Below are 72,089 nucleotides of genomic sequence, written 5' to 3' on the forward strand. Positions count from 1 at the left end.
CTATAGGTATACCGGTTCTCAATCACTGCTAGTTAAACCCTCTTTTCGGTTTGCTTTCTCACTCACTCTGCAACTATCTCAGAATAAATTCTAAGGCAAAATGATCCTTCTCTACACTTAAACTCTCTTTTTCTTTTGTACAAGCATCACACTTCTCTATTTCGAGCTCATGTATTTATATTCATGGTTTCCTGCCAAGAATGCATTCAAACACTATCGTGTTAGGTTTTCCTTTTTCAACTCAATTTGAATCCCCTCAGATATGATCTTCTTTTCAGGGATATGATCTTTATGACAATGTTCAGTCACCAACTGAACTTCGCATTTCGATGTGCATTTTCTAAATTTGGAGTTCTGCACCATGCTTTTATACTTTCCTCTATCACTCACCATTAATGAATTTGTTTTTTCCTTCATGTAATAGGCACAAAGATCAAATCTTCTTGTAAGATCAGTGTGATTTCTTTTCCATCTTGCCTTCCTCAAGCCACAATCTTCTAGCATCCTTTGTGACTTGCGAGCTCCTCATTAAAGTCATCCTACATGTAGATTTGTTTCATCGATGCACACTCCACCGACCTGTGCAATACCTCCACCTGGCATCTAGCTGTCATGCTTGTCGACATCCTCCTTTGCTTAGATTCCTATGTCGGTTTGACATACTTTGTCACCCCAGGTTGGCTACTGGTTTACTCTATGTTACCGGTATGACCATCAAACATCCTTTATGTTTTGTTCACTGGTTGTTGTGCCTTCATAACACATAAACAATCTTTATCCCAGTTTATGCCTTACTAGTAAGCCTTCTTTATCGGTAGATGACCCAAGTCATGTGTACCAGTAGCCTTCCTTTTGTCTGCTCACTTTTATGTGTATTTCCATCATATTTGTCACCCCTTCTTACTTACCACTGATCTTGCCAAACCAGTTGACATCAATGAAAACTTAATGCCAAATTGCCAACATGTGGTTGGCACTTGGTGCATCCATAATCGGTGGATCCTCAAAGAGAACTGACTAGCTCATACATCAAGAGTAAAATAACAAAAGCAACAATAAAACATTGAAAGATTACAAAATCAGATCATATTATCATATTATAACCTCCGGTAATCAACCGGTTACATGCAGGCTAACATGCCATATTTCAATCCATCCAAAACTCTCAGAGTCATCTGGATCTCTAATCATAAATCAAAATCCTCATTTTGATCTACTTCTCTACAAATGATTACATAATACCATATATATACCCTCCAAAACATATCTGGGTTGGCCACAAAACATTACATTTACCAATGTAGGAAAATGAAACGTGTAAATAGGTTGGCCCCAAGAATGAAAGAAATTCATTCGGAAAAGAACAACCGAGAAGTGCAGATCAATAGGAAGGTCAACCAAGGACTTAGGAATATTAAAAAAGACCCAAAATAGATCCACATGCCAAGAAACCACTCCAAAAAAGAAGAAAACCAATCGATAAGCCCAAAACTACTCCAAAACCCAGAAATAGTCAAACGAGAAGCAATATCTTGCCAGAAAGGATCCCAATGGACTAAGAAAATGGAATTAAGCACATTAACAAGCCTAGAAACCAAAAATATGATCTGCAATGAAAAGCAAGACACCACCGGAACATACCGGTAGGAACACAAAAACTGCACACAAAACTGAACAAGAACTAAATTGAAAGGAAATATTTTTGGTTGATGCAAGATTTCTCATAGACCGGGATGCTCATGCTTCAGTAATAAATGGGTATTCTAGAATAAACTAAATGAAGCTGGTAAAGTTGTAAGAAACATAGTAATACTGGTATGTAAAGGGTGTTCTCAGATGGAAGGTATTGATTATGAGGAGACTTTTTCTTTGGTAGCTATAATTGAAGTTGTTAGATTGATGTTTGCATATGGTGCTTACGAGAACTTCAAGGTATATCAGATGGATGTCAAGTTATCCTTTTTGAATGGTGATTTGGAAGAGGAAGTCTACATTGAGAAACCAGATGGATTTTCTTTATCAAATGAAGGAGATATGGTATGCAAATTGAAGAAATCCTTGTATGGACTTAAGCAAGCCCTTAGAGCTTGGTATGCTAGATTGGATAAGTATTTGTTGAAGTTGGGATTCTATAAAGGTACTACTGATGGTAATTTATACTTTAAGGTTGATAATGATAACATTTTGATTGTTGAAGTCTTTGTTGATGATATTATTTTTGGAGGAGATGATGATTTGAGTATGAAATTTGTTGTTGATATGCAAAAGGAATTTGAGATGTCTATGATTGGTGAGATGGAATTATTCTTAGGATTGTAGATTACACAAATTGATAAAGGCATTTTCATTTCTCAATCTAATTATGTGAAGGAATTGTTGAAAAAATTTGGGCTAGATGATGCTAAACCTATTGGAACTCCTATGGTGACTAGATGCAAGTTGTCTAAGAATTGTGAATCTAAGAAAGTTAATAAAACTTTGTATAGATCTATGGTTGGTGGATTGTTGTACTTAACTCAAACTAGACCAAATATTCTAAACATTGTTTGTCTCTGTGCTAGATTTCAAGCTGATCCTAAAGAGACTCATGTTACTGTTGTGAAAAGGATTTTCAAATACTTGAAGGGGACTGTTGACTATGGTTTATGGTATCCAAAGAATGATGATTTTTTGTTATGTTCCTTTACTAATGATGATTGGGAAAGTGATGTTGATGACCAGAAGAGAACTACCGGTGGAGCTTTCCTTTTGGGAAAAAAGTTGGTTTCATGGTCTAGTAAGAAGCAAGATGTTGTATCTCTATCTAGTGTTGAAGATAAATACATTGTTGCTACTAGTAACTATACTTAGGTAGTTTGGATGAAACAAATGTTGAAGGCTATTAGAGTGATTTATGATGAACCTACTATTATTTACTGTGATAATTCAAGTGCTAGCAATATTTCCAAGAATCCGGTACTGCATTCTAAAACAAAGCATTTATCAATAAAGTATCATTTCTTGAGGGAGAAAGTTAGTGATGAAGAAGTCAGATTAGAATATATATCTACAAAGGATAAGATTGTAGATATTTTCACTAAGCCTTTGCCTATAGATACATTTGTCTATTTGAGAAACAAGTTAGGGTTCTTTGTCCCTCCTAATGAGAACTAGATGCATGGAGTTGCATTAATATGGTGGATTTTAGAGCCTTATCCTTTTATTTGGGTTGATGAGTTCGTATTGCTACTCAACCGAAGTAATTAGTGTATGGTTCAGATGATCAAAGTTGTGATTTTATCCTACGGGGGAGGTTTTCCTTCTTAGAGGATGATTTTTGGGGAGAGAAGCATGACTTATATTCTATCCTTGGAATTGTTGTTAAAGGGGGAGAGAAACATGTGAAAAAATTCTTTATTCTTGAAGCTTTTTGTGCATGATCTTAGGGGGATTTTGTTGGAGATTTTTGGTGTTGACTCATTCCTTTGCATTGACTATTTTTCACATTCATATGTTGCCATCAATGCCAAAGGGGGAGATTGTTGGATATTGTTGCTGCTAGGATATGTTGTTATCATTGATGTCAACATATTCTAGTGTCTGGTATTCTGATGATTGCATTGAATTTATTTGGAGGTACTTCATTATTTATTGATTCCATGATACTATGTGGTGTTTTGTTTGAGTTGTAGATTCCGGTATGAAGATTGTTCTTCTGCATTTAGTGTTACAGTGTTCTCGTAGTTGATATGTTGTTCTTCGGTATGATCATATATTTGGTTGCATATTTGGGAGAGTATTTTGGATGTTCATGTGTATGTACACTTCAAATGGTTCATGATTTGGTGCTCTGAAAGTTATTTTTCTAGTTCAAATTGCTTCTGTTAAGTGTTCTTGTGTATTAATATGTTGATCGATGAAGATTTGATTAAGTGGTGTTGGTGCAGTTGTTGCAGATGTTTTTTAACATTCTTGTTGGTTTTTCCCGATTGTGTCCTATTTTTTTTGGTAGTCTACATTTATCCTTGTATGTGGTAATGGAGATTTTGTTGATCTTTTGATATTCTTCATGTTATGCGGTATTTTTGGTGGTGTAGCATGTTGTGGTTGATCTTGACGAGATTTCTGGTGGTGATGCGTGTTTGGAGATTTGATTTAGGTTCATACTATATCATTTATGGCATTGTATTGGTTTGGTGGTTTTTTATGTATCATGTGATGTAATTTTGTAATTTTTTAATTGAGGGTTAAGGGTTTAGCCGACCTTGTAGTCAAGGTTGATGATCTGTATATATAGGTGTTATATTCATGTACTTTGGATGTCGATGTGGTGTCTGCATTTTTAGATAGTGGTGTATGTGTGCATAAGTGAATTTATCTTTTGATATGGTGTATTGAGAAAATATTGTTGTAGAGCAAACAAATGTGCTTAACTAGAACTGTCATCGGGCATTAGCAGATGCTATCTTTGCAATTCATGTAATCCAAATTGTAGTCTGAATATTTTTATAAGGTATCGAACCTTCCCTTAGGGTTGGAGCCTTCTAGGTCATTATATTTTGAGCAGTGAGCTCTAGTAAATGTTCTTGAATGCATGTGCATTCCCCATTGTAATATTTACACTTACTATTGAAAAGTATCATCTTATTGTGGGTAGGTCCCCACCATGATTTTTCCCTTAACTCTATTTTCCACATGAAAATCTTGGTGTTATGTATGTTGTTGTTATTGTCTTTATCTTTACTCTTGCTGCAGTTGATTGAAATCTGAGATTGTGCTTAATTTGTTAAATTCGATGAAAACAAATTCACCCCCCCTCTCAATTTTCCTTCATTGTTGTTGCCAACATCAACATATTTGTAACACAAAATATGTGTTTACACAAGATATGTTTTAGATGGATATGTTTACTATTGTATAATGGTTTTGGCAGCTTGATTTTAGTTTTCCAGTTGTTTGGATGGTTAATTCATGAGTGACATTGTTGTCTATTAGCTGTTGATTTTAGGAGTATATAAAAGAATGTGTTGCTTTTCTTGTCTTGATATTGTTTTAAGGATGTTGTAGATCAATTTTTGTTATTCCTATGGTGTTCTGCTTCTTTTGTGGTGGACCACTTATTTTATTTTTGGGTGTGGATTAAGATTCTTCCGGATAAATAGATCGATTTGTACCAACTTATGTGTTTTGGTATGAGCTATGGTGTGTAAAATCTTTTGATTATATTTGGATGGTGTGCCAACTTGGTGTGAACCCTCATACATATTCCTTGTCTTTTAGATGATATATTTTGGGTCAATATTATGTACACGTAATTATTGTCATGAAGGATTGTGCCTAATGCCAAACTTATGAGTTCAGTAATCCTATGAAACATGAGATAATTTCCAATCCTATGGGTTTCCTATAAAGGAAATCAACCTCCAGATGAAGGGATGGTTACCTGTAGAAACACCTCCTAGAACTATTAACTTGGTTGGAAAAGAGTTAGGAAGATAACTTGAATTGAAATCCTAAAGCTACAGGAGGTGTGTTATCACTATTTAAAAAATGGGTATTCTTGTTCCATAATTGGCTAAAATTCTGCATAATTTGAGTTTGATTGTGGCCTTATTGCTTCTTTGTTTTTGGTCTAGAAGAGGGTTTAAGGTTTTTGTTTCTAACCCTTCTAGTTTTTTGAGAAAAACCCTTATGATTCTATTCATGCATTACTTTTTGTCACTTAAGCGGAAGGGTCACTTGACCATGAAAATGTTCCCCCCTTTGTATTTCTCCCTAGGCAGGTCTACCAGCGCTTTATTTTCTCCAAGTCTTTCCTAAAGTTTTAATTTTTATTCAGACTCCTAACCATTGTGCAGGTTCTTTTTAATCTAACGGCGCATGTGAATTCATGATTCAAAGATGCCTATGAATTACCATTCACGAAATGGTGAAAGGCGGAAGTGAGTCCGACACTCAGGTTTTAAGCTAGGTAAAGATCGATCAAGTTCCTTTTGATCGGACGGCTCATGTTATTTCGCAAGACAAAAGTGCACGGGTTTTATGCTTCACGAAATGGAAAAAAGGAAAGTTGGTCCACGAGGTGGTAAGGATTGAAAGTAAAGATCAATCAAGTTCCTTTTGATCAGACGGTCGGTGCTATTTTGCAGCCCTGAGGTGACCGAGAGTTAACCTTCACGAAATAGCAAAGTGACATGGCAGCCCATTGGTTGGTGTCATGGCAGAATAGATGGATCAGACTGCGGACAAAAAGGAAACTTGTCAGATACATGTGGTAGTACCAAAGTGGACCCCGTGGAAGTTTTTTGACAAATACGTGATTGACACATCAGTTTCCTTTACCAGTTAGTTGCCAGGTTGGATGGTGTCGAGTCAGAAGGCCCACTTCCACCAGGTTAGATTTGTTAAAAGGTGGGTATCTCAAGGAGGATCTGATGGTGGGCGCCATTTCATAGACCGAAGATGCAGGGTAGTTACCATTCGCAAAATAGCGAAAACTGTTAGCCTTCAAGGCTTGGTGCACGGTTAATGGGGTAGACTGCCAGTCACAAAATAGGATAAAGACCGATCAAGTTCTTTTTGATTGGATAGCCTGCGCGGTTTCGCTGGATAAATGTGCATGATGTTTAGCTTTCACAAAATGGCGAAAGAGATCTGAGCCCATTGCCAAATGAAGAATAGTCAAAAGGGTAAAGGTCGTGCAAGTTTTGCTCGATCTGACGATTGGCGTGTTTTTGCTTGATGATGATGCATAGATTTTAGGCTTCACGAAATGGCGAAACAATAAAGTGATAGAAATACTCAGATGGTTTATGATCCATTGGAGCCAAATTTTTGAATTCATTTGTGAATTCAATTCTGAGGCGATGGCCAAAGCATGTGGTGTTAATGTCATAGTTAAGAGCCCGATTACTATATATACACTCACATCAATTGAATGTTGGTATCATTTTGAAGAGTTGTTGCAGAAAACTGGTGCAGAGAAGAGTTCTTTAGGTCAAAAATAGGTTTTCTTGTGTTTTGCTTATCAGTTACTCGAACAATTGATGAACTGTAGTTTTGCTCTATTAAAGAATTGCTTTGATTAGTAATTGAACTATTTGCATATCATTGAGATGGTACCTAGAAGGGACTTCACATGGAAGGTTAATTACTAGGAGAGAGCAATTTGTGATGACTTCCTAGAACAATTGTCTATGTCCATAAATGTAGCAGCTAAAGTTAAGGAATTAGTGCCCAAGGCTCCTCGTTTGAGAATAGGAGAAGGATTGTATGACAAGGGAAATTGGCTAAGAGATCCACAGATAGGGTTGTCTAGTTTAGGTTTATTCAAGGTTGGTTTTGGTATGAGACACTCCCTTGCCTCGATGAACAATATTTGGGAGTTGGATGTAGGTAAATTGGTGGACCCTGGAGTTTTCGTGGATGTGGATCTCCTAACTCAGATCGCACATAATTATGTCTCACCAAAAGTGTTAGAGATATAAATGGAAAAACCTTCATTGAAGTCAATGATGATGAATTTAGAAAGGTATTTGGGCTCAGCGAGGTGTCCAATTATTTGGAGCCCATTAATTTTGAATCATTAGCTCAAGTCTACAGTGCCCAGAGGAATCATCTTAGAAATGGGCCTCTTAAAGAATTTTTTCTCAAAATAGGAGGGCTGGCTATTGTAGGAACTAATACCATGGAGCCTTTCTCCCTAAATTGGTTCACTCTTAGAGCCAAAGGATTATACTGGTCACTCTACCAGATTTTTGGAGAGGATGCTGAAGTGAACATGCCAACTCATTACATGTTAATGATAGCACAAATTTTAAATCCTTCTCTGGTAGTAAAATTTGATTATGCCCCCTACATTACTGATGCAATTCATGAAGGATTGATAGGGATAGAGAATGGTAGGGTGGATACGCCTTTTGGATGGTGGGTGGATATGCCTTTTGGATGGTATTCCCTCCTCATGCATCTATTTTTATTCAAGGGTGGTAACTACTTTGCTAATGACATGGATCTAGTGAAGGAAAAGGATGGGGAGAAAATGCCAGTTCAACTATGGAGCACAGTGTTGTCATGGGACAGGAGGGATGCCAGCTACCTAAAGTTTGATAAGTGCTTTGCATCCAAAATCAAAATTCTCTTATGCTCAGAGAATCCAAGGGTCCCTAAAGCTCTTTTGGAGTTTCTTAGGCCTAAGGAGTTTGCTGAAGAAATCAAAATTGTCCACAATTGGGGTGACATATACTTGTACCCTGTTTCCATAGTTTTCAGAGTGTACGGTTTCAGAGGCACTCCATTTTTGTTACCTTATCAGGTCCCACTAAAAATAGGAATTGCATAGGTCCTTAGGCAGATTGGGAGTGTACAAGAGGCAGAGCTATCCAATAGAGGAAAAGGGACCATCTTCCCTACAATAACAATAGCACATCAATTTGTGATTATTAAGGGTGGATGGAAGTTCTTTGAGGATTTCTTTCAACAATACCATTTGTCCATTGCAGTGTCAAGGTTTTCTGACCCTGAAGATTTATTTAATGGTATGTTTAGGAAAAGGGTAGTATGCAAAGGCAGACCCCACCAATTCCAATTCCCTGAAGGTCTCATTAGAAATGAGTTTGATTTGGATGAGCAGGAGCTAAGGAACGAGAAATGGGTTGCCTACAAGAAGGCTCTTGATTTGGTACACCAATTTGACAGTAGCTATGACCCTTTATCTAGTTTTCACCCCTTTAAGGAAAAGGATAAATTCCTAATTCTTTTCTTTGAAGATGTAATGCAAACACTAAAGGAGAAGAGGGAAGCAGTGATTAAAAACAACCTTGAGAAGGCAAGACTAATTCTAGCTAGGTCTGCAATTGCTAAAGCAATCCCTCCTAGTGACTATGTGCTACATAGAAAATCCAAGTACAGTGTGTTGGTGCCAACAATAGGGGAGCTTTCTACTTCAAAAGAGAAGAGGAAAATACAAGATGTCATTGACATCCAGGACTCCCCAAAGAAGCAAAGGGTGGGAAAGGAAGTGCAAACTAATGAGCCCCTGTATTCCCCATCTCAATCCCCCATTCATATAGGAGATGAGTAGGTAGCAGCTGAACAATTCTTGCAGTTATGGAGTCTAGGGGAGATTGCCTATACATATTATGAAGTAGAGGATGGAATGTTTGAGGAGCCAAAATATGTTGGGATGGACATAACCACCAATGATTTCAAAGGCCAAGAACTGGATCCTGCCATTAAATAGGCCAGTGAAGAATTCTTAGCTAATAGTAACTTTGTTACCTTAGGAGCTTTCATGCAATTTGTGTGGAAGCAGAATATTGATAAGTTCAATGCCAGATGTGAGAAGAGGAAGAATGAGCAGCCCCACAAGGATGCAGCTGTGGTGGAGGAAGAAATAAAATAAGAAATGGTCACTGAATTTAAGACCACCACTCTTGAGCAAGGAAGGGAAATGGTAGCAAAGGCTGGTGTTCTCATCCTTCCTAAATGGGATATAGCAAATGCCTTGGTTTTAGAGGTAGCCAGGAAAGAGACCAAGCCTATGGAAGGTGTAGCCTTCAACAAGGTTGATGCAGCCCTGGTCATGTGGTATCTAAAAAGAAATGAAAATAAAAAGAGAAAGGACACCCCAGAGTCCAGCTACCTTGGAGGTATGATAGTAAAGAGGGTGCAAAATACTGGAGTGGTGGAAGCTGCTAGCACAATCTTGGAAACTAGAAAATTCAGTGTTGTAGTGGCAGAGAAGGAATCAAAGGAAAGGGCAGATCTCCAAGCTAAGTTGGAGACAATTTTAAAGGCTTACAATGATGCCAAAGGAGAGGTAATGAGTCGAGACACCATTATTGCTAAATTGAAAAGCCAATTTACAAGACAATACCATCAAGGTGAGTCCTCAACCTTAATGATTGCTTCTTCTCCTACACAGCCTCCATCTACCAACCCTATCATTGAATTTGCACCTTCTCCTACACCTTCTGGTTCCCAATTAGTTGAGATCACTCCTCAGGAGTTGGAAAAGCTAAAAAAGGCTCAAACCTTGTTTGCAAATAAGTATGAAGAGAGAGTGAGGGCCACAATTTTGAGTTTTGCTGATACCATAGGATCCTCATTAGTGTATAACAAAATGAGTAAAGTTTTGGATATGTGGAATGAGCTCAATGGAGACAAGGCTATTCTAATGCTCATTTTGGACAAGTGGATGCCTAGGGAGGTGGACCTAGGACTCATATGTGTATCCTATGATGAGGTAGGGTCTGACCCCATTATCAAGTCCATGTGTGACATAACAAAGGATCTGACAAAGCTAGCAGAAGGAATAGATAATGTAAAGAGGAAGATCAATTTGTATTAAAAGGAATACACTGAGCAGGAATTTGAATTATTTCTTGGGGGTTTTTCTAGTCCAGGTCAATTGAAGGACAAACAAGTATGGCTTAATGAATTAGGGGCCAACTTATCATAAGGATAAAGGGAATCATTAGCACAGATGATACTTCCCTATTAGTCAGAACAATTGAGGAGATAGAGAAGATAGAATCACACTATGGCTTTCTAAACTCAGAGGTCAATAAAATGAGAAACTCTTTGAAGAGATTGGCCAAGACAAGAGGGAAAGTTATTAACTTCTCATGGCTTGCTGATGGCGTGTACCAAGAATGGACAAGAAAGTATGCAGTGTCGGATGTAGAAGTTTAAGAAGAAGCTGCAAAATGATTGTTGAAATGTGGCGACTGATAAGCAAAGTACTGTACACTCAGCACGTATCCTTGCAGGGGTCTGAGACTGGGCAGGGGTTCGGGGGTGGCAACCCTCGAAGAAAGTGGGGGTTTGGGGGCAGGAGCCCCTGAGAAATTTTTTTTGGGTATTTTTTTGTTGATGAAAACTGACATTGTAATAAAACCTTAAAAAGGCTGACTTTGTTTTTGCCCTAAAAACGCATGTTATAAGCGACTGGGATGCTTAAGGCATTGTAAGGTTGATGTACTATTATTTGTCGGATAATAAGAAAGATTGGACGACTGTGTATGGTGGACATAACCCATTCTGAGTGAACCACATTAAATATCTGTGTTATCTGTGTCTTGTTTTATTTCTTTATCTTTTGTATTTAAATCTGCATATGATTGTTAGTTCACATTTGCTTCAGATCTACTTGAAACCCTAACAATTGGTATCAGAGCGAGGTTTTCTATAAATTGGCAAGACTTTCAAATTTGAGTGGGAGCAAATGGAGGATTCCAAATTCAAGGTCAAAAAGTTTAATGGCCAGAATTATGAGTTATAGAAAATGCAGATGGAGGATTACCTATATCAAAACGATTTGTGGTGGTCGTTGGAAGGAAAGGCAAAGAAAGCGACCATAATGTCAGATGAAGAGTGGGACATTTTAGATAGAAAGGCATTGGGATCCATTCGATTGTGCCTTGCACCGTCTGTAGCATTCAATATAACAGAAGCAAAAATGACTGTAGATTTGATGGCAACATTGGCTAAGTTGTATGAGAAACCCTCGGCTTCGAATAAGGTATTTCTTATGAAGCGTTTGTTTAATTTGAAAATGAGTGAGAGAGGATCTATAGCGGAGCACTTAAATGAATTTAATACAATTACTAGTCAATTGTCTTTGGTAAAAATTACTTTTGTAGAAGAGGTTAGGGATCTCTTGGTTTTATGTTCTTTTCCAGAAAGATAGAATAGCTTGGTTATGGTTGTAAGTAATTCTGTCTCTGGTAAAAATACTTTGGTATTTGATGATATTGTTGATGTTATCCTAAGCGAGGAAATGCGAAGGAAAAACACATGTGAGACTTCAACATCATCAAGTAGTGTTTTGAATGTGGAGAACAAAGGAAGATCAAAGCAAAGAGGAAAAGACCCTTGGAATGAGAAGTCACAAGGGAAGTCAAAGAAAGGATGCTCTCAATCTAGAGGAAAGAAAGATTGTTGGTACTGCAGAAAGCCTAGTCATCTAAAGAAAGACCGTTGGTCTTAGAAAAACAAAGAAGGAGACAAAAATGAAAATGATAGTAAGGAAGCTAATATTGCAAGTAATACTTTACAAGATGCTTTAATCTTATGTTTGGATAGCGTTAATGATTCCTGGGTAATAGATTTTGGGGCTTCATTTCATGCTACACCCCATAGAAAATATTTTCTAGATTATGTTCAAGGTGATTTTGGACAAGTATATTTGGCTGATGATGAGCCTTGTCAAATTGTTGGAAAAGGAAGGATAAATATCAAGTTGTAGAATGGAAATGACTGGTTTCTGCAGGAGGTAAGACATGTTCCTAACTTAAGAAGAAATTTAATTTCTACAGGGCAACTAGGTAGTGAAGGTTGCATAGTTACCTTCTCAAACAATATCTAGAAGGTCACTAAAGGATCATTAGTAGTAGCTAAAGGTACGAAGGTAGGCACATTATATCTATGTACTGGTAACTCTTACTCTACCCTAGCTGCTATAGATAAAGTTACTGCAGGGACAACAACAATAGATGTTGTAAGAACATATTCGATAATGTGGCACCATAGGCTTGGGCACATGAGTGAGAAAGGGATGAAAATCCTTCACTCCAAAAATCTATTGCCAGGACTAAAGAAGTTTGATTTAGAGTTCTGTGAAAACTATGTTTATGGTAAACAGAAAAGAGTCAGATTTCTCAAGGTTGGGAAAGAGAAGAAGAGTGAGAAGTTAGAGCTTGTGCATTCAGATGTATGGGGACCGACTCAGGTATCATCTCTTGGTGGCTCTTGTTATTATGTTATTTTTATTGATGACTCAACCAGAAAAACATGGGTATATTTCCTAAAACAGAAAAAAGATGTTTTTGAAACTTTTAAGAAATGGAAAGCTTTGGTTGAGAATGAGACAGGAAAAAAGTTGAAGTGTCTCAGATCAAATATTGGAGGTGAGTATTGCAGAAAAGCATTTGAAGATTATTGCTCCTTAAATGGGATTTGAAAGTAGAAGATAGTTCCAGGAACTCCACAGGAAAATGGTGTGTCAAAGAGAATGAATAGAACCTTCATGGAACATGCGAGGAGCATGGGATTGCATGCTAGATTACCCTTATATTTTTGGGCAGATGTTGTACATACTACTATCTATTTGATAATTAGAGGACCTTCAACCACTTTGGATGGTGGTATTCCAAAGGAGGCATGGACTAGTAAAAAGGTAAATTATTCTTTTCTAAAAACCTTTGGTTGTGAAGCCTTTGTCCATGTTGATAAAGAAAACATAACCAAGCTTGATGCTAAATCTTAGAAATGTACCTTCATTGGATATGGGATAAATGAATATGGCTATCGGTTATGGGATTTTGAAAATAAGAAAATAATTAGAAGTAGAGATGTTATATTCAATGAGAAGGTTATGTATAAAGAATAGATGCAGGAAAAGAAGCATGAACAAGACAAACAAGAATATGTGGTGTTGGATGAGATTCCTGAAAATGAAATGCCACAGGTACCTGATGCTTAGCAACAACATATTGTCCCACAAACTCCTGCGAGTGCTAGATGTTATTCAAGGTCAAGTAGACCCCCTGAAAGATTTTCTCCTTCTTTGTATTCTATTTTATTAACTGATTTTGGTGAACTCGAAGAATATGAAGAAGTAATGCAGGTGGATGCTAAACAATAGTGGGAGCTAGGCATGAAAGAGGAGATGGACTCCTTGATGAAAAATAAGACTTGGGACTTAGTCCCTTTACCTGCAGAAAAAAGAGCTTTGCCTAACAAATGGGTTTATAGGCTAAAGGAGGAGGGAGGAGGTTAGAAAAGATATAAGGCCAGACTTGTGGTAAAAGGTTTTGCACAGAAAAAGAGTATAGATTATGATGAAATATTTTCTCCAGTTGTAAAAATGACTTCAATTAGAACTGTACTTATTCTTGTGGCTGCAGATGATTTACATCTTGAACAATTAGATGTCAAAAAAGCTTTTCTTGATGGAGATTTGGAGGAGGAAATTTACATGTTGCAACCACAGAGATAGGAGGTCAAAGGTAAGGATGACTTGGTGTGCAGGTTGAAGAAAAGTTTGTATGGCCTAAAGCAAGCACTCCGACATGGTATTTAAAATTTTATAGTTTCATGGCTGAACACAGTTATCATAGATGTCATTCTGATCATTGTGTATATTTTAAGAGATTGGATAATGGTAGTTATATTATCCTGTTGCTTTATGCTGATGACATGCTTGTTGCTAGGTCTAACATGCAACATATAAATGATCTTAAACAAAAACTAGCTAGGTCATTTTCTATGAAGGATTTGGGTGCAGCTAAGAAAATTCTTGGTATGAGGATTACATGGGACAGGAAAAGTAGAACCTTGAATTTATCCCAAAGTGAGTATATAAAGAAGGTGTTGAAAAGATTTAACATGCAGGATGCAAAAGCAGTTAGTACACCTTTGGCTAGTCATTTCAAATTGACTAAGGAGATGTGCCCAAAGGCACAGGAAGAGGTTAATAAAATGTCTAATATCCCATATTCATCAGTTGTTGGTAGTCTGATGTATGCAATGGTATGCACAAGGCTAGATATTACACATGCAGTGGGAGTTGTGAGAAGGTTTATGAGTAATCTAGGTATGGAACATTGGAATGCTGTGAAATGGATCCTTCGGTATTTGAAAGGAACCACTACGAAGGCATTATGTTTCAAAGGATCTAATGCTGCTCTGAGTGGATTTATTGACTCTGATCTGGCAGGTGATATTGATTCATGGAGGAGTACTATAGGGTATGTTTTTACTATAGGGGGAACTGCAGTCAGTTGGATTTCTAGGCTACAAAAGGTTGTTGCACTTTCAACCACTGAAGCTGAGTATGTTGCTGCTATAGAAGCCAACAAGGAGATGATTTGGTTACAATGTTTTCTGGAGGAATTGGGTCAGACATAGGAGGATCGCCCATTGTATACTTATAGCTAGAGTGTCATTCATCTTGCGAAGAACTCTGCTTTTCATTCAAGGACAAAGCACATTTAGCTCAGGTACCACTTCATCCGAATTGTTTTGGAGGAGGGTTAGTTACAACTTGAGAAGATTCACACAAGTGAGAATCCTACCGATATGTTCACGAAGGTAGTTCCACAAGAGAAGCTGATTTCTTCATCAGTTTCTGTTGGTCTTCTTGATTGATAATTGTGGAATTTATACTAGTTGAGTCCTAATGTTTTATCCAGCAGATGTTGCATGTATAGTATCAGTCTCCACGTAGGAGATTGTTGAAATGTGGTGACTGATCAACAAAGTACTGTACACTCAGCACATATCCTTGTTGGGGTTCGGGGCCAGGCAGGGGTTTGGGGGCGGCAACCCCTAAGGAAAGCAGGGGTTTGGGGGCAGAAGCCCTCGAGAAATTTTTTTTTTGGGTATTTTTTTGTTGATGAAAACCGACATTGTAATAAAACCCTAAAAAGGCCAACTTTGTTTTTGCCCTAAAAATGAATGTTATAAGCGGTTGGGATGCTTAAGGCATTGTAAGGTTGATGTACTATTTTTTGCTGGATAATAAGAAAGATTGGACGGCTATGTATGGTGGATGTAACCCATTCTGGGTGAACCATGTTAAATATTTGTGTTATCTGTGTCTTGTTTTATTTCTTTATCTTTTGTATTTAAATCTGCATATGATTGTTAGTTCACATTTGCTTCGGATTTGCTTGAAACCCTAACAATGATAACCGGCAAAAGGGGGCCGTTAGAATATGGAAAATATTTGTAACTTCTTGTTGAAACATGAAGATTGTTGTAACAAACTTTTTTGAAAAGGTCTGAAGCTTGTATGCATCCATACTATTATAAATGGATACCAGGACTAGTTAGAAGGGGATCACAAGAATTTGTAAAGAAACTCTGTTGAAATATATCGGGGTTTTTCTAAGTTTATAGAGAATATTCTGAGTTTTGTAAGATTTTTTCAAATTGAATATCAATATACAAACCATAAACTTTCGATCCTAGAATTTGTGTTGTCTTCTGGTGTGCTTTCAATAATTTACTGGTTTCATTTGGGTAATCTAGGGTTATTCAATTAAACATGGATTGTAATGCAGTCTTTATAGATATGTTTCTTAGCTTTCTTCTTTAGGAGGGGAATTAAATATGCAAGAAATATCTCTGTCAGTAGGTTATTTTGTTAGAGACTTTGAATTTGATCAACACTGTTTAGTTTAACAACGAAGGACTCTTGTGTATGTCAGGCATGCATGGGGTTGATAGAAGCTGAAGTGATGAGATGTATGGAGATGTTTAATTGTGAAATCCTTATTTTATTTAGATGACTCTGTAGCCTGGATAAGGCACTGATATCATTTGTAGTTCTCTTTCTGCATCTCTTGAAGATCAATACTGAAAATGAGCATAAGCTTTTCTTCATTTTTTCAGTTTATGTTGAGGTGATAAGATGCATTGGCTTTTTGGACATTGGTTTACTATGGATCTTGTTTGAAAGTGTGAAATTATTCACAGAAGGTATACCTGCCTGAACTTTGGATAGGTTCAAAGTGTAGAAGGTTCTTGAAACCTTGTCATATGTTTCTATGCGGTTCTTTTTCTTTGATCTCTTTATTTGCAGACATAGTTATTATTTTCTTACAAGGGATAAGAGGGGAATCAGAATTTGAGAACAAAAAGGTGATTGCACCAAAATGGTATGATTCTATTCACTATCCTAAACCTATAATCAGCTGCAAAAGACTTAGATTTTGTTTCACAATTTAGTTTAGATCATAAACCTCATAAATATTTCACATGTAGGTTTGAAATTTCAATGTTTGTAGAAGGAAAACTAGGTTTTCACAGATACAAATGGCTAAAAATTTGACAAAACATGACCCACAACCTAAACTTAACATGAAATATCTTGTACATTATGAAGAGATGATGTGATGAGAAATCAAAAAAACTTAGACGGGAAGGGCGATTTCAAATCTGCATGTAGGGAGGGAATTCAAGGTTCCAATCTGTACACAAAAGTAGATGAATTAGATGTCGGAGAAGGACAAAATGATTCAAGTGGTGTCTCAGTAGATAAGCTTGATGGGATAGAGGATATTATTATGGATCCTAGAGGGTCTGGTGCATCCTATCCATGATGAATAATGATGAACAATAGATACCCCAACCGATACTGAGAGGGGGGGGTGAATCAGTATAGGCAAAAACTTTCTCAACAACTTATCTAGTTAACGCAATACTAATTGGTTGTCACCATTACTGAACTTAACCATGGCAATATCAGTTAAACACAGTAAGACATCAGACACCATAAACTGATAAGTTTGAATACTTCAAATATGATCAATACTTGATATCAACTTTACCCATAAACATATGCATGTGGTATACTAGTAATACCATAACCTATTAACCGTGCATGCATAATCTTTCAGCCAAATAATTCATAAACATTACATGAAAAATGCATAACACATAACACACAAATTTTTCACGTGGAAACCCAAATGGGAAAAACCACGATGGGAATGAATACCCACAAGATTGTTTTTGAACTCTTTTGAAGCTCATCCAGATAGGAGCCTAGTTCAGTTAAAGACTTTACAATAAGGTTCTGCTAGGAACCGATCCTGTTAGAGATCACCTGATTAAGGGATGGCTATATACCTTGTTAAAGGTTGAAACCCTATTAGAGGTTACCTCGCTAGAGGATTTGAAGAACTTAATGATCTTGAGTCACCTAGTTATAGGTTTTACAATAAGCCTGTTAAAGCTACCCAGTAAAGGGATTTTCCAACTATTGAAATGATTAGAAGACAACAGGTAAAACTTCTAATCTGATAACAACACTACATGCCAAGGTAGATCCTTTTCATTTCCTCTACTCTGCAATCACACTCTGTACTTTTCCACTTACTGGTCTTGCAATTATCGCATCACTTGGATAAACACAACATTTGCCAACAACTTTACAATAACAAACATCATCGACCTTATAGTAGCAATCAGGACAGTAGCATAAACCCTAAACCCTAAGTATCTTAAGTTTACAACACAGGCGGTCCAATCCTGACTGTCCAAACACATTGCATAGAGTATTACAATTTCAAATAGATCACAAGACAATCTGCATCATTCATTCATCACCACACATGGGAATCAATAACCCATCATGCTCTCTTCTCATACCACTAAGAAGAATGATCATTCCCGAGGTAGACTTCAAACGCAGTTGATCTTCTTATGCAAGATCCTCAAGGAAATCCTTCATGTGCACAAGGCTGACATGGCACCCCGATCTCATTCACATCTCTTAGCTAACTCATCACAAAGTATCATCGGTTGCATGGCACAAGCAAGATTTCCAAAAAAATTACCCTAGAGCCGAGACTATCAACCGGTAGTCACACTTAGTGAAAGCCTGACACCGGTTCACTGCATCTCCTCATACCTCTTCATACTAGTTCACTTGAACTTTATTGACATCAATGACAACATATATTATCATCATATCAACATACTGGTTTACCATATGCTAACAATATCCAACAATCTCCCCCTTTGGCATTGATGACAATACTCAGTGTAGCATTGCAACTAAAAAACCTGATAGACCAGTGTATCTGCATTATCGGATATCTTCTCACCATACATCAGATATCTTCTCCCCATAGATTAGATATCTTCTCCCCCTTTGACAACAATGTCAAAGTGGAGGCACAAGCTTCCAAAATCTACTATGTTGCTCCCCCTAAGGAGTAGCATCCTTCAACACATCAATCCTGAAAGATTTGTCATTGTAGTACTTGACTGATGTGGAGCACACAACTTTACTTGATTTCATGAAGGGGCAGAACCCCTAATTCACCTCTCAAATAGGAAAATGTAGTCTTAAGTAAGGGCTTAGTGAATATATCTGCTACCTGCTCCTTACTGGAAACATGTTGTAGTACAACCTCTTTATTTTGAACTTTCTCTCTCAAGAAGTGATATTTAAGCTCAATATGGTTAGTTCTAGCATGCAATACCAGATTCTTGGAAATATTTATTGCACTTGTGTTATCACAAAATATATTCACCAGTTCAGATAAAAGTACTTTGAAACCTTCCAATACATGTTTCATCCAAATTGCTTGAGTGCAGTTCATAAATGCTACATATTTTGCTTCAGCTGTAGATTGGGAAATACAACTCTACTTCTTACTTGTCCATGATACTAATCTTCCTCCAAGAAAGAATGCTCCACCGGTTGTTCTCTTTCGGTCATCCACACTACCTCCCTAATCAACAGCGGTATATACCTTGAGATTATAGTCACCATTATATGGATACCACAATCTATAAGCAATTGTTCCTTTCAGATATCTAAGAATCCTTTTGACAGCTACCAAGTGGGATTCTCTAGGACATTTCTAAAAATGAGCTACTATGCCCACTGCATGAGCAATATCTGGTCTGCTATGCACGACATAGTGTAGTTTACCAATCATTGACCAGTACTCCTTTTCATTCACCAGTGCTAAATCATCTTCCTTAGTCAGTTTATAGATAGTCACCATTGGTGTACCAACTGGTTTGCTTTCCTCCATGCCAAAAGTCTTCAATACCTCTTTGACATACTTGGACTGGGTAATAAAGATACCCTCTTTCATTTGTTGAATCTATAAACCAATGAAGAACTTTATCTCTCCTATCAAGGACATCTCAAACTCTTTCTTCATTTCATCTGCAAATGCATGACTCATTTTATCATCTCCTCCAAAGATTATGTCATCCACAAACACTTCACATATCAGAATCTGATCACATTCTGATTTCAAGTAGATGTTGATATCTTCACTTGTTCGCTGAAATCCAATCTTCACAAGATGAGAGTGTAGTCTTTCATACCATGGCCTAAGTGCCTATTTTAGTCCATACAAGGCTTTGTGTAATTTGCACCCCATGTCACTATCTTCTAATAAGGCAAACCCTTCTGGTTGCTCTATATACACTTCCTCTTCTAGGATTCCATTCAGAAAAGCAGACTTCACGTCCATCTAATAAACCTGAAATCCCTTAAATGCTGCAAATGCAAGTAGTATTCGAACACCTTCTAGTCTAGCCATAGGAGCAAAGGTTTCTCCATAGTCTTCTCCTTCCTCTTGAGCATATCCCTTGCATACAAGCCTAGCCTTATTCCTTACAATTGTGCCTTCTTCATTCAACTTATTCCTAAAGACCCATTTGGTACCTATGACATTTTTATGTTTTGATCTTGGCACCAAAGACCATGTCGCATTCTTTTCTATCTGGTCTAGCTCCTCTTCCATTTCTTTAATCCAATCTTCATTTGTAAGAGCTTCTCTGGAAGTCTTGAGTTCAAATTCAGAAATCATGCAAGAGTTATCCTTCACTTTTCTTCTTGTGAGTATCCCTGCATCTTTATCTCCTATGATTTTCTTTGGATCATGATGTAGCTTCACATATCTAGGAATGATTCTAGCTTGATTTTCTAGCTTTTCTTCTTCTCCTTCACTTACTTCTTCTTCTTCTCTCACTGCAGCTTCTACCGGTATAGGAAACTTGAGATCTTTACAAGTTTCTTTCTTAACTAGATCCCAGAAGGCTATACCCAGTTCATCTTCCACTTCTTTGTTGCATGTTTCCTCAGGTTCCTCAGGAGATTCATCAACCCTAACATTAATACTTTCAACAATTTTCTAAGTTCTACTGTTGTAGCACTTGAGAGCTTTGCTCTTAGTGGAATATCCCAAAAATATTCCTTCATCACATTTTGCATCAAATTTGCTCAAATGCCCACCTCTCTTGATATAGCACTTACTACCAAACACTTTAAAGTAACTCACAGTGGGAGTTTTCCCAGTCCAATACTCATAAGGGGTTTTATCTTTGCCTTTCTTGATGAGTACCCGGTTCATAGTATAGACTGCAATGCTCACTGCTTCTCTCCAAAAGGTGTGAGCAACCTTTCCTTGGATCAGCATTGTTCTAGCCACTTCAACTACAATCCTATTATACCTTTCTGCTATGCCATTTTGTTGTGGTGTCCTTGGGGTAGACAACTGCCTCTTGATACCGTTATCTTCATAGTACTTATTGAATTCACCATAAGTGAATTCTCCTCCTTGATCAGTTCTCAGGCATTTTATCTTTTTACCACTTTCTTTCTCTACCAATGCTCTGAAAGCTTTGAATTTTCCAAATCCTTCAGACTTGTCTTTCAAGAATGTGACCCACATCATTCTTGAGCAATCATCAGTAAGAATCATAAAATACCTATCTCTGTGAATACTTCTAGTTTTCATAGGACCATACAAATCAATATGCACAAGATCAATTAAATTTTCTGTTGAGAAAGACTTACCTTTAAAAGTTGAGGAAGACATCTTCCCAAGTTGACATTCTCTACACAAAGAATTCTTAGATTTGTTTAGCAAAGGTAATCCTCTTACCACCTTGATCTTACCGACTTTAACAATGTTGTCAAAGTTCATATGACAAAGTCTCCTATGCCATATCCAACTATCATCAAACTTAGCCATTAGACACTGACTTATCTTGGCATTCAACTGAAATAGGTTACCACTGGTCTGCTTATTGGTGGCAATAAGTTCACCACTCTTCCCAATTATACTACAAACTCCTCCTTTGAATTCCAGAACTAGTCCTTTGTCATTCACCTGAGTAACACTCAATAGGTTATGCTTAAGACCTTCTACCTAGTACACATCATCTGCACTGCTCTTTCCATTCAGTGAGATGGATCCTTTACCTTTCACCAAGCATGGTGCATCATTGCCAAATTTGACAACACCTCCATCATATTCCTCCAAAGACAGAAACTTTCACTAGTCACCAATCATGTGGTGAGAACAACTACTATCAATTATCCACTCATTAGAGTTTTCAATGTGAGAGACACGAGCTTTCTTGTCAGACACTTCTTCCTTTACTGATACAAACACTATGTCTTCATTTTCTTCATCAGTGACACCTTCATCCATAGCAACTAGACAATTTATTCTGTTTCCTCCTTTATTCTTTCTAAACCTCTTTGGTTTATCAATATTGTCATTGATAGGGAAATTAACAGCTATATGTCCTATCTTGTTGCAGGAAAAACATTTCAAAGGAAGTTTACCTCTATATTTTCCAGTTCCCTTCGGAAGTCTTTTAGCAAGAAGAACTTCAAAATCCACTAGAATCTCTTCATCATCCATATCTCTGCATTGTCTGGATTCATAACTGGTACTAGTTTCTTTTCCTTTTTTGGATGGTACAGTAGATGTTTTAAAGGCTGACTCAGTCTTCTGAACACTACCATCATAGCTATTCAGCTCATATGCAGTTAACTTTGCAATGATAGAATCTAAGGATACCTTGGTTTTATCAATAGACCTTAGTTCCTGGATAGAAGCAACTCTGATTGCATAGATTGGTAACAATGATCTAAGGACTTTACTAACAATAGTGGTATCATCAATAGTTCCACCAGCGCTTTTGATATCACCAACCACAGTCTTAATCCTAATGCCATACTGCTAAATGGTCTCACCTTCAACCATCCTCATATCCTCAAATTTACCTCTAAGGCTCTCTTCCTTAGCTTGCTTTACATGCTCATTACCACCATAGATTTTTTTTAGTGCATCTCATACATCCTTAGGTGTGTCCTTGTCTTGTACATCAATAAACTCAATATCTATCAGGCTGTTGATAAGGGCTTCCATGACTTACCCATTTTCTTGGATCTCTCTCTTCTGATCATCAGTCAGAGTGCCAATGGGAGTCACATAGGAATTCTCAACATACCTCCAGTGTTGAGCACCCATAATCTTGATGTAAATCTTCATTATATCCTTCCATATCTTAAATTTATCTCTATTGAACTTAGGACCTTCCCTCTTCATCATTACAATAGGATCTTTTACCTCAAGTGGTTAAGCTTATATCACCGAGGACCTGGACTACTCTAATACCAATTAATGAATAATGATGAACAACAGATACCCCAACTAGTACTGAGAGGGGGGGGTGAATCAGTACAGGCAAACACTTTCTCAACAACTTATCTAGTTAATGCAATATCAACTGGTTGTCACCATTACTGAACTTAACCATGGCAATATTGGTTAAACATAGTAAGACATTAGACACCATAAACTGATAAGTCTAAACACTTCAAATATGATCAATACTTGATATCAACTTCACCCATAAACATATGCATGTGGTATACTAGTAATACCATAACCTATTAACCCTACATGCATAATCTTTCAACCAAATACTTCATAAACATCACATGAAAAATGCTTAACACATAACACACTGATTTTTCACATGGAAACCCAAATAGGAAAAACCACGGTGGGGATGAATACCCACAAGCTTGTTTTTGAACTCTTTTGAAGCCTGCCCTGTTAGAAGCCTAATCCGGTTAAAGACTTTACAATAGGGTTCTGCTAGGAACCAATCCTGTTAGAGCTCACCCGGTTAAGGGATGGCTATATACCCTATTAAAGGTTGAAACCCTGTTAGAGGTTACCTCGCTAGAGGATTTGAAGAACTCAATGATCTTGAGTCACCTAGTTACGGGTTTTACAATAATCCTGTTAAAGCTACCCGGTAAAGGGTTTTTCCAACTATTGAAATTATTAGAAGACAACGAGTAAAATTCTAATCTGATAATAGCACTACATGCCAAGGCAGATCCTTTTCATTTCCTCTACTCTACAATCACACTCTGTAGTTTTCCACTTATTGGTCTGGCAAGTATCTCATCACTCAGATACACACAACATTTGCCAACAACTTTACAATAACAAACATCATCAACCTTATAGACAACATTCAGGTCGGTAGCATAAACCCTAAACCCTAAGTATCTTAGGTTTACAACACAAGTGGTCCAATCATGATCGTCCAAACACATTGCATAGAGTATTACAATTTCAAACAAATCAAAAGATAATTTGTATCGTTCATTCATCACCGCACATTGGAATCAGTAACCCATCACACTCTCTTCTCATACCACTAAGAAGAATGATCATTCCTGAGGTAGACTTCAAATGCAGTCGATCTTCTTATGCAAGATCCTCAAGGAAATCCTTCACGCGTATAAGGCTAACGTGGCACCTTGATATTATTCACATCTCTTAGCTAACTCATCACAGAGTATCATCAGTTGCATCACACAAGCAAGATTGCCAAACTAATAACCCTAGAGTTGAGACTGCCAACTGGTAGTCACACTTAATGAAACCCTAACACCGGTTCACTCAATCTCCTCATAGCTCTTCATACCAGTTCACTTGAACTTTATTGACATCAATGGCAACATATATTATCATCATATCAACATATCGGTTCACCATATGCTAACAATATCCAACAATCTAGTGGAAGTATATATTTTGGATCAGATTCCTAGGGACCCATGTGTGAATGCTGAGTCAGAAAAGGGGAAGGGTAAACCAAGACTTGATTTTCATAAACCGTGGGTTTTTCTTTTTGAGGTAAAACCCACTAGAAAATATTTCCATTCTCCAGTTTGCAATTTATCAGATCCAAATTCAGGTAAGTTGGCTATCCCTATTGCTAATTTTGTTATTGATTATAACATTTCTCTAATGGGTTCTTCCTTAGTCGATAAATTTATTAGACCAAGACAAAATATTGAGATTGTAAGGTCTTTCGTTAAAATAAAATGGTGTCTTAAAGGTCAAGTGGAGGTTGTTGCCTTACCAAAAGGCTTCTTCTCCTTTGGATTCTCCTGTGAGTAGGATTTAGTGGCTATATTGTATGGAGGACGTTGGGTTATTTTCAAGGCTTCTTTGGCCTTAAATAAATGGTCCCCAAAGTTGGATCTTATGGACTCTTCTTCTAAAGCCATCCTTATTTGGGTCTGTCTTCCTAGTTTACAAATGGAATACTAGAATGAAGATATTTTTAAAGGTATAGCTAGTTCTTTTGGGGAACTTATTTTCATTAATCCTTTGACTACTATAAGGAAAAGGCTAGTGTATGCCAAAATATGTGTTGGAATTCTTCAATCTAAGGACATGCCTACTTCTATTGATATTGTGTCAAAGCTTGGTACATGGGAGAAAAATGTGGAGTTTGAGACTTTACCATTTGTCTACCTTCTCAAACCTAAAACAAAGTTGTGAAGCCTATCAAAGGTAACAAAAAAGTTTGGAAAGATAAACATAAGGAAGGCGACAACATCTCTAATATGCTAGGATCATCTTCAAGGATCATTTCAGCTAAGCATAATAGTGATGAGGAACAAAATATTGATAACCCTTAGAAAGATGATATTACTGAGGAAGAGACACATCATGAGAGTAAAGAGGGAGATTAGGTTTCTAGAGAGATGAAGGTGGATAACACCCCGACAGATTAGAAGGGGATTTGAACATGACATCTTCCATAGTGATTAATAGAGTCTCTACGCTTCTAGACAAGGATGAAAGACTAATACAACTAGGAATGGTCTAGGGATGAAGGATAACTTGGAGCATCTTAATCCCAAGAATGGAGAAATAAAATCTTCTAAGGACTCTAATTCTCTATCTCCTCAAGCAATTCTGGCAACTTTTGGAGATTAGCAAATGTATTTTTTAAATGGTGAATCATCTATCTCAATGGATTGATTTAAGTTGTCCCCTACTATTAGGGAGAAACCTAGTCCTTCTAAGAAATCAGGATCTCGAAGGTTGAAGTATGGTGACAAAGAAAAACAATGCAAGGAAAAATCAGAGACAAAGGAGGAACCACCTTTTTTACAGGTGGAAAGGAAAAAGGGAAATAAAAAGACAATGACTTCTAGTGTTTCTACTAGAAATAGACTGAAGGCCGACTGTGGGAATACCAAAAGTTTAGGATGAAAGTCATCCAAATGGCATAGGAAGCATGCTAGTCTTCAGAGTGCTGCAGATGGGTTATAGAAGACAATCCCCAAAATATGTTCAAATAACACCCAATGAGCTAAAGTAATAGCTATTTTATTTCTATGACTGATAAGTTTTTCCTATGTTTTAAGTTGCATATTGGGACAATGTTTAAGTCATGTGATGTATCAGAGTTTTGATTATGTGAATTTTTGAATGATAGCCAAACCCGCTAAACCCTGTATTGTTCTAACTTAATATTCCTATAGTTATGAGGATTATTATGGTAATATCATGTGTGGATGTATAAATGTTGTGATTAATGGATATATATATATATATATATATATATATATATATATATATATATATATATATATATATATATATATATATATATATATATATATATATATATATATATATATATATATATATATATATATATATATATATATATATATATATATATATATATATGCTTGTATGTTCTTACCTTTAATGCAGGAGTAAATAAGTTGCTGCAGAAGTGGTTGTGTTAAGCCAGTTGGAGAATCACGCCATGCAAATAGTTGGAGACATTTTGGGGTGGTTGAGCATTTAAAATAGTGGAGAAGATGGTGTTCGAGTGAATCAGCAAAGGAATAGCGAGGCGATACCAGACTCATTTATGGTTGTCTCCAGCAAGCATCAATCTAGTAACCACTGCCATGCTATATTCTTGGTTGCAGTTTAGTAAAGTTGTAGTGTCCACCCTTGATTTGACTTATTTTGACTAGAGTTGACTTTTATATTATGCTTGATAGACTTATCTAGACTATATTTTTATGATTTGGATGATGATTACTCATGTCCTTCAGTGACTTATGATTGATGTTAGACACAATTGGACATATGCTATTTTGATTATCTATATGGATGTTGGTACTATCATGATTGATCATGTGATTTGATGATATATGTACTTGAGGGATTTTATATGCTCACTATGTGATGAATTATTGATAGATTAGATTTATCATGGTTTTGATGATAATTATGATTATGCTAACCCTACTTCATGATTACATATGATGAGATTTTTATGAGATGTGTTTGACTATTGTTTGACTATCTTTGTGATAGAGACGATTCCACATCACTCATTCCGAGTGGGATGTGTCGTCATGATTCTCTATCACTTGCTTGTTCTATATCTATATATGTATATGTGGTATTGTCATTTTGAAGTTGTAGGATTTTGCAGGTACCAGACATCAACTCTACCTGGCTTCACAGGTCTGAGCGTGTCTTTAGTTCCAATGGATTATGTGGTTCGGAGATGGCATGAGTTCCCTTCACATACTCTAGGTCTAAGTTGTTCACCGTGAGTAGTTAGCATCTTGACATATTTCACCATGTCAGCTAGTAAGCTTGGTCTTTTGGTATTGTGAGTTTAGTTTATACCGGTTGATTTACTTGTTTATATTAGAGTAATTCTGTGGCTCTTGATGTGTAGTTTTATATTTGGTAATGTTTATTTGAATGCATTTAATTTATAAGTTTTGAATATTTAATTATTTGGTATTCATATTTATTTGATAATTAACATTTATTGATTTTATGATTATTTAATATTTGATAAGCTTTATTGTTGTTTAATATTTATTTAATATTTGTGATTTAATCTTTAATGGTATTTGATTATTTAGTTATTTATTTGACCTTCTATGGTTTGATATTTATTTGACATCTTATATTTATTTGGTTCTTTAATTTATTTTATTAGCTTTTGGGTTAATTGATTTTAATCCCCATTTGGATTATTTATTTACAGTTTATATTTATTTAATAGTTTGACTTTTATTTCTAAGTGGGGTGTATGAACATATTCAATTAAATAAATAAATAAAACAATCCCACTTAGCTAGATAAGTATATTTTATTTACTTTACCTACCCTTCACTCTCATTAGTTAAATTCAAAATAGGTGAATAAATTATATTATATGGTGGGTTGGTAAAATATACTCCAAAATGAAATATTTTGATTGGCCAAAATTGAGGCTAGGGTTTTGGATTATTGATGCTTTTTTATTTTCATTCCCGTGAAGTTTTTCAGGTTGGTTGGTTCTTCTCTGGAAATTTCTCCAGCAAGTTTTCTTTTTGGTTTTGGATTTCTTCTCTCTTGGTTTTGGTTGGAGCTTGGATTGGATTTGGTTTGGCTTGTGGGAGCTCTTCTTCAGCTTCAATCCATTACTTCAAGTTACAGGTTGGAGTTCTTCACTTTGCATTTTGGCTTTCAATGGCTTCTTTGTGTATGCATTGTGTCTGCATTGTTTTGGGTCTAGGTTAAAATATTACTTTACTCTATAGTTTTATTATTGTTGAAGGTTAATATTATCCTTGTTTGGATGAGAGTAGACTGGTTTTCCCTTTGTGAGACCTTCAGTTGTGATTGTTTGAGATTGTCTTAATTGGATTCTATGTGAGTTTTTCAATGGTTCTATTTGTTTTATCCCATGAAGATATTTGATTAATTATTGGTTTATAGTCTAAGATATTTTGGTGTGTTTATACCTATGTATTCATTGTTTCTGAGTGTCTCTTTTCATATGTTTTTTGAGCCCTTTTGTAAAGTCTGGATTTTATTATTCTACCCAAAAGTTTTCTAAGTTTTTAGTAAGTCTTGTGCAAAAGCATTGTTTCTGCAAAAGCACTGTCTTAATGTTCAAAAATGATGTTTTGTATTGCATTTGTGCTACTTTGTGTAGCAGGAGCGTTGTCTTAGGATACATATGCGCAATTCTGGAAACATAAACGTTGTTCTTCTTGACAAAATCATTGTCCTTTTTGGCAGAAATGTTGTCCTTCAGAGTAAAAGCCCTAACATGTCTATGTTTTGTGTTTTTCCAGTTTTGGTCATTTCTGAGGTATTTTACCGAATTGATTTTTGTACTAGAGGCTTTATTTGAGGTCTGTTCATATTTTCTAGATTCGGCTTTTATCAGTTTTGATGTATTTTGATGGTTTTATGTATATTTACTTCTCTACACCATTAAATTTATATTTTAGACTCTCTTCCATGTGGATAGGCCATGGATGATTGATATGATTACTATGTTGTTTTGGACCAGCAAGTGAGTAGGCCTTGTTGTGATGTTATCTTTTATTTGATGGCAGCATTTGATGGCATGATATGCCTTTGTCTATTGCTAGCCAAGAGGCTCATTTTGCTATATTTATGTTGTTGTAGCCTTGCTTATGTTGTAAGAGTATGTGTGGAAGTTGTTGGCTGCATTGACTATTATTTTTCATGTACTTATGTGGTAGAGCCTCTTGTGATTTATTGTTGGGCTATGTTAGGAGGAGTGGGCTTCCTTGTGATGACCGAGGTCATGAGAGATAGGCTTGCATGACATTCCTTGTAAGGATGCATGAAGTCTAGACCACCTGGGCACATTGGACTTTTTCATGATTTGTAAACAAGTGATAACCTAATAATTGATGGGTTGGGTAGTTAGATTAATTAATAAGATGATAAATTGATTTGTGACTCATGACTTAGTCCTAGGGAGGATGTTTTAGGATAAGCATGAGAAGGTCGTGAAGATGGTAAGCTAATCTCCCTTAGTCTCTCATAGGTTCTGATGGCTCCACATGTCCATCATGCTAGTGCCTTGTGTTATTATGTTATTGTGTTATGAGGATAGCATGTGATGACACTCCACTCCTACATGTGTTTCCCCTTTATGATTTATGATTATTCTTATTGGATGCATTTATGTCTTGATGAGTTTTATGCCTCTAGGAGTTCATTCTTATTGGATGTGTGATTTCTTGCTTGAGAGTCCTTGTGTTGTTAGTCTCCTTGGTTATAGGTTCTAGCATAGGTTAGATTATGTGTTGGGACCTTGTGTCATCTCCTAGCACGGGGGGTGGCTCCATTGGTTCCACATGGTCGGGAGGTTGGTGCTTTTAGCCATTGGGATGTTCTCTTGGATTCTTCTTGTGTGGATGTGGATTCTTCTTCATGATGTACTATGGATGTACCTTGTAGCAAATTTATGTAATGGATAAGATGGAATGTATGTAATGTAACATTCTTGTATATAGTAGATGGATTCTTGTAGTAGAAAGAGTTATGCTCATGATGTATTTAATGTACTCGTATTTGTAAGATGAATTGTAGTTGGAAATTAGAATTTAGGGATATTGTATTTGTACTATTGTAGAGATGTGATCTTATGAATCATGGAAATAAGTGGATTATAGTTAGAATAGAATGGAATTCCTTTATGGATTAGTTGTATTATTTGATGGAATGTTTAGAGGCTAGTTAGAATGTTAAATAATCTTGAAAGAAGAATATTCGTAGATTAATAAGTGAATATGTTAGAAGATGTTAATTGGGTCTAATAAATAGGAATGATTGACATAGATGCATTGGTGGGAAGGAAATTATGCATATCATGAGGAATGAGTAATGTTGTAGGTTGCATATCTCATGGTTAAAGAACTAGAATATGATGCATTAATGAAGGTGAAATATACCTATTGGGTGTGTAGTATGTTATTGTGGAAATGAATTAAGTAATGATGTTAAAGTACCCTAGAGAAAAATTATTGATGTTGTGTTATTTCTGCTTGTGTTATTTGATGAAATGAGCAATGATGTATGTTCATATTGGTTAATTGGTTAATGAATGTAAATAGATGGAGATGTTATATGATGCATTAGTTGTTATTTGTATATTATTGTTTTGTTTCTTTAGGGTATTTTGGCGGGCATTACAACTTGGTATCAGAGCCCATGTTCAACACTGGGTACTCTGGTTTTGATTGAGCCCATTGTGCATTTTAGCATTTGGCATGGGGTAGCCCAATGGTTTTATCCCTTCTATTTTTTTTGCCTTGTTATAGTTCCCTTAGATGTTTAGCTTATAGTTTCATTTGCATTTTTTTAGATAAGATGGTTGTTAGGGGTAGAGATCGTCATTGTGTTGGTCGCATGGGTACTCATAGGAACCCTCACCCCAAGGTTTTTGAAGAGTCACACCATGAGGAACAAGAGTAGGAGAAGCTTAGAGATGATCTGATTCCATAGTTGGTGAACATGCTTCAGGAGCTTCTTGGTTGCCTAGGACCAAGACAGGAGGAGAACCAGTAGGAGGGATATCATCATTCAGAGCATCGGGAGAGAGAGTGTTTGCATTCTCCTAAGAGGAGAGCGAAGGTGGATCAGGAGGTGCTTGCAGCTAGTCACATCAGAGATCTAAATAGGACTCATCCTCCTACCATTGATGGCTTAGGCAGTGGCATGGAGATAGAGACATGGTTATTGGACTTAGGTAGGTGTTTTGCTATGCATTAGTGTAGCAGTAACACCAAGGTGAGATATGCGATTTTGCATCTTCATGATTTTGCGAAGACATGGTGGCACATGGAGGAACAAAAGTTGCATTTGGACATAACGACGATATCTTGGGAATTATTCTTGGAGCGGTTTCGTGCTAGATTTATCTCAGATCATTGGAGGTAGAGGAAGGCCGATGAGTTCCACAATTTAAGACAATAGAGGATGATTATGGAGCAATATGAGTGCAGATTCTTTGAGCTTAGACAGTATGTTGGATATGTAGATGATGAGAAAATGTTGATTCAACACTTTGTGAGAGGTCTTAATGATCATATTGGTGGAGAGGTTCAGATGCATAGACCTAAGACCTTAGAGGCAGCTGTGGAGAAGGCAAGACTAGCAGAAGAGAATCTTTCATTAGCATCAGGAGGAATGACTAGAGGATAGATAGTTAGTGCACCTATTATAGGATCTACGGTGAGAGGACCATAGCAGAAGTCTTCAGGATATGCTAGGAGTCATCCTTCTTCTTTCCATAGTAGTCAGTGGTTTAAGAAGAGGTTTTCTTAGGGGTAGAGCTTTGCTCGAGGTGCCAGATTTCAAGTTGATAGGAGTCACAATCATCAACGTGACAGGAGACCTACTCCTTCTCAGCTAGCGCAGAGTTTGTAGCCAACTTCTAGTAGAGGTAGTGTTCAGCAGTCGAGTACAACACCAGATAACAGAGTGTTTGTCAGGAGAGATTTCTTTGCATGTGGACAGCCAGGTCACATTGTCATTCATTGTCCTTAGTGTACTTCTCAAATGTTAGGGTAGAAGAAGCTAGCTACTTCTGAGCCTATAGTTGGAGATGCAGACAAGTCTCATCATGTTTTTTGCAGCGGTTGATAACCGTCAGGCTGAGCATCAGGCCACTATTGTAGAGACATCAGGTGTGATAGGTGGTATCTCTTGTTCAGTGTTATTTGATTCTGGAGCATCAAACTCTTTTATTTCTCCTTTTTTAGTAGAGTGATGCAGGCCTGCTATGGCAAAGCAAGATGATAGGTGGTAAGTAGAGTTAGCTATGGGGTCCAAAGTGGTAGTGGATTCCCTTGTGCCTAATTATCCTTTATTTTTAGGAGATTTCCATACTTCTATTGATCTTCGTGTTATGTCTTTGGGATCTTATGATGTGGTTCTTGGTATGGATTGGCTTGGATCTCACCAAGCACAGATAGATTGTAGAGGTAAGAGAGTGCAGTGGATGGATGATAGTGGGAATAGTGTGGAGATTGTAGGTATTTAGAGACCTATCTCTCTTCGCATGATTTCTAATATGTAGATGAAGAGGTGTGCACATAAGGGTTGTCAGTTATTTGTAGTTAGAGTGAAGGATGTGGATGAGGGAGTTAGCTCAAAGGATTTATTGTAGCAGCATCCCATTCTTCAGGAGTTTGCAAATGTTTTTCTGAATGAGATTCCAGATATGCCCCCTTGGGGAGATATAGATTTCGGGATTGATTTGGTGCTAGGAGCTGAGCCTATTTCTAAATCTCCCTATCGGATGACTATGTAGGAGTTGAATGTGTTGAGGGTTCAGTTAGAGGAGTTGTTGGCGAAGGGGTTTATTCATCCTAGTGTGTCCCCTTGGGGTGCACCTGTGTTATTTATGAAGAAGAAGGATGGATCTCTTAGATTATGCATTGATTACAGATAGCTTAATAAGGTGATGGTGAAGAACCGATATCCCTTGCCTCAGATAGATGATTTATTTGACCAGATTAAGGATGCCAAAATCTTTTCTAAGATTGACCTTAAGTCCGGGTATCACTAGTTGAGGATTCAGGAGGTAGACATTCATTGCACAACTTTTTGCACTAGATATGGTCATTATGAGTTCATAGTGGTACCTTTTGGTCTCACAAATGCACCTTCTATTTTCATGAGCTTGATGAATGGTGTATTCAAGTTGTATTTGGATAGATTTGTATTAGTATTTCTAGATGATATTTTGATTTATTAGAGATTAGTTGATGAGCATGAGGATCATGTGAGGTAGGTTTTGTAGTGTCTTAGGGAGAATCAGCTATATGCCAATTTGGTGAAGTGTGACTTCTTCCAGACAGAGGTGAGGTATCTTGGTCATGTGATTTCTGGAGAGGGTACCGCAGTTGATCCCTCAAATATTTAGGTGATTGTTGATTGGCCAATACCCACTAACGTGGGAGAGGTGCGTAGTTTCATGGGTTTAGTAGGATATTATCATAGATATGTTCAGGATTTCTCTAGGATAGCTCATCCTATCACTTCTCTTTAGAGAAAAGGAAAGAAGTTTGTTTGGATAGAGCAGTGTAAGATAGCATTTCAGATCCTTAAGGAGCGTTTGACCAGTGCGCCTATTTTAGCAGTACCAGATCCTTTGGGGAATTTTGTGGTGTGCACAGATGCTTCTTTGGAGGGTCTAGGAGCAGTGTTAATGCAGGATGGTCATGTGATTGCATATGAGTTGCGCAAACTTAAGAATCATGAGCAAAATTATCCCACCCATGATCTTGAGTTAGCAACAGTGGTTCATGCTTTGGTTAGGTGGAGGCACTTCCTTCCTGGACATAGATTCAAGTTACATAGTGATCATCGTAGTTTGTAGTATATCTTCACATAGCTGAATTTGAATGCTAGACAAGAACATTGGATGGAGTTCTTACATGAGTATGACTTTGAGATAAGATATATTCAGGGTAAGGAGAATGTGGTAGCAGATGCATTAAGTCATATGAGGCATGATATTTTAGCAATGTCTCTTAGTGTGGATTTGAGGAGTCATATTCTTAATGCCCTTCCTTCAGATGTACTGTATTAAGAGATTATTGTAGAGGTTGCCATAGGTAGAGCTCTTGAGGGAAGATATGCAAGCTACTCAATGGAATCAGATAGACTTCTTAGGCATTTGGGACATATATATGTTCCACCATCAGATAGGTCTTCGAGATTTGATCATGTCGGAGGCACATTGTGCACCTTACTCAGCACATCCAGGTGTCAAGAAGATGCACATGGATTTGAGATAGATATATCATTGGTCTGGTATGAGGAGAGATATTGCAGATTTTGTGGCATGCTGCCTAGAGTGTCAGCGAGTGAAGGCAGAGCATCAACATCCCATAGGATTATTACAGTCACATTTGGTTCTAGGATGGAAATGGGATATTATATCTATGGATTTTATAGTTGGATTACCCATGTCTTCACTCCATCATGATGCTATTATGGTCACTATAGACAAATTGACCAAAGTAGTGCACTTTTCTCCGATCAGGCCTTTGTATACAACAGCGATAGTAGCTCAGGTTTTCTTGGAGGGAGTTGTGAGTTTACATGGTATTCCTTAGCAAATCATATCAGATCACAATACAATGTTCATATCAGCATTTTGGACAGCTCTTCAACATGATTTGGGTGCGCAGTTGAACTTTAGTTCAACTTATCAACCTGAGACAGGTGGACAAATAGAGAGGGTGAATCAGGTTTTGGAGGACATGTTGAGGATGTACGTGATGGATCAATAGTCTCATTTGGAGGACTATCTCTATTTGGTTGAGTTTGCATACAATAATGGTTACTATAGCTCTATTGGTATGTCTCCTTATCATGTGTTATATGGTAGACCATGTCGCACGCCCTTGAGTTGGGACTGTTTAGAGGATAGAGTGCATATCGGATCAAAGATGCTGCAGGATATGGAGGACCAGGAGGCTCACATTAGAGAGAATTTTTTGGCCGCTCAAGATAGACAGAAGAAATATGTGGATGCTCATCGAGTGAACAGACAATTTTCTGTTGGTGACAAGGTATTTCTAAGAGTTCGCCCATGAAAGAGTCCAATCCATTATGGAAAAGGCTCTAAGTTGGTGCCTTGATTTGTTGGACCTTTCAAGATTTTGGAGCAGATTGGTCATGTGGCTTATCGCCTTGCCTTGCCACCTAGCTTGTCCCGCATCCATGATGTGTTTCATGTTTTAGTTTTGAGGTTATATTATCCTGATATTTTGCATGTGTTGGATTGGAATGCTTTACAGGTTGAGGATGGATAGCTTTCTATGGAGCCTGTGCGCATTCTTCAACACAGAGAGATGTCCCTCAGAGGTCAAAGCGTAGAGCACGTAAGGGTCTACTGGGATCCGATTGATGATTCTTCAGCTACATGGGAGGATGCAGTGCAGATGAGAGAGCTATATCCCTATTTGTTCTTATGCTTCCAGGAGTAAGCTTAGGCAAAGGGGGGGAGGATGTAGTTTCCACCCTTGATTTGACTTATTTTAAATAGAGTTGACTTTTATATTATACTTGATAGACTTATCTAGACTATATTTTGATGATTTGGATGATGATTACTCATGTGATTTAGTGACTTATGATTGATGTTAGACACTATTGGACATATGCTATTTTGATTATCTATATGTATGTTGGTACTATCATGATTGATCATGTGATTTGATGATAAATGTACTCGATGGATTTTATATGCTCACTATGTGATGGATTATTTATAGATTAGATTTATCATGGTTTTTATGATAATTATGATTACGCTAACCCTACTTTATTATTACATATGATGAGATGTTTATGAGATGTGTTTGACTATTTTTTAATGTCTTCATGATAGAGACGATTCCACATCACTCATTGTGAGCGGGATGTGTCATCGTGATTCTCTATCACTTGATTGTTCTATATGTGTATATGTATATGTGGTATTGTCATTTTGTGGTTGTAGGATTTTACAGGTACTAGACATCGACTCCACCTGGCTTCACAGGTCTGAGTGTGTCTTTAGTTCCAATGGCATGAGTTCCCTTCACATACTCTAGGTCTAAGTTGCTCACCATGAGTAGTCAACGTCTTGGCATAATTTGCCATGTCAGTTAGTAAGCTTGGTCTTTTGGTACTGTGAGTTCAGTTTATACCGGTTGATTTACTTGTTTATATTAATGTAATTCTATGGTTCTTTATGTGTAGTTTTATATTTGGTAATGTTTATTTTAATGCATTTAATTTATAAGTTTTGAATATTTAATTATTTGGTATTTATATTTATTTGATAATTACCGTTTACTGATTTTATGATTATTTAATATTTGATAAGTCCTATTGTTGTTTAATATTTGTTTAATATTTGTGATTTAATCTTTAATGGTATTTGATTATTTAATTATTTATTTGACCTTCTATGGTTTGATATTTATTTGACATCTTATATTTATTTGGTTCTTTAATTTATTTTATTACCTTTTGGGTTAATTGATTTTAATCCCTATTTGGATTATTTATTTACAGCTTATATTTATTTAATAGTTTGACTTTTATTCCTAAGTGGGATGTATGAACAAATTAAATTAAATAAAGAAATAAAACAATCCCACTTAGCTGGATAAGTATATTTTATTTACTTTAACTATCCTTCACTCTCATTAAATAAATTCAGAATGGGTGAATAAATTATATTATATGGTGGGTTGGTAAAATATACTTCAAAATGGAATATTTTGGTTGTGTCATGCCCAAACTTTTGGGTGCGAACGGGATAAATTTTTTTTTTTAAAAATCAAAACTAGATAACATTAAAATGCTAACATGAGATGCACTAGCAAGTTTTGTCTTAACTATGCTTAGAGTTAACTTTATCTACTAACTCAAGTAAGCAAAAATAATTTAAATCATATGCGGAATACTAAGATGACTCTTTTATTATTTCCTCAATTCCAATTAGTAACTTAATTTAATCAAAACTCTCTAAATAATTAACGAAGATAATATTAATCTCCAATAATCATCAATTGCTTTTAGGAACTAAAAGAATTAGTCCTAGCACTTAGACTAATAATACCTCTCTATATTTTATTTATCATCTAATTGAAGTGTGGTTAAACTATTTTGACTACCAGTCAATTAAATCCATAAAGAAAATTTCCCTATAAAATTTAACATGGAATTGCCTAAATTTTAGGTGGCTAAATAATCTCCTATAGGCGAAATAATGTATAATGTTATCGTAAGTTCCGATACAATCGATCCTCATACTAAACTTTCAATTTAAATACATCATATTTAATGTTCATATAATCAGTTATAAAATATGAATGTATGAGTAAGAAATTAACCTATGGATAGGTTAATACATTTATATAATTAACTATATATATATTTATATATATATAATCATATGTATATATATATTAATATATATATATCTAAGTCTTTTCATTTGTTAAAAGAGAATATTTAAAACATGGGGATAACTATTATTTTCTAATTAACATTACTAATACCAAGCTCATGCAACCTAATTTAATCCTTATAAAAATAAACCCTACCCCCCAATCCATTTTACTTCCAAATTATTTTATTGCCCTAACCCTAATTTTGGGCTAGGGCATAACTATTATTATTATTATTACTATTATTTTTGAGGGTGTTGTGTGTGAATGTTTTGTTTGTTGCAGGGCCGAATGGGGAAATGACGGCCCCGTGGAAGTCTTCGGCGAAGAGGAGGAGAGGTGGAGGAGGGGGGAGGTGATAGTGTCAAAGGGTGCGGGTGGCACCATTGGGAGCGGCGAAGCTGAAAGATAGGCAGCACACAGGGTTTGGGGGGCGGAAAAAGGACCATGGAGGTGACTTCGCTCACAGACACAGGGATTGCCCCTACGGCTGTGGGGATGCCTTTCCACAGTTCACGGAGCCTTGGCCCCGTAACTGTGGGGCGGTCTCCCCACAGTCACAGGGGTAAACCTACGACTGTGGGTGGCCATAGCCCGTAGCCCGCCAACGGGGCCAAACCCCAAGCTTGCTTTATTTTGCCAATTAAATTAATATTTCATTTTTTATTTTTTTTTAAATAACAAAAAAAAATAATTAAATGTAAAAAATTATATATATAGTATTTAATATATATATATACACATATATATAACAAATATAATTTTAAAACTCAGTCAGATTCATTACTCTGCAAAAATACTGATATCGTATATTTTTTTTTGTTTTAAAACTGATCTGAATAGTTTGATTTTTCATATTCTGAAGTTAATTAATGTGATATATATATATATATATATATATATATATATATATATAATTTTATATATATAGATTATCATAAACCAGTGATATACTATTTCTTTTAATTTATTTCCTTTTATTAATTTCCCAATAGCTAAAGGAAATAATTAGGCTATCTAAATATGAATTTTCTTTCTGTAAAAATAAAGTAATTAACAGTATTAAATATACTTAGTACAACATCTTTAGAATTTATTTACTTCCATTAAATCTGAATAACTATAGTATTTATTCTGCAATAAACAAATGACAGAGTTTGATAATTCTACAACAACTATTCAAATGACACAATTTAATAAAACTAACAACAACTAATTAAACCTATACTTTATTAATTAAAACCTTAGAGATGGCTATAAAATCTTTGATTTTATTTTTTGCAAATAATTTAGTTAACAGATTTAAATGGTAAGTTTTGCATTTCCATGTATAGATCTAAAATGTATTATTTCCAGCCTATCACTTGCATGCAAATCTAGTCCATTTCTTTCCTAATAAATTGTTTTAAATGCGTAAAGGAAATAAACAATTTTCTTTCTTTTCAAAATATCCCATACACACAAATGTTATTTTTCAGTACCATAGGAAACTTGAACTAGAAAATACTTATATTTTTTTTCTGCAATATAACTTAAATGACTTTTACAAAACTTTAAAACTTATCTCCAAGATACTCTTGTCACTTTACAAATAGGTCTCTCATTTCTAATAAATGAGCAAAATAATAAATACATTTTCAAATATTTTTTTGCAGCAAGTAACTCCAGCCACATCTACATGTCCTGTTATTTTCTTCTAACAACTTGCAAATAAATCAAAGGCTCTGACCATGGAGAGCTCACCTCTCAGCCTAGGCTAACTAGTAGCCACCCCTGAGCTTGGAGAACCAAGCCCTAGACAAGTAACACACATGCAAACACAAATAAACAAGGGAAAACAACCACAATCACATTCCCAACCAAGGCTACACTGCATCACACATTGTGATGTCTTTCCAAGGGTGGTAGTGGACCAAGTACCCTGAGGAGACTACAAGTATGGTAAAACATATAGCCACCTCATCGCAAACCAAAACATATAGCCACCTCATGGCAAACCAAATACATCAAGTATAACAACCCCACTTTCCTTATGCCCCCCAAGGCAATCATGCCCTATTTCCCTCCGTATGACCCCCAATGCATAAACAAGCCACGCAGCAAGGGTCACATAAAATCCCTTGTGATCACTCTCATAATGAGAGCTTCTCACTTGAGGGTTGTCACTTCTACCACCCACAAGACCATCCTCTCTCCCAAGAGTAGGAGGTCTTGAATACTCCCAAACACATAAATTACATAAGCACAAAACACCAAATAAATTTCCAAGGAATACATGCAAGGACAACTAGCCTTTAACACAAAAAATTATTTTAATACAACATGCAATAAGAAAGCATTTCAAGAAAGTAAAACCAACCTTAAACTGCCCAAAGGTATGCTAGTTTTGTTGAGGATGAGCAGCCCAATTCCACAAGCCTTTTCTTTCTACCCTCAGCCAAGTTCTCCAATCCCAAATCTCTCTTTTTTTCTTTTCAAAATTCTTTTGTCTCCAAAAATGGAGAGTGGGTGATTGCCCCCAAAATCTCTCTTTCTTGCTTAAGAAGACACTAGTGTGTGTTCTCTCAAGTTTCTAAAACTAAAAAGGAAAGTAAGGTAAAATGGGACAGGGAACTCTCATTCGAAAATGAAGGTTCACAACCTAGTTCAAGTCTTCAAATTTCAATTTTCGCACAACTTAGAAAAGTCACTTTTTAGGGTGTCTAAAAGGTCACATGGGAGTAGAAACTTGCCTAAAATTACCCCTAACCCTTAAGTATACCTTATGGGCTTTAGGAAACCCTATTAAACTACCCCTAGGTGTCCATTTAACCCTTTTTTAACCCCTCTGAAGTTTATTTTCGGGTCAAACCTATGTTGACCATCCCAAAGATTCTTTACCCAAGGCATTTATGGAATCACATTACATTAATTGAAAAAGCTATGGTTAAACAATTCCCTCCAAGAGACAAATTTAAAAACTCAAACATAAATCAACACGTGTCACGTGACACAAAGAAAATACTTTTACAAAATTGCACATGAAATCTTGTCTCTTGTTGGATTTAAATAAATCAAATAAATAACATTTAACACACATGCATCATCTAGTATTACGAATAAAATACGACACAAATGGGGTGTTGTCTCTCCAAATAGACAAACCCTGGTTTTATGAACATACATAGGTCTAGGTTTGGTTCTCCATAATATTTCCATGGTCACATGGATATCTTTTCCTGCGCCACTCAAATATACATTAGTAATTTCCAATAACCTCATATAATATTAAACACATGAATTATAATACACATCAAACACTTCGCATACAATTTACATTTGAACAATTCAATATATAGCATATCCAAATATATCCACATAAGCAATTATCATAATTCTCCTAATTTTTGTTCACACATAAAACATACATCTTAACTCTATCCTTATAACAAAGTCCTGCAAATCCAATAATGACATACATCATCGTCAATTTATCCTATTCTAGAATCATATAGAGTTCTATATCATAAAGCATATAAATGAAGCATCAACATTCATCAATGTTATCCAATCATGGAATCATATAACTTCTACATCTAGACATAGCTGACATATGTTAAATCAAGATTATCCAATCAATGGATCTTTTAGGATTTCAAATTCATAACACATCAAGATGTACACACAAAGGTGCAATAACTCTATAACTTGGTTCAATTACTTTTCTCACCAATCTATCTGTCAAACACAATCCATTCTATTGAATTATAAAGCATTTATTAATAGGGTCAAACATGGTCAACTAAGTTAATCAAAGCTTGGTCTGGGGAAGGCCTTACAGATTGGCTGAAATTGAGGCTAGGGTTTTGGATTATTGATGCTTTTTATTTTCATTCCCGTGAAGTTTGTCGGGTTGGTTGGCTCTTCTTTAAAAATTTCTCTAGCAAGTTTTATTCTTGGTTTTGGATTTCTTTTCTCTTGGTTTTGGCTGGAGCTTGGATTGGATTTATTTTGGCTTGTGGGAGCTCTTCTTCAGCTTCAATCCATTACTTCAAGTTGCAGGTTGGAGTTCTTCACTTTGCATTTTGGCTTTCAATGGCTTCTCTATGTATGCATTGTGTTTGCATTGTTTTGGGTCTGGGTTAAAATATTACTTTACTCTATAGTTTTATTATTGTTGAAGACTAATATTTGGGAGGGAAACTTTATGTTATGAGAGTTTTTATATAGTTGCTGGAAGATATATATATGGGTTTTTCCTGTGTATGGCATTTCATGGCTTTGTGAAAATTGTTGTGAAGATCTTTGGTTGATTAATCCTTGTTTGGATGAGAGTAGACTGGTTTTTCCCATGTGAGACCTTCAGTTGTGATTGTTTGAGATTGCCTTCATTGGATTCTCTGTAAGTTTTGCAGTAGTTCTATTTGTTTTATGCCATGAAGATATTTAATTAAATATTGGTTTATAGTCTGAGATGTTTTGGTGTGTTTATACTTATGTATTCCTTGTTTCTGGGTGTCTCTTTTCATATGTTTTTCGAGCCCTTTTGTAAAGTATGGATTTTATTATTTTACCCAAAAGTTTTCCAAGTTTTCCATAAGTCTTGTGCAAAAGCGTTGTTTCTGCAAAACCGTTGTCTTAATGTGCAAAAGCGATGTTCTGTATTGCATTTGCACAATATAAGCATTGTCTTAGGATACATATGCATGATTCTGGAAACATAAGCGTTGTTATTCTTGACAAAAGTGTTGTCCTTTCTGGTAGAAGCATTGTTATTCTTGACAAAAGTGTTGTCCTTTGGGGCAAAAGCGCTAATTAGTCTATGTTTTATGTTTTTCCAATTTTGGTCATTTCTGAGGTATTTTACCGAATTGATTTTTGTACCAGAGGCATTATTTGAGGTCTATTAATATTTTCTAGATTCGGTTTTTATCAATTTTGATTTATTTTGATGGTTTTATGTATATTTACTTCTCTACACCATTGTGTATATTTTAGACTCTCTTCCATGTGGATAGGCCATGGATGATTGAGATGATTACTATGTTGTTTTGAACCAGCAAGTGAGTAGGCCTTGCTATGATGTTATCTTTAATTTGATGGCAAAATTTGATGGCTTGATATGCCTTTGTCTATTGCTAGCGAAGAGGCTCATTTTTCTATATTGATGTTGTTGTAGCCTTGTTTATGTTGTAAAAGTATGTGTGGAAGTTGCTGGTTGCATTGAGTATTATTTTTTGTGTACTTATGTGATAGAGTCTCTTGTGATTTATTGTTAGGCCATGTTAGGAGTGGGCTTCCTTGTGATGACCAGGGTCATGAGAGATAGGCTTTCATGAGGTTCCTTGTAAGGATGCATGAAGTCTAGACCATGAGGGCATATTGAAGTTTTTTGTGATTTGTAAATAAGTGATAACCTACTAATTGATGGGTTGGGTAGTTAGATTAATTAATAAGATGACAAAATTGATTTTTGCATCATGACTTAGTCCTAGGGAGGATGTTTTAGGATAAGCATGAGAAGGTCATGAAGACGGTAAGCTAATCTCCCTTAGTCTCTCATAGGTTGAGATGGCTCCACATGTCCATCAGGCTAGTGCCTTGTGTTATTATGTTATTATGTTATGAGGATGGCATGTGATGACACTCCACTCCTACATATGTTTCCCCTTTATGATTTATGATTATTCTTATTGGATGCATTTATGTCTTGACGAGTTTTATGCCTCTGGGAGTTCATTCTTGTTGTATGTGTGAGTTCTTGCTTGAGATTCCTTGTGTGGTTAGTTTCCTTGGTTATAGGTGCCAACTTAGGTTTAGAGTATGTGTTGGGACCTTGTGTCATCTCCTAGCATGGGGGGTGGTTCCATTGGTTCCACATGGTCGGGAGGTTGGTGCTTTTAGCCATTGGGATGTTTGCTTGGATTCTTCTTGCGTGGATGTGGATTCTTCTTCATGATGTACTATGGATGTACCTTGTAGCAGATTTATGTAGTGGATAAGATGGAATGCATGTAATGTAACATTCATGTATATAGTAGATAGATTCTTGTAGTAGAAAGAGCTATGCTCATGATGTATTTAATGTACTCAAATTTGTAAGATGAATTGTAGTTGGAAATTGGAATTTAGGGATATTGTATTTGTACTATTGTAGAGATGTGATCTTATGAATCATGGAAATAAGTGGATTATAGTTAGAATAGAATGGAATTCCTTTATGGATTAGTTGTATTATTTGATGGAATGTTTAGAGGCTAGTTAGAATGTTAAATAATCTTGAAAGAAGAATATTCGTAGATTAATAAGTGAATATGTTAGAAGATGTTAATTGGGTCTAATAAATAGGAATGATTGACATAGATGCATTGTTAGAAAGGAAATTATGCATATCATGAGATAATGAGTAATATTGTAGGTTGCATATCTCATGATTAAAGAATTAGAATATGATGCATTAATGAAGGTGAGATATACCTATCGTGTGTGTAGTATGTTATTGTGGAAATGAATTAAGTAATGATGTTAAAGTACCCTAGAGAAAGATTATTGATGCTGTGTTATTTCTGCTTGTGTTATTTGATGAAATGAGCAATGATGTATGTTCATATTGGTTAATTGATTAATGAATGTAAATAGATGGAGATGTTATATGTTGCATTAGTTTTTATTAGATGTTAATTAAGAAATATTTTATCTCCATTTGTATATTATTGTTTAGTTTCTTTAGGGTATTTTGGTGGGAATTACAAAAGTCCCACGTTCTTTGTGGATTAACTTCTTCTCCTTGCTGTAATAAATTTTTCCACCTAATGTCATGGGCATGATCTAAGTAGTTGAAAGTTTGTTATACCTTTCTTATAAATAAAGACTTGTACCTCTTCATAGAGGTTAGACAACATTTTTCCAGAATTAGAAGCATTTCTCTTATCTCATGCATTGTATCAACTTTTGGAAATAATGAATAAAAGCTATGTTATTATGAGTATATAGAATCATTTTTAAGTCTTGATACACTCATCCAAGGGGGCCACTTGGTTAGTATTCATGTGTGATTGTTAGATTAAGTTTCCTTTTTGCCGCAATAGATGTTCTAGCAACTGACTGTTCCTATAGCCATTTAAACCAGATCTTGTGATTGTTCTTGCAGCCAAAGCAGACAGAGTAATTCCTGTTTGTCAGCTCTTAACTTAGTTAATAGTTATGTAGTTATAAGCTTTTGTTAATTTTAAGATTTCATGTAGCCATTCAGTTGTCATATTTTTGCTTGTTTATTTTAGATAGACTTAGTTGCTATAGTAGTACAAAATGACTTTCATTAGAACTTAGTGCATATACAATGCAGACCCATTTCAAGTAATACATCCCTAGGTTGACAAGTAAATGAACCTCAGTCATGGACATGATAGATACTCAAAATGGATGACCAATATTTGAGTTAAGACTTTAAATATAGTTATTATTCTTATTGGATAGGCAAACATTTTTGGCATCGTTGTCGGGGATGGTGTCAAACTAAGAACCTATCATAGTTATGAATTTTTAAGTTTTCAGTATAGCTGGTTTTGATAGTTCATTTGTTTTAAGTAATTCTATTGAATCTACATGCATAGACAAAGAAGAGATGCTCAAGCTAGATTACTTTGTAACCATCTTGTGTTGGCCATTTAGTGGAACTAATTATGTGTTGCATTGGTGATTTGTCATTGATGCCAACACTAGCTGTTTGGATGCTTTACCGACACCCTTCTGGTTGGTCCCAGTAGGTTGAGTGGTTTTTGGTAGGCTCCAGTATAATCTAGTGATGGAATCATCTTGTTCATGATACTCATGCTCATATTTGGTCAGCTGGTTTTGGTCTAGTAATCAGGTGATATCCTGCCTACTTAGAATATTGGTTTTTGATTCTGGCGAGGGTTTCACCGACAGAGATTTTGGTGGAGATCTTTGGTGAATTGTATAATTGGTGTTGGTGTATCTTCTGGTTTAATTTTAGGATGTTGTTGGTGATCATGTTCTAGACTTGACAATTGGAGATTATTGTTGTGGCATATGGACCTATACTTGGTCCCAGTTGATCTAGGTTATGGACTGACTTTAATGTAACGTGTGGATAGGACCTATTAATGTATTTTAGGATGTCTTATGTGGTTATATTATTTGTTTGGTCTAAGGCTGACATGGTTTGTAATTATGTAATTAGGTTATTGTCTGGTGGTTGACGTGATTGTCTATGATTGAGGGTTTGTATATATAGATATAAGATCTCATTATAGATCATCATGGTTATTGTAAGAGGTCATGGTCAAGGAATGTAATGTGTGAATAATGTAATATCACTCAAGAAGAGGAGTTGGTCGATTATTGGAGATTGAATTAGGTTTATGTAAGAGGATTTAGTCCTCTAGTATTGAGCTTAACCAGAACTGTACTCAGGCATAGGAGATGCTATCTTTGCAGTTCAACACTTCTCCAAATTGTAGTCTAGATTTCTATGTAGTCAGTGAGGCTCCTTTTGTGATGAGTAGTGCACTCTAGGCTGGTGGCCTTCCTGCAAGTGCAGGCCCCTTCATTTTAATTCACATACTTACTACAAAAGTATTATTTGACTATGGGTAGGATTCCCACCATGGTTTTTCCCTTTACTAGTTTTTCCATGTATAAATCTTGGTGTCATGTGGATGGTATTTATCTTGTGATTATTTTTTATGCTTAATTGGTTTATCTTCTATTCTGGTATTAATGTTTTGGGTTTTGGTATTAAAGTTTAAATTGCTAATGGTTCTCATAATCTATGACAACTAATTCATCCCCCCTCTCAGATGTCTTCAGGTTACTGAACTATCTAACAATTGGTATCATATATTTGGTCCTTTCAGTAGAAAGCTTAACTGATTGAGGAAGATTCTATGGCAACTAATAGCTCAAGTTCATCTAGTTCTTTTGGAGCTATCTTTCACAGGGATATTTCAAGGCTTGATGGAACAAATTACATAGTATGGAAGATTTGAATGGACTCATCTGAGATGTCTTGGTGAGGAGATTTAGGAGATCACACAGAATGGTGTCACACCCTATAATCCGGGATCTAACAATCCTCCTTTGACAAACCTAGACAAGGAGCTTGAGAATGATTTCAGAGCAAGAGAAGCCCTCTTGTGTGCACTTTTTGATCAACAAATAATGGGATTAACCAACAAATCATCTAGAAAGGCTATATGGGATAAGTTGGAGACTCTTAATGAAGGTGACCCTATAGTGAAAATTGCTAAACTTGATGGTTACTGGGTGAGATATGAAAACCTAAAGATGGAAGAAGATGAAAGGATTACTGCATTCATGGAAAGGGTAAATGAGATTGTTATAGGAATTCAATGTGGTGGAACTCTGAGCGAAGATGAAATTGTTTCTAAAGTCCTGAGAGCCCTACCACCGGCTTACAAAATGAGAGATACTGCTATTAATGAGTTGAGAACAATGGCTAATACATTTGTCAACATAGATACTTTGGTTGGGAAACTATTTTCTTTTGAGCTTGAAGAATTTGGACCTTCTAGAGTTGTGAAGTCTAAACCTACTTTTCATGCATCTACATCTACAACAGATAAGAAAGACTAGAAAGCTTTGTATGCAAAGGAATTGGAAGATATGAAGAGAGAAGATGATGAGTTTGAGAAACTTGAAGCACTATTTGCTAGAAGAGTACCTAAAGGACTGGTAGGAAGTAAGTATGAAGGAAAATCACCTTTTAAATGTTTTGCATGTAATAAGATTGGTCATATTGCATCTAGATGTCTTGAAAGAAATTCAAGATTTGAAGAAAGAGTTAGAAGATCATTTAAGCCGAACCCTAGATATCAAAACAAGTATAAATACAAGAAAAATAGAGACAAAACATGCTACATAGCAGATGAGGAAGGCACTACTGATTCAGATGATGAACTGGTAGAAGACTCTGCTAGTCGATCCAACAATGGGAAGGAATGGGTATTCTTGGCTATCAAGGAAGATGATGTGGCACTGGAAGAGGATGTACCTGAAGAGAAGGCACTTGCTACTAAAATTGAAGGATGAATGGGTAATTGATAGTTATTGTTCACATCATATGACTAGAGATAAAGGGGAGTTTCTATCTTTGCAAGAATTTGATGGTGGTCTAGTTAGATTTGGAGATGACAAGGCATTTATGATCAAAGGAAAAGGAACTATATCCTTGGATGGTAAGAACAATACTGACAATGTTTATTATATTGAAGGTTTGAGCCATAATCTTTTGAGTGTAGGTTAATTGGTAGATAAGGGATCTCAATTACAATTCAAGGATGAGAAATGCAGAATCATTAACAGGTCTAGCTTGGAGATTCCAACTGGTATTCAAACAAAAGGTAATATATTTCATTTGAACTCCAGTGAGAATACATGTTTGATTACATAGATTGATGAGAGTTGGCTATGGCATAAAAGGCTATGTCATGTGAATTTTGATTGCATTGTGAAGATCAGTTCAACTAAGGGAGTTAGGGATATACCTAAGATTATGAAGCCCTATAATTTGGTATGTAAAGATTGTCAAATGGGTAAATAGGTTGAAACCTCTTTTAGAAGTATAAAAGATAAATCAAATGATATTCTTGATCTTATTCATACTGATATGTGTGGCCCTACTAGAGTTAAAAGTTTTCAAGGTGATAGATATTTCATGCTAATCATTGATGATTATTCTAGAATGATGTGGATTAATTTTCTAAGAGAAAAACCTGAAGCATTTGAAAAGTTCAAAATCTTTAAGGCTAAAGTGGAAACCGAGACAAGATTGAAGATTAAATGTTTGACATCAGATCATGGTGGTGAATTCACATCCGATGAGTTTAATAACTTTTGTGACAATAAGAAGACAATTTTCTTCTCCGCGGACACCTCAACAAAATGGAGTTGTGGAAAGGAAGAACAAAACTATCTTGGATGCTACTAGAACAATGATGATGGAAGCTAGTCTACCCCATATCTACTGGAGAGAAGCAGTGAGCACAATGTTTTATACATTCAACAAAGTACATATCAAAGGAGAAACCAATAAGACACCTTATGAATTATGGTTTGGCAATACACCTATAGTTAAGTATTTTAGAATTTTTGGTAGTAAATGTTATATTAGGAAAGATGGTATTATTGGAAAATTTGATCCTAGATATGATGATGGCATATTTCTTGGTTATTCTAATGAAAGAAAAGCATACAAATGTTATAACAAGAGATTGTAGAGAATTGTGGAGACTTCTAATGTTAAAGTAGATGAGCTAAATAGAAGTCAAATTAGAGTTTATGAAAAGGAACCGATAGTGGAAATGATTATATCTGAACCAGTAGCACCTTTATTAGAACAAAGAGTTGAACCAGTAACTCCGATAGTATCAGAGAATTCTATAGTAACTGAAGAACAGGGAAGAGGAACAGAAAGTCAGAAGACCCCTAGGTATGCAAGATTGAATCATTTAGAAGATCATATCATTGGGGATAAGAGAAATGGAGTCATTACAAGAAGAAGACTGACAACTAATGAGGTATGTTTAATTTCACAAGTTGAACTGGTATCAGTAATTGAGGCATGTAAAGATAAACATTGATTGAAAGATATGGAAGAAGAATAAGAAAAATAACACATGAACCTTGGTTCTCTAGCCTAAACATAAAAATGTTATTGGAACTAAATGGGGTTTTTAAAAAAAAAGAAATGAAGATGGTCAAGTTATAAGGAATAAGGATAGATTGGTTTGTAAAGGATATTTTCAAAAGGAAGGAATTGATTATGGAGAGACTTTTGCACCTGTAGCTAGGATTGAACCTCTAAGATTATTTCTTGCCTATGTTGCTTATTAAAACTACAAGGTTTATCAGATGGATGTTAAATGTGCATTTTTGAATGGGGATCTTGATGAGGAAGTTTATATTGAAAAACCTAATGGTTTTTCACTATCAGATGATACAAATGTGGTTTACAGGCTAAGGAAATATTTATATGGATTGAAACAAGCACCTAGAGCTTGGTATGCTAGGTTGGATAAATATCTTTTGAAGCTTGGTTTTACTAAGGGAAGTGCTGACAATAATCTATATTATAAGATCATTGATGATAATATACTAATTATTGAAGTATTTGTTGATGATAGTATTTTTGGAGCTGAAGATAAGTTATGCATAGAATTTTCTAAAAATATGGAAAAAGAATTTGAGATGTCTATGATTGGTGAGATGAAATTTTTCTTAGGTTTGTAGATTACTCAGACTGACAAATGTATTTTCATTTATCAAACTAAATATGCTAAGGAATTGTTAAATAAATTTGGTATGAGAGATTCTAAACTGGTAAGTACTCCTATGGTTACAAGTGAAAAATTGACAAGAAAAGATGTTGCTGCACCGGTAAATCCTACAAGATACAAATCTATCATTGGAGGTCTTCTTTATTTGACTTAGACTAGGCCTGACACTATGAATGTTGGTTGTATTGTTTGAAGTTTTTTAGAGTGATCCTAGAGAAAATCATGAGATGGCGGTGAAAAGGATTTTTAGATACTTGCAAGGTACATCAGAATATGGCTTGTGGCACCCTAAGGATGATAACTTTACTTTATGTGTATATACAGATGTTGATTGGGTTGGAGATGTTGATGACTAGAAAAGTACTTTTGATGGAGCTTTATTTCCTAGAAAGAAGTTGGTTTCATGGATTAGCAAGAAATAGTCGTGTATTTCATTATCTACTGTTGAAGCTGAGTATGTTGTTGTTGCTACTAACTGTACACAAGTTTTATGGATGAAGAAAATGTTGAAGGATATAAAGGTGGATTGTGATGCACTGGTACTTATTCACTGTGATAACTCTGCTGCTATTGATATATCAAAGAATCCGGTATTTCATTCTAAAACAAAGCATACATTTCTCAAGTATAACTTTTTGAAGGAGAAGGTGGAAGCAAATGAAGTTAGACTGGTTTATGTGAACACTAAAGAGCAGATTGCTGATATTTTCACTAAACCTTTGTCTAAGGAATCATTTGATTACCTGAGAGATAGATTGGGAGTTTTTGCCCCTCTGATAGAGACTTGATTGATGCAGTTTGGCATCAACTCGACATGCATTATCAGAGATACTATTAATTTCAGCATTGATGTGGGTTGCTACTGCTTAGGGGGAGTAGTCAGTTTTGTGGTTTATGTTTTTGCTTTGATATTCTTGTCAGATTCCTGGCATTGATGTCAAAGGGGGAGTGATATTGATGTGAAAAGACAAAGAAAGAAAAAAAAAAGTCTAAGATGGAGAGATATTATTCACAGGGGGAGAGATATTGATATTCACAGCTATATGTGTGAGCTTGTTGGTTTTCTTCCATTGGGAGAGACTTGTTTGGAATTTCTTGGTACTAAGATGTTTTTCACATCTAGTGTTGCCATCAATGACAAAGGGGGAGATTGTTGGCCATCTAGTGGAATTGATTATGTGTTACATTGGTGATTTGTCATTGATGCCAACACTAGCTATTTGGATGCTTTGTCGGCACCCTTCTAGTTGGTCCCGATATGTTGAGTAGTTTCTGGTTAAACTTGGATATGGCATGGTCCGGCACGCTCTGGTATAATCTCATGATGGAATCATCTTGTTCATGATACTCATGCTTATATTTGGTCAATTGGTTTTGGTCTAGTAATCGGTTGATAACCTGCCTACTTAGAAGATTGGTTTCTAGTTCCGGTGAGAGTTTTACCAACAGAGATTTTGGTGGAGATCTTTGATGAATTGCATAATTGGTGTTGGTGCAGCTTCTGGTGGAGTTTCAGGATGCTGTTTGTGATCATGTTCGAGACTTGGTGGTTGGAGATTATTGATGTGGCATATGGACCTATACTTGGTGCCAGTTGATCTAGGTTATGGACCGACTTTAATGTAATGTGTGGATAGGACGTATTAATGTATTTTCAGATGTCTTATATGTTCATATTATTTGTTTGGTCTAAGGCCGACATGGTTTGTTATTATTTAATTAGTTTATTGTATGGTGGCCAACCTGATTGTTTATGATCGAGGGTTTGTATATATAGATATAAGATCTCATTATAGATCATCATGGTTATTGTTAGAGGTCATGGTCAAGGAATGTAATGTGTGAATAATGTAATATCACTTAGGCAGAGGATTTGGTTGATCATTGGAGATCGAATTGGGTTTATGTAAGAGGATTTATTCCTCCCATATTGAGCTTAACTGGAACTATACTTAGGCATAGGAGATGCTATCTTTTGTAGTTCAACACTTCTCTTGATTTTAGTCTGGATTTCTATGTACTTAGTGAGCCTCCTTTTGTGATAAGAAGTGTGCTCTAGGTTATTGGCCTTCCTGCAAGTGCAAGCCCCTTCATTGTAATTATCTGACTGTGGGTAGGCTTCCCACCATGGTTTTTCCCTTTATCAAGTTTTCCATGTACAAATCTTGGTGTCATGTAGATGGTATTTATTATGTGATTATTGTTTATTCTTAATTGGTTTATCTGCTATTCCGATATTAATGTTTTGGGTTCTAGTGTTAAAATTTAAATTGCTAATGGTTATGGTAATCTGTGACAACTGATTTACCCTCCCCTCTTCTCAGTTGTCTTCTAGTTATTAAACTATCTAACATCCTAATCATACAAGACTCAATCCATATGAAGCACCAGATGTAAACCCTTTTTCTACAGTTTACCAAGCCCCAGATAATTTGAACCCACTTGCATTTGAACTTTCTGAGAAAAACCTTCATTTCCTTTTTGGACCTCCTAAAGAGGACTCTTGTTCAATAACTTCTCCTCAAAGACCAATGCAAGGAAATCCACCCCCGGTGGGAATAACCCACCTCCACCTATGAACTTGACATTTGAGTTCCCCATTTCTGATTTGCATGATAATGTTAACCTCAAGAACATTCCAACTTCTTCTCTAACTAAATTTTATAGACTGGTGACAGAGGACCCCAATACTTTTTTGTTTGAATTTGATGTCCTCTGTAGGAGTTATAATTATACTACAAATGCCCATAGACTTAAAATATTTCCTTCCACTTTAAAATAATTATCTTTGAGATGGTTTATGAGTCTAGGGAGTAGTACAATCAATACATGGGATGAGATGAAACAGTTATTTTTTATGAAATATAAATATTATTGTAGAGGGACTCACCACCATGGGGATGATATCTTTAGAATGACACAAAGGGAGGATGAGAATCTAGAAGATTATCTGGAGAGATTTATATTTAGTGTCAAGAAGTCCAAGCACTATACTTTACATGAAGATTATCTTAAGTTGATATTTCTGAGGGGGATCAGTGATGAATGCACAAATGCTTTAGACCTTATGGGAGGTGGTGATATAACTCAATCAACATGGAATGACATTAGCCAAATTTGTCAGAATTATTCTAGATCTTCTTCTAAGAAGAATAGGTGTTTCAAGCTGAGAATGTCTTCATCAATGTCTAGTAATGGAGCTGCACGAATGGAGCTCAGTCACCTTTTGAAGGATTTTAAAGAGGATATCGTAAACAATATGGCTACTCAGTTAGACACACTTCAAGATAAGAAGAAGCATGAGGAAGCCGATGCAATGCTCATAGAATTTTGTCCACATTGTAGACAAAAGAAAAGAGACTGTAGATGTAAGATGGTTGCAAATCTTGAAGTTATTGAATTCAAGACAGTACAAGGAGATGATGAATGAATCTTTTGTGTTTCTCAAAGAAGGCCAAATTTTCCAAGACAAGGTATGCTCCTAATCCACTTTCTTTTTCTGGTTATAATGGAAATTCCTATGCATAAAATAATCAGTGGCAACCTCCATATGCTCAAAATTTTGGAAATTATCAAAATTGGTACCCTCAAGGCCAAGGGCAAAATTTTGCCAATCAAACTCCATAATGGCAGCAGCCACAAGGAAATTGGTCTCAATCTCAAGGACCATGGAGACCATTCCAAGGGAATTGGCAACCTGCTCATCAATGGAGAGGAAGTCAGCAATGGTCAAATCAGTCTTCTAGTTATCAAAAACCTCTACAACAGCCTCAATAGTCTTAGCAGCTTGCTATAATGCCCCCTCCTTCTACTAATATCATTCCACCTAAACCTACACAACTACCCACTCAACCCATGCCAAATCCTAATAGCTAGCCTCAGCAGCAACAACAAGTTTATTCAGCTGATCCTAATCAATACCCAACTTATTCTATTTCTATAAGTGATAATCACCTTAGATCTGGGACAACTTTGCCTAACTTGTCCCCTCTAGTTATAACTGAAGTACAAAAGGGAAAGGAAATATCTAGCCCAACAACCCAAATTCCCCAGAGTCAGCAAATACCCCCATTTCCTCAAAGGTTGCAAGCTGAAGAGATTCCTCAATAAGAGGATATAAATTTTGATATCGTTGATTTGCTAAAATACATATGTGTTAAGATTCCATTATTTCAGGCTATTAAGGATGTCCCTATCTATGGTAAGGAAATTAAAGAGGCATATGTAAGGAACCTGGTAGGAAGAAAAAAGATTCGCAAATAGTGCATGTAATGGGTCAACTGGCGTATATTATGTTGGGAAAAGTTTCAATACCTAAATATTCTAACCCTAGTAGTCCTATTGTGAAAATAGTCATTAATGGCACTCAGATAAAGAATGGCTTAATAGATTTGGGAACAACCATCAATGTAATGACAAAGGACATTATGCAAAAACTTAACATAACCAGTCTCAGACCTACTCCTACAGTCATGTAGCTTGCTAACAGTTCCATGATTTGACCTGATGGTATGATTGAAGGTGTTGTCGTTAATCTAGACTCCTGGGAATATCCAATAGATTTTATGATCTTGTCTCCAAAACCTACATTGGGAGGATATCAAGTCATCTTAGGGAGACCTTGGCTTGCTACAACCGATGCAAATATTGGATTTTGATCAAGGGGCATGACTATTTCTGATGGAAATACTACTAAAACTCCAGCTCTGTATTCACCTATTCAACCCCAATTTGATCAAGAACAAGTTGTTTGGCCTGATCTGGGGGAGGAATTAGAAGGGGAAGTCAACTCTGTTAGTCATCTTATGATGAGTAATAGAGAATCATTCATACAACTTGAGGATGATGATTCTATCCTTTCTAAAATCCTAGAAAATTAGCATAATATGGAGCAACAGTCGCAAAAGTTAACATCAAGTATCACAACATCAAATTTTCCTGCAGCCACTAACATATTGCAAAACTTGTTGCTGCAGGAAGTCTGCACTTCTTATCTTTCTAAAGTAGCTCAGGTCGATCTTATTGTCAAGGTAGAATTTGATCCAAATAAATGTTTGAATATCAATAATCAACTCACAAAAACTTAACGACTAACACTGGTTGAATTGTTCAAATGTCATCAGCACGCTTTTGTGTGGGATTACAAAGATATGAAAGGAATAGATCCTACGATTTGTACACACCATATTTATATCAAAGAAGACTATAGACTGATCAGACAACCATAGAGAAGAATCAATCTTGCATTAAGGGAGATAGTTAAAGAGGAACTACATAAATTGGTAAATGCTAGATTTATCTATCCTATATCAGACAGTCAATGGGTATCACCTCTAGTCAAAGTTCTAAAGAAAGGAGGTAAATGGTAGGTATGTGTAGATTATAGAGCTTTGAACTCAGCAACTATGAAGGATAATTTTCTATTGCCATTTGTGGATCAATAATTAGATTCCTTGGCAGGGAAGTAGTACTTTTCATTCTTGGATGGATTTAGTGGCTACAACCAAATTCAAATTGCTCCCAAGGATCAGGAAAAGACTACATTTACTTGTCGTTGGGGAATGTATGCATATTTTTTTCTTCCCTTTGGGTTTTGTAATGCCCCAGCTACTTTTGAAAGAGAATTCATAAGCATAATTTTCAGATATTTCCCAGGATAGCATGGAGATCTATATGGATGATTTTACCATTTATGGTTTAGAATTTTAAGAAGCAATGGAGAATTTAAAGAAAGTTTTATAGAGGTGTGAAGATTACAATTTATTCTTGAACAGTGAAAAATGCTTTATGATGATACAGGAAGGCATAGTTCTTGGTCATCATGTTTTTATAACTAGAATACAGGTTGACCCAACCAAAATTGGAGTCATTCAAAACCTTCATTTTCCCTCAAAGAAAAAGGATGTCCGAAGTTTTCTTGGTCATGCTCAATATTATCAAAGATTTATTAAGGATTTTAGCAAAATTGCAGGACCTTTATATTGTCTTTTGACTAAAGATATGGAGTTTGATTGTACTCTCAAATGCCATGAAGCTTTCTTGAAGCTCAAACATGCATTGAATCAAGCACTGGTGCTCAAGGGTCTGAACTGGTCATTACCTTTTCATATTCATACAGATGCATCAAATTATTCTATAGGAGTAGTTTTGGGATAGAACATGGACAATTTAGAGAATGTAATTTATTTCATCAGCAAAAACATGCAAGGACTTGAGCTTAAATATACTATCATAAAAAAGGAGATGTTGGCAGTAATATATGCACTTAACAAATTTAGGCATTATATCACAAGATATCAAATATATGTGCATATTGATCATACAACAATCAGATATCTCTTGAACAAGCCTTCAATTATAGGAAGATTGACTTGAAGGTTACTATTGATGCAGGGATTTGATATTATAGTTATTGATAAACCGGGTAAAGCTAATGTAGTTGCAAATTATCTTTCTAGGCTTCAATTGTAGGATAATCTTGAAGCTATTTATGTTTCTTTCCCAGATGAACATTTGTTCTTGATAAAAGCTCACACTCCCTGGTATGCTAATATTGCAAATTATTTGGCTGCTAATAAGATGCCTTCTCATTTTTCTCCTAAAGAAAGATGGTTGTTAGTTGAGAAAAACTTTAATTTCTCTTGGATTTCTGATTGTTTATTTTACAATGGACCTGACCAAGTCTTAAGAAGGTGCATCAGAGAGGATGAAACATATGATATTCTTCATGCATGTCATGATGATCCATGTGGAGGACACTTTTTTGTTAAAAGAACAACACTTAAAATCCTTAACATAGGGTATTATTGGCCTTAAAATCCTTAACATGGGGTATTATTGGCCAATTGTGTATATAGATGCAGCTCAATATACTAGAAACTATGATAGATGCCAATGAATGGGTAGGCCTACTAGATTTGATGAAATGCCATTGTATCCCTAAATATTGGTTGCACCATTTGACAAATGGGGATTGGATTTTGTTGGAGCAATTGATCCTCCTTCCAATGGGAAATCATATATTCTAGTATGCACTAATTATGTTACAAAATGGGTGGAAGCAAGAGCAATGACGCATGCAAGAGATAATAAGGTAGCTGAATTTATCTATGAGGAAATATTTACCAGATATGGAATACCAAGAGAGATTGTTCCAAATCAAGGACCAAAATTTACTTCCACATTAATTGCAGTTTTGGTTAATGAATATAATATCAGACACAAGAAGTCTACTCCATACCATCCTCAGGCAAATGGTCAGGTAGAGGTTACAAATGGGGATTTAGAAGCTATTCCTACCAAGACAGTAACTCTTCATTAAAAAGATTGGTCAAATAGACTTCCTGAAGCCATTTGGGCATACAGGACAACATGTAAGACAACAACTAGTTTGACACCTTATAAAATGGTGTATGGATAAACAACCATGATGCCCATTTAGTTTGAGCATAAAACTCCTAGGACAGCTCTGCAATTGAATATGACTCTATCACAAGCACAAAAAGACCACATCATGCAATTGAATGCCCTAGATGAGCTGAGAAAGATGGTTGTCCAACATACATAAATTATTCAACATCAATGTGCTAAATGGCATGATAAATATATTAAGGAGAGAAATTTTAAATCTGGAGATTGGGCATTGTTATATGATTCCAGATATAAGGATACAATGGGGAAGCTACAAACACATTGGTTGGGCCCATATGAGATTGATGAAGTTTTTCAAAATGGAGCAGTTCGGTTGGCAAGAATAGACCCAGTCAGTTCAAACTTTTGTTCAATGGTCATCGACTACACCTTTATCAGAAGCCTGCAACAAAAGAAGAGTTCCTACAACAATTTGACAACCAAGTGAAGACCACAGTTCCTGCAACCTTTGAAGGTGGTCTTCTTGGTCTAAAGTCTTAAAATTCCTTTTGCATGCATTCATAATAAACATTTCCATATTTTATGGAAATACTGTTCCCTACTAATAATTTTCTCGTCCACCTCATCTCATTTCATTTCTATTTCTGCCACATCATCCACTTCACGTCACCTCATCTCATATCATGAATAACTAATCATTTGATTGCAACATTAATTAACATGACTGCAAGTATGTATATTATTTATTTTCTTTAATTATGCATTTATACTTTCATTATGATTATTAGCAGTTATGATTCACATAATCCACATTCCCTTCCCTTTGTCCTTTTTCACATGTGTGGACACGTGTCATCTTATGTTGGGGGGGTGTTTTATGGCTCTATTTACAATTGTGTAATTATGTGTCCTTGTCCATGACATGTTTTAATTTTCTTAACATCATTTTTGAATGAGTTAGTCTTGATGTGAAAGCCTGTAGCATGAGTGAGTATACTTTTCATGCCACCATAGTTGATGAAAGGTAATGAAGAATAAATAAAAGGTTACGGGGCATGAATTTTCAAATCTCGCGGGATATTTCAGCTTTTCATTTTGTTGTGATGATATTCATTTTGCTGTGGTGAAATTTTGAATGTCAAGTTAGCCATGGGAGGTGCACCTATCTATCATGAGCCTATGACTCATGATGCTTTGCTGCAGGACAACCAATGTGAGCACTATTTCCGGACCTATGGGTAGATCGATTATATTTTGAAATTGACAGATTTTAATGAGATTGCGCAAGAATTTATGCGCACATTTAGTGAAGGGGAGGCTTCTATTAGAGGGTTACGTGTTATAGCCATAGAGAAGAGAATAGTTAAAGTCACCAGGTTTTTGCGGGATGGAGAACTATTTCCTGAGGAAAAAGATGCAAGAAGTGCAAGGGCAAAGGTTACTCACCCAACTAATGGACCTCTGAGCATGGACAAGAAAGGAACTAAGCATGTATCTCTTCCAGGAGAATGGTTGCAGGTTACATTTCATGTAATGAAGTATTTAACATGTGATGGTAAGTACTCCAATCTGCATTCTATCCATTTTAAATTATTGAGTCATCTGAGGCATGGCCAAAGGATGAATATTCCAAATGTCTTGTATCATCTTATCTCTATTATTGAAAAGGAGTCACAGAAGGGTAGTACCCATTCTATAAGTCATCACAAATTAATCAAACTATTGGTATAACAATCTCTTGCAGATGTCATTGGGAGAGTTTGAGGATATCAGGCAACTTGGGGAAGAAAATGTTCCTACAGATGAAATTGTAGTTCAAGAGGAAAATATCAGAGAAGTCTCATCTCCTAGGGTTTTTGTGATAGTCGAACCTCCTATTGCTGAGGAAGCTTTGTCTGGCGTGGAAGGAACAGTAGTTGAGCCAAGTGCTGAGTAGACCTCCACTCAAACTCAAAGTAGGGCTGCATTTTATAAAAGGAAAGGTAAAGAAAAATGCGATGCAGGGGAAGAAACCATGGAACGGCCTCAAGAAGCGCAGGTTCCTCCTATAGCTAAAAAGCAAAAAATGAAGGAGGATTTTCCTATAGTAGATCCTCCTACAACCACACAAGAATTTCCATTAAGAAGAAGTCATCGGGTAAGCAAAGAACTCAAGCAACAAGAGGTGTGAGTGAGGTTATTTTTGTGGAAACATCAGAATTAGGGCACGACAGTCAGAATGAGAGTAAGCTGCAGGAAGGACATGAAGCTAAAAGACTAACAAATTTATCCCAAATAGCAGAATAATTTCAAGAACCAGGTGATAAGATCTTGAGCCCTTAGGTAACTACTCACAGACTCCCTTCATGTCTCACTAGCTTATCCGTTGCACTCACATTTTATAGATAGTGGGAAATAGAAAAGGTTAGGCTAAAGGGGATAATTGAAAAGAAACAAAAAGAAATTAAAAAGAGGGACAACCAAATTGTTGAGTTACAAACTAAAGTAGATATTGTAGCAAACATGGTTCCTAAGTTAATACAGTGTAGGGATCCATTGAGAGTTTATGCTTTATATCTAAAGGAATAGTATATATGTTTTAAATTTAACCTCATTGTTAGGGATCTAAACCCTTCTTTGAAGACTCCATAGGAGTTTGATAGTGCTTACCAAAGATCTCCTACAACCGTTAAGAATTTTCTATGTGAGTTTTATTTGCATAATTATGCTATCTCTTCTGACAATGAATGTAATCCCTTGTTGTATATTGGTGATATTTAGTTATAAGCATTGATGTATTGGATACAAAATGAAATTAGTATGAGAGTAAAATCTAGAACGTACAGGAACTTGGAGCTTGATTTCCCACTGCCACTCAGAGCTGAAGCTAAAAACCCATGACATATGTACTATGAATGGAAAAAGTTGTTGACTAGACCTGACATCAGAAGCCAAGTTTTACCATTCAGAGAGGAAGTATTTCAAGAGTATGAAAATTTGGTTGGAACTAAGAATCAAGTTGCAGTTGAATTTTTGGCTCACCATTGGAACAAACTTCCAGATGACCTAAAGCAAGGTGAACCCCATTCATTTCCCAATTATCATGCAATCATACAAATAGCTCCCAAGTATATCCACTTGGGCGGGACAAAAGGAAATAATTGGCTACCTTTGATATTTCAACCACCTATCCTTATGTGGCCATTGATGGGATGTAGAGCTACAAATAAACCATAGGATGAGGCCGTAGAGGAAGCTAGGTGGGATAGGCTATAGAAGATGAAAGAATTTTATTTGAACCTAGCTATATGAGGCACAAGAGAAGGTACCATAGGTTATTTTTGAGTCAGTGCCAGAATAAGGAATTTTCCTCCCACTGGAGGACTGGCAAGACATTAAGTTGGGGGGAAAACGATGAGCTAAAATAATAGCTCTTTTATTTCTATATCTGATAAGTTTTTCCTATGTTTTAAGTTGCATATTGGGATGGTTTTTAAGTCATATGGTGTATGAGAGTTTTGATTATGTTCATTTTTCAATGATAGCCAAACCCACTGAACCCTATATTGTTCTGACTTAATATTCCTATAGCTATGCAGATTATTATGGTAATATCATGTGTGGATGTATAAATGTTGTGATATATATATATATATATATATATATATATATATATATATATATATATATATATATATATATATATTCTTGTATGTTCTAACCTTTAATGCACGAGTAAATAAGTTTCTACAAAAGTGGTTGTGTTAAGCCAGATGGAGAATCATGCCATGCAAATAGTTGGAGACATTTCGGGTCGGTTGAGAATTTAAAATAGTGGAGAAGATGGTGTTTGAGTAAATCAAAAAGGAATAGTGAGGTGATACCAGAATCATTTATGATTGTCTCCAACAAGCATCAATCTAGTAACCACCACCATGCTATATTCTTGGTTACGGTTTAGTAAAGTCCCACATTCTCTATGGATTAACTTCTTCTCCTTGTTGTAATAAATGTTTTCGCCTAATTTCATGGGCATGATCTAAGTAGTTGAAAGTTTGTTATAACTTTATTATAAATAAAGACCTGTACCTCTTCACAGAGGTTAGACAATATTTTTCCAAAATTAGAAGCATTTCTCTTATCTCATGCATTGTATCGACTTTTGGAAATAATGAATAAAAGCTATGTTATTATCAGTATATAGAATCATTTTGAAGTTTGGATACACTCATCCAAGGGGGCCCACCTACTGAGTATTCCTGCATGATTATTGGATTAAGTTTCCTTTTTGTTGTAGTAGATGTTCTAGCAACTGATTGTTCCTGCAGCCACTAGAACCAAATCTTGTGACTATCCTTGCAGCCAAAGAAGAGAGAGTAATTCCTATTTGTTAGGTCTAAACTTAGTTAACAATTACTTAGTTATAATATTCTATTAATGTTAACATTTCATGTAGCCATTTAGTTGTCATATTTTTTCTTGATTATTTTAGATAGACTTAGTTGTTGCAGTAGTGCAGAATGACTTTCACCAGAACTTAGTGCATATACAATGCAGACCCATTTCAAGTAATACGCCCCCAAGTTGACAAGTAAATGAACCTCAGTGATGGAAATGATAGCTACTCAAAATTTATGACTAATCTTTGAGTTAAGACTTTAAATCTAGTTATTGTTCTTATTGACTAGGCAAGCAACATCCCTCTGAAATAATGAAGATTATGTCATGGAACACTAGGGGGCTCAACAGTTCACACAAGTAGGATATTTTACCAAATTTCATTAGAGATCACAAGTTGGATATTATGGTTATTTAGGAAACTAAGATGCCAAGAGATAAAGTTTTGAGGATGATTTTTTTAAGAACTATGGTATACATTGTAATAGTTTGGATGGGGCTTCAGGGGGTTGTGCTATTTTTTGGAATGATTTTTTTTTTGTATCTAGGTATTGCATTTGGAAAGATGTGAATCATATAGCTATCAGATTCAAATACATTCATGATGATTTTTCTTGGATTTTGTCCAATATATATGCCCCTACAGATAAGTCTACTAGAAGGAAATTTTGGATAAGTTTAGCTTCTTTTAGAGAACAATTTTAGGATGAGAACTAGATAGTTATTACTGACTTCAATACCCCTCTCCAGGATATGGATAAGTTTGATGGTTCTCAAATTCAAGCTAATAGAAAGAAGGACCTCTTGGATTTCATCAATAATCAATGCCTCCATGATCTAGAGCTGAGAGGAGCTTCCTTTACCTAGACCAACGGGCAGGTTGGTAATGATCTCATTCAAGTTAAGCTTGATCATTCTCTTATTTCTAATGGATGGTTTTTCCAATATGTTTGCACTCTAAATGTTCTTTCAAGAGTTGGTTTTGACCATTACCCCCTTAGTTTTCAATTGGATCCCATGTCAAGGAAGAAGAACCCTCCCTTTCATTTTGAGAGAATATGGATTCAACACCCACAGATCAAAGCCAAAATTTTGGAATGGTGGAGCATAGAATTTGAGGGTACTGCCATGTTTCGTGTTGCTAAAAATCTTGGAATGATCAAATCTAACCTTGGAAAGTGGAACATAGAATTCTTTGGAATATTTTCCAAGACAAAGCTAGTATCCAGTTAGATTTAAAAGACATTCAAGATAAAATCCAAAATGAAGGTTATATTGGGAATTATTTAGTCAAGGAAAATGAGATCCTTACTCAATATCATGACATCATATCTAAGAAAGAGGAGTTTTGGAAACAAAGATCTAGTTCTATTCGGTTGGCTTCTGGGGACAAGAATACTAGATTCCTCCATATGTCAGCTCTAAAACAAAGGAGTGCAAAATAATTTTCCAAAATTCAGAGGAATGGGATAATTTTTAAAAAGGAAGATACTATTAGAGAGAGCGGTGAGTTTCTTCTATAATATGTTAAAGGCTGAGAGTTATCTAGATGAAGCCAAAAAGGAGGATTTTATTGAAGCCATTCCTAGATTGGTAGATGAATATTATAACAAACATCTAATGGATATACATTCCCTTTAGGAAATTAATAAGACGGTTTTCTCCTTTGAAGGAAACAAGGCCCTAGGACCTATTGGCTTTCCAATGTTCTTTTTTTCAGATGTTTGGGGAGATTGTAGGGGAAGATGTGGGAAATGCGGTTAAGGAATTCTTTGGGTCTAGAAGAATTCTAAAGGAGATAAATTCAACATCCATTGTGCTAATTCCAAAATACCTTGGAGCAGATTCATTTGAGGTTTTCCGTCCTATCAGTCTTTGTAATTCTCTCTACAAAATCTTTTCAAAAATTTTGACTTCAAGATTATTGGAGGTGCTCCCTCATTTCATTACTTCTCAATAGAATGGCTTTGTACCTGGTCGTCAAATACTGGACTCCATTATCATAGCTCATGAGAATATCCATTCTCTTGAGAACTCTAATCGCTAAGGCTTCCTACTTAAAACTTGATTTATCTAAGGCTTATAATCGGGTTGACTAGAACTTCCTTATTAAGGTACTGGTTGCTCATGGCTTTTGCATAAATTTATTGATTTGATTTGGCAACTTATTACTACCTCTATATCAGTAGTGATCATCGATGGGGACCCTTCAATTTTGTTTGAGGTCTTGAGAGGTCTTCACCAAGGGGATCCTTTATCTCCTATCCTCTTCACTCTAGTGGCAGAGACTTTTGAAATATATTTTCTCAAAATGATTAGTTAAAGGACTAAAACCTTCGTCTGATGTGCTTGTATGTTCACACCAATAGTTCATGGATGACACCATTGTTATGGGGGAAGATTCAGTTGGGGAAGTGCAGTCCTTACAAGTAATCTTGGTCGATTATGTCAAAGCTTCATGCTAATGCATTAATTAATCTAAAAGCTCTCTCTACTTTACTAATACTCCTAAAGCTAGGTAGAGGAAGATTTCTAAAATATTAGGTTTCTCAATAGGAAAGCTACTTTCTATTTACATGGGGTTCCACTCTATTCTAAAGTGCCCAATTCCTTTTGGATTTATTTGATTGATAAACTTCACAAAAAATTGGCAGGATGGAAGGGTCTATATTGAGTCGGGCTGGAAAGTTCAACTTTTAAAAGCAACCATCCAAAAACTTCTATTTTATGCTCTTAGCTTGTTTAAAATCCCCACTAAATATGTTGAAGCAATTGAAAGTATTAAAAAGAAGTTTCTTTGGTCTAGAGTTGAAGAAAAAAAGAGAATTCCTCTTGTGGCAGGGGACTCCATTTGTAAACCTAAGAAATGGGGTGGTCTTAGTCTGAGAAGTATTTTGTACTTTAGTAATGCCCTCCTTGCCAAGAAGATTTGGAGAATATTTAATTTGAAGGGGGAATGGAATTTTATCTAGATAAGAAAGTACCTTCAAAATATTGATTCAATTCATAAATTTTATTGTAGCCAATGTAATCCCCTTTGGTTCAACCCTTTGGAATTTTATAGTTTTGGTGAGGACCATTGTTAATACTAGAGTTGGATGGAATTTGGGGTTTGGTAGGGGAATTAAGTTTTTGCAAGATAGTTGGATTGGCCATGGACTGCTCTACAACCATATAAATTTTAGGAAGTACATGAAAAGGTGTAAAGTTAGGTTTGGAATACAAGGTATCTGCTAAACCTCCCCCTCCATAAAAGGAGGTTCTATAGGCTGCAGAATAATGGTTACCAGTTGATTGAAGGGATCCTATTAAAAATAAACTTTGACAGAGTGCTCCTTCGGTGTGTGGAGAAGTAGCAAGCAGGAAAGAATCTTGATTAATAAAGATTTGGAGAATATTTAATTTGAAGGGGGAATGGAATTTTATCTAGATAAGAAAGTACCTTCAAAATATTGATTCAATTCATAAATTTTATTGTAGCCAGTGTAATCCCCTTTGGTTAAACCCTTTGGAATTTTATAGTTTTGGCGAGGACCATTGTTAATACTGGAGTTGGACGGAATTTGGGGTTTGGTAGGGGAATTAAGTTTTTGGAAGATAGTTGGATTGGCCATGGAATTCTCTACAACCATATAAATTTTAGAAAGTACATGAAAAGGTGTAAAGTTAGGTTTGGAATTTGCATAGGTAACTACTTCAATGAAAATAAGTGGGTTAATTTGGCTGAAATTAATGTTGAGATGCAACCCCTTCAAATGGATTTGAATAAATATATGCTCAATTAGATAAGGAAGATAAGATGGTTTGGAAGTACTCCCCTTCAGGATATTTTTCAGTTGCTTCAGCCCCAGCTTCCCGATTTGAGAACCATCATCCCCCTTCCTTGGGCTGGTGTTTGGTCTAAAGCTCTCATTCCAAAGATCAACATTTTTTTGGATTCTGTTGTAGAACAAAATTATCACTATTGAATATCTATGTAAAAGAGGCTTCTATCTCACTAATAGATGTTGCTTGTGTATGAGGGAGGAACAGTTTATCTCTCACTTGTTTTTGCACTGTGACTATGATTTTGAAGTTTGGGGGTCCCTAATACAAGTATGGAATGTTTATTGGAATATTCCTTCTTCTCTTATGGAGTCCCTTTCTTGTCTGTTCCCCATTTGGTCTAGGATCTTTGGAAAAAATGTAACAATAGAATCTTCAGAAATGTGGCTTCTCCTCTTGTAGTTGTCTTCAATAAAATTTGAAGGGCCCTCTCTAAAAACTTTCTCTCTGCCCGGATTAACCAAAAGATCAAGGTGAATAATGTCTCTTCATATGATTTTGATGTTACCTCTAGATGGAATATAAAGTTGGATTATCCTAGTGATCCTAAAATAGCTAATTTCCCTAGGGAGAATGCTCATTGGATCCTCTTGTAATTCCCACCAAAATACCCTAGAGAAATAAAGCTAACTAACAATAGATAGAGATAATTGTTTTTCAAACATCACCTAATGCAACACATATAATCATCTACTCATGTGCATTAAACTTCCATAATCATAATATGCACATAACAAACATGAACACTTAAGCATAATTACATGAACTATTAACACAAGCAGAATCAAACACAATACCACATCTATCTTCCCTAAGGAATCTCAATGGTATTAATTACACTACTAACATAAGAAATAACATCATGATCACTATCATAATTCAATGCATTCTAACTCTATTATCATTTGTTCTTTCCATGCAATGTATGTAAGATCATTTCTAATCTATCCATCATGAATTCATATATTAACAATTCAATATTGTTCAAACCTATTAGGTTCATTTTAAGAACACCAAATCCAAATGTTCCTAATCCCATTTATACATTCTTCCTAACATCATTAGTCCATTCCAAGATTATTTTAATCACATTATAATCTTTACTTTAACTTCTTAACATCCACATAATGCTAAGTGCACAACAACTAATCCAATATGATTATTTCCATTAATGAAATAATCACAGGATATATTAAGATACATCATATGATCTCTTACAAGAGATATAAACTATGTCCCAAGGAATCATCTAACATTACATATCTATTATCCAATTACATCAAAGAGAAAGGCTCTTGAATATCACATGATACAAATATGTTAATCTCATGATATCTACAATTACATATGGCATAAGATTAAATACATCCATCTGCTACAATGTCCATCCACAACTGAAGGTACGTGAATCCACATCCGTGCATAAAGCATCCAATGAAGAACATCCCAATGGAAGAAGACATGAAACCACGCAACCATATGGAATCAAAGGAACCACTCCTCATGCTAGTAGATGACATAAGGTTCCACACACACTCTAGACCTAGGCTGACACCTAACAACTAAAGAGACTCAACAAATCCAAAACCACAACATAAATCAACTCATAAACATAAGCCAAATCACATCAAAGGCTAGTTACAAAATATGTAAACTCCTACAAGTGTACCAATAATCATGGCATAAGGAACAAGGATCAAGGACACATGTAGGATTAGAGTGTCATCACATTCTATCCTCATAAAGAAGGAAAACCTCACCCTAATAGACATGTCTCTGCATGCTATCCTCACAAAGAAGGGCATATCATCCTGATAGTCATGTGGAGCCATCTCAAATTTTTGAGAGAACAAGCAAGTTTGGCTTGCCATCACAATGGCCTTGCTGAGCTTATCCTAAAACATCCTCCCTAGGACTAAGTCTTGGGGTTCACATCCATTATTATCTTGATTAGATGAATCCTAATTACCCAACCCATCTAATTAATTGTTAATGTTGTCACTTATTAAAACAAAGAGAACTTCCAATGTTCCCTAGTGGTCTAGAATCTAGGCATCCTTACTAGGAACCTCCTAGTAGCCTATCTCTCATGACCCTAGTCATCACATGAAATCCCACACTCCCAAACCATGTTCCAAGACCTTAAGTGAATAGAAGAACGAATCACAAGGAGGCTCAAATGCAACATCAATATAACAATAAGAAATGCAATTCAATTGCCAAAATGCCAACAAGTAATCAAGAGCCTCGACATGATCAATGTATCATATAACCGTGTAGCGTCCTAAATTGTACGCACTTGCTAGGGTGGTACAATTTCACACCTAGTTTAGCACCCACCTTGGCGCATTTTTCATTTTGCATTGCATTTCCCCTTTAGCACTTAATTAATTAAATTAATTAGGTCTAAGGTTCTATTTTATCATCTCCCATATCATAAAGTTGGGCCCTTTTCATTAAAGTGTTCCCTTTTCATTTTATTTCTCCAATACATCATTTAATCAAAAACCCTAATTAGGTCCTATTTTGAACTTGGGGGCTTGATTTCAGGGGTCAAAACATCTCGAAATCAGCTGTAACTTGAGGATTCTCTCTAAAATCATCATATCTGATGGCCCTGAAAATTTGGTGAAAAGTTATCAGGACCAAGGCGCCCAGAGTGCACACGGTCCCGGACATTTTTCTCAAAATTTTAGGAACACGATCCAATCATAAAATAAAGCTTAACCCCAAGAAATTGATAGGAGACTCAATATCTAGGTCGGCCAAAAGTTGAAATTAAGACCTAGGGTTTCATATATAAGAGCTCTCTTTCTTCATTTGAAAGGATCCGAATTTTGGTTTCAGGGACCTTCTATGTAGCGAAAGAGTAGATCTTTGGAGACTTCAACAACATTCAACATCCATCCATCAAGAATTCATCAATTTCATTCATCCATTTAGGGCTTTGAAGACATTGAAGAGCAATAAGGGATCACCGACTGAAGATTGGCTTGTACCCCTCCCTTGGGGTTGGGTATGATTTCATGTTGTTTTCATGTCTTTGCATAAGCCTCATTATATCATTTCTATTCATGCTTTAGATCACTTTGCATCTTGATTTGGAGCATTTACATTATCATTTACAAGCAATTAGGGTTTACTTTCTAGGTTGCTCTAGTTTGCTTACTTGCATTTTAGGATCTTGCACACACACAAGGTCTGCACACACATTACTGTTACAATACAACTTGGCTATTCATGGAGGTGGAAATCACCAAAGTGGGGGTTTGAATAAGGCAAAACCCTATATAGCCACCCACCATACCTTTTCAGATATAAGTGCATATTTCGGGATTCGAACGACACCGCAAATTGCAGATCCGACAGAAGCAGACCGAGACAGAACTTCACACCAAATTTCAGTGCAAAAGACTAGGACAGGAGCGTGGGGTGCCCTGGTCCAATCAGGACAGGGGTGCTGGGTGCCCTGGTCCCTGGGACAGGGGCGCTGGGCACCCTGGTCCTTCTGTCAGACAACAAGTTTCAGCATTTTTCTGACAGCTTTTCAGGTTGCAAAACAGCAGTTTCAGGGGCAGAATCAGGACAGTGGTGCCCGCACCCCCATCCCAAACATTTTCACTCAGATTTTAACTCTGGGTACACATCTGCATTCTCCTTTTATCCTTGTGTTTGCAGCTTTTCATCACTTAATCTCAATCTTGCAATTTTGTTACTAGTTCATACTTGCACTCTAGGGCTAGGAATTGAACTTGCATCATTTTATCTTTAAATTACAACAAAGGAATAGAAATCCTAATAGGTAGCCCATGGCTCTCTCTTCCACAAAAATAAGTAGCCAAATGTGTGATACCTCTAGGCTCTTTCATATTCCACAAGTGTGTGATTGAAAGTGAGATTAGGGCATGTTTGCTTAGTGTCACTTTTTCCCCCACACATTTTGGTGAACCCAACGTGAAACTCCAATCTTCTCTAATTCTGATTTATGTTTTCAAATTTGAGTGTTTATGCTATTTCAAAATCAAATTTGTATTTACAAGTTTTAATTTCTTGCAAGATTCAAAAATCTGGAGGAAATTTTTGCTAAAAACCTTAATTTTTCAATTCAAATTTGAACTTGTGGATAGCTTAATTGGGATCAATAATTTCAAATCTGATTTAGGAACTCATTTGAATCATAAATTTCATTTTCTAAATCTACATTCTAAGTGCTTGCATTGGTTAAAATTAAACATTTCCTTCTATTTTGCATGTGTTATCATTTGAAAGAGGAAAATTGTTGTCATGATGCATTCATTTCATAGATGTGATAATGGGTTAGCTTCCCTTGTTTCAATTTTTCCTTCTCCTAAAGAACCTCCCCCCATCTATAACAACATTTTAGTGCTTAAAATAGTTTCTACCAATCCGTTTGAGACTCTCCCATTCTCTAAGGATGAAGACTTTAAGAGTGATCTTGACAATTCTCCTAAAATGTGCCCTTCCTATTTAGCTATCCTAGAGGAAGAGAATGATATCATAAACACCTTTCTTAATGTTACTTCACCTTCCCTACATGATGCCTCTCTAAGTGAAAAGGTATTGATGGACATTGACTTATTTTCTCCTAAAGTTGGTCCTTCCAATGGGGGCATGTTAGTGCAACAAGAGGTTATGAACACTTCTTTCAAAGATCTCCTTCCTAAGCATGAATCTTTGGAGAAATATGTTCATGTTCCTCCTAAAAAACACTCCCTTCATGAGGATCCTTTTGTGCAAGAAGATGACATGATCCCTACATTCCCTAGTGATGGCATTTCCTTTTCCAACAAAATTTCCACTAGAGATGATGAATTAATGATAAATGCTTACCCTTCTCCTAAAGTTTGTCTTACCCATAAGCATCCCTTAGAGAAAGAAGATGAAATAATAAGCAATTTCCTTAATTCTCTCTCCCCTAAAGATCATATTGAACATATTTTTAGGAAAGAGGATGAGTTTAACACATCTATTGATGCTCTCCCTCCTAAGGATGAGGAATTAATAAACAATGTTATCTCCTCTCTTCCGAAATTGACAATACTTCAAAAATTCCTTTCAACAACTTCGCTATTTGGGATGAACCATTAGAAGAAGGTGTAGATTATTCTCTACCCCATGAGAGAACCCTAGCCAAAGGGGATGAAATCAATATTGAAAACTCCCTTGATATTTTCTCACCTTCCTTGAATCTCAATTATTCTCCCTTTCCTCAACTTGGTTCTACTCATAAGGAAACCCTAGTTCAAGGCAAGATGGTTAACATCTCTTTCAAAGATCTCCCTCTCAAGAGTGAGACTCTAGAGAGTAATGTTGATCCTTCTCCTAGAGAGTTTATTCCCCATGTAGATCCTTTGATGATAGAGGATGATATGACCTTTCCTAGTATTACTCTACCTACTAGAACATCAATTCCTACCCCTCGTCTCTCTCCTAAAATTGATTTAATCCATGATGAGATTTTAGTGCAAGAGAAGACTATCAACAATTCTTCCAACACTTCTGTTCATTCCTCTAAACCATCCTCAATCAATTTGATACATGTGAATGAAACACCTAACGAACCTCTCTTCACTGTCCAAGGTGCTTGTCCTTCTCAAAATTCTCAACCTTTAAATAAGCCTATCTTAGTGGTTCAAGGTGGTTATGATTCTTTTTGCACTCCTAACAAACCTATTATTACTGTGCAAGGAGGTTATTCTACTAAGAGCCCTTATGAGTATGCTAAGCAACTGAATAGAGAGAGTTATAATGCGGTTGCTCATACCTATAACACAAGAAACAATAGGCAACCTAATCCTCCTCCAGTTATCCCAACTTCACTTCCTCCTTCCCAACCTATTCTTCCGCAAGCTCCACGTATTTCACAAGTTCTTGGTAAGGAATATGATCTCATAGAACAACTTAAAGCTACCCCTGCTAAGATATCCCTTTGGGATTTGATCCAAACTTCTTCCGCTCATCATGGAATGTTACAAGATGCCTTGAAAGATCTGAATGTTCCTCCACCTAATACATCTAGTAATATAGTGTCTTTGGTTAACTCTATGATGAATCCTAAAGCTCAAATTGAGTTTACTCAAGATGAGTTTCCTACTAGTGAAATTCAACATCAATATGATCCCTTGATGATTGTGGTTATCATAAATGACACTACTATAAGACGAACACTGGTAGATAATGGTTCTGGCCTTAATGTGTGTAGCATTAATCTATTGCATAAGATGAATGTGGATACATCCCTTATTGAGCCTGACTCTCGTCCCATTCGAGGATTTGATAATGTGGCTAAGTCTTCATTAGGTATTATCACCTTACCCATCACAGTGGGACCTGTTACTTTGCCTACTCCTATCTATGTTATGTTGGGAAACCTAACATACAACTTGTTATTAGGGAGACCTTGGATTCATAGTATGCAAGTTGTCCCCTCTACATTACATAGACAAGTTAAATTTATTTATAATAATAAGAAATATACCTTGATAGGTGATACTAATTTTCAAGCTTGTTTGCAAACATCTACTTCCAAAGGGAGTTATTCTAAGCCTTCCTGTTCTAGTGATGACTCGTTAAACAAGATACCTATGGATGAATCATTACCCTCTGATAATCAAAATTCTTTGGACGAGTCTGAAGTTATTGAAGAAGATTCTTCTCAACTTGAATCTACACATGAAAAGGCTTTTGATCCTGAGAAGGTTCTCGCAGAAGACGATTGGGGATCTCTTGATTTCAATCCCACCTTTGTAGGTGAGTATAGGGTTCCTCCTAGAGAGATTAAAGTTAAAAAGAAGGAAGAAACT

The sequence above is a fragment of the Cryptomeria japonica genome, chromosome 11 (genome assembly GCF_030272615.1).
Source record: "Cryptomeria japonica chromosome 11, Sugi_1.0, whole genome shotgun sequence".
Taxonomy (NCBI): domain Eukaryota; kingdom Viridiplantae; phylum Streptophyta; class Pinopsida; order Cupressales; family Cupressaceae; genus Cryptomeria; species Cryptomeria japonica.